This window comes from Vidua macroura, chromosome 11 (assembly GCF_024509145.1).
Source record: "Vidua macroura isolate BioBank_ID:100142 chromosome 11, ASM2450914v1, whole genome shotgun sequence".
In the NCBI taxonomy this organism is placed as follows: domain Eukaryota; kingdom Metazoa; phylum Chordata; class Aves; order Passeriformes; family Viduidae; genus Vidua; species Vidua macroura.
In genome coordinates this window covers 2,397,819-2,466,742 of record NC_071581.1, presented here as the reverse complement: position 1 = coordinate 2,466,742, position 68,924 = coordinate 2,397,819, and the positions used below count along the sequence as shown (strand labels likewise).

General features: G+C 43.6%; 4 protein-coding genes across 8 annotated transcripts in view; 2 read left to right on the top strand and 2 right to left on the bottom strand.

Annotated features, from left to right (window-relative positions):
- The window catches only part of CMTM4 (CKLF like MARVEL transmembrane domain containing 4), a 28,646-nt gene extending 4,538 nt beyond the window's left edge, over nt 1–24,108 (top strand). The window contains exons 2-5 of one of the 2 annotated variants that reach the window (XM_053987734.1): nt 13,541–13,717; nt 22,715–22,813; nt 23,667–23,836; nt 23,917–24,108. In XM_053987734.1, coding sequence (XP_053843709.1) covers nt 13,541–13,717; nt 22,715–22,813; nt 23,667–23,836; nt 23,917–24,016 — 546 coding nt within the window. In that variant the 3' untranslated portion in view covers nt 24,017–24,108. Of the gene's footprint in view, nt 1–13,540; nt 13,718–22,714; nt 22,814–23,666 lie in introns of both variants that reach the window. The other variant, XM_053987733.1, reaches the window with a different exon arrangement.
- An 11,837-nt stretch (nt 24,109–35,945) lies between these two features.
- Nucleotides 35,946–50,920, bottom strand: CMTM3 (CKLF like MARVEL transmembrane domain containing 3). Of its 2 annotated transcripts, none has more exons than XM_053987737.1 (5): nt 50,657–50,920; nt 42,305–42,460; nt 40,535–40,630; nt 39,217–39,343; nt 35,946–37,734 (listed from the first exon to the last, which is right to left on the bottom strand). In XM_053987737.1, exons 1-5 carry the CDS (start codon nt 50,765–50,767, stop codon nt 37,706–37,708), a joined length of 519 nt encoding a protein of 172 aa, XP_053843712.1. In that variant the 5' UTR covers nt 50,768–50,920; the 3' UTR covers nt 35,946–37,705. The 2 variants fall into 2 exon arrangements, with proteins under 2 accessions (XP_053843712.1, XP_053843713.1); XM_053987738.1 differs by lacking the exon at nt 35,946–37,734 and adding an exon at nt 38,908–39,088 and having other exon boundaries at nt 50,657–50,908.
- A 403-nt stretch (nt 50,921–51,323) lies between these two features.
- CKLF (chemokine like factor) lies at nt 51,324–54,777 on the bottom strand. Its single transcript, XM_053987739.1, has 4 exons — nt 54,462–54,777; nt 54,227–54,385; nt 53,308–53,403; nt 51,324–51,713 (listed from the first exon to the last, which is right to left on the bottom strand). Exons 1-4 carry the CDS (start codon nt 54,528–54,530, stop codon nt 51,588–51,590), a joined length of 450 nt encoding a protein of 149 aa, XP_053843714.1. The 5' UTR covers nt 54,531–54,777; the 3' UTR covers nt 51,324–51,587.
- TK2 (thymidine kinase 2) lies at nt 54,692–67,991 on the top strand. Of its 3 annotated transcripts, XM_053987731.1 has the most exons (11): nt 54,692–54,831; nt 55,545–55,582; nt 56,337–56,411; nt 57,781–57,834; nt 59,799–59,888; nt 61,237–61,310; nt 63,845–63,933; nt 64,231–64,310; nt 66,459–66,539; nt 66,933–67,074; nt 67,874–67,991. In XM_053987731.1, the coding sequence occupies exons 1-10, from the start codon at nt 54,735–54,737 to the stop codon at nt 67,029–67,031; spliced, it is 777 nt and encodes a 258-aa protein (XP_053843706.1). In that variant the 5' UTR covers nt 54,692–54,734; the 3' UTR covers nt 67,032–67,074; nt 67,874–67,991. The 3 variants fall into 3 exon arrangements, with proteins under 3 accessions (XP_053843706.1, XP_053843705.1, XP_053843707.1); XM_053987730.1 differs by lacking the exon at nt 67,874–67,991 and having other exon boundaries at nt 66,933–67,382; XM_053987732.1 differs by lacking the exons at nt 54,692–54,831; nt 67,874–67,991 and adding an exon at nt 54,845–54,987 and having other exon boundaries at nt 66,933–67,382.
- Nucleotides 67,992–68,924: the final 933 nt, after the last annotated feature.

The following is a 68,924-nucleotide window of genomic DNA, read 5'->3' as shown; positions in this document are numbered from 1 at the left end:
CTACAAAAATCCATCAGAGATTCCTTTTAAAGAAGGTAATACTTCTGCTTGGTAATGCTTCTCTGAGCTGTGAGATGCTGATGAGTGCACTGGGAAGTATCGCTCCATGCTTGCTCTTGTCTTCTTGTCTATAGCATTTGATATTGCCAGGAGAGGAAGCAGTTTGAGCTACATGAAATCTGGTGGGAACAGCAGTTCAGATTTCAGAATTCACAGTTCACAGTTTTCAGAATAAAAAGTTCCATCTTCATTGGTGGAGAGTATCTGAGCATAGAAAAAAAAGTTGTGGCTTACTGTCATTATACATTTCCAGATTCAGGAATGGGTTGCCGAGGCCAGGACTACAGTGAAACTCTTGGCTGTCAGGTTCTGTTGTGATGAAGAAAACAAAAGTCAAAAGCCAGGAATGCATGCCTACATGGGTAATAAGACTATTGAGAATTCTCATTGTTAATTGTATTAGAAAATAAAAGTAATAACATTTATGTTCCAAGGAATAAGCTAATTGCTGACTATTAGAATCTGGTTGAAATCTATTCGGAGGTATTCATTAATCTCACACTTAGTTATTGCAGCCTTATTGTGTCTTGGGCTCAGCATCTCAGCTGGAGGGGGGATTAGATGGAGCCCCCAACCTCCCACCTGTGTGTGATGTGTCACATCTGAGGGCCTGTCTGACTTGCCTGCTCCTTTGCCCCTGCAGTGCTCTGGGTGTGATTCCCGACTGGGAATGGGTGGCTGGAGCAGGAGGCTGGGTGCTTTGCAGGCAGCTGCCATCTGTAAGTCAGGGAAGTTACCAGGGGACCACTGGATCATTGTGAATAAAGGCGGATTGCTTTTGCATTGGTTGTGGTGAAGTTTGGGTTTCTGTCAGTGGGGTGTTAATTCAGTCCCAGGAAGTTAATAGAGGACAGGGGGAGATGTTCTGAGGATGTCACAGCAGCCAGGCCGTAAGTCCTGCTGGGAAGCACTCGGTGCTCCTCGTGGAAAGCAGAGCACTGCAGGAGACACTCAGAGGGAACTTTGGGTCCCCCCAACCCTGTACCTGCCTTTTTTATTCACAGGTGGTGGTTTCACCTTAAGGTTCTCTTTGTTTATTCTGCATTTTGGAGGAATAGAATCATTCCTCCTTTTTGTTGTGGATTTAGTTGGAGTAATTTATAGCTCTTTGTTCCTGTGCTAATGCTGCCCCTTGCTGTAACTCCCCCTGAGCTTCCTGCCCTCAGCCAGCCCTGTTCCTGCTGCACAAGGCAGGACAGAAGGGTTTGGACAGTGCTGGACAAGGGGCTGTCAGCAGCCACAGCCTGAGCAGTGCTGGCCTTTGGGCTGGGTCCCACCACTCTGTGCAATGTCACTTCTCCAGACACTTCTCCTCTTTCATCTCAGGATCACACTGGCAATTAATAGTCACTGTGATGAACTGCATTGTCCATCTTTTTATTCTCTTATACTCTCCAAACAATGAATGTGTGCTACTGTAAGAAATCATTGTGATTTTTTTCTGTCATGTGCTGAGCTTTGATTTTTGGTGGCATTTGTAGCTGCTTGTTCAGAAGATGTTGAGTATCACAGCAGATACTGGTGATCTTTGGTATTTGATCTTAGGAAAAAACTGTTGTCATATCATATTGACAGGATCAAATTTGTAATGCACAAATAAACTTAGAAATAGTCTTCAGGTGTCTCTTCAGTGCCTCTGAAACTCTTGACTTTTCTTCAAAAAGATCTCTTTTTAAAGGTTGTGGATCTGTGTTGCTGTGTGGTGATATTTTTATACTAACATTTACTGTGGAAGAGTAATAAGATAATTCTGTTTAGCTTTGCTTTTTTAATTGTTTCTGTGAACAACTAAAGAAATGACTGTGGCTGTCTTCCCACAGAAAGGTGAATGGATTTTGTTTTCTTTCATGATGTCTCTTAACTACCATCTGGCCATGGTCATATCTTCCTGCCAGTAAACTCCAAATTCCCTCTTAAGACGGTAGATAGTTTTTAAATTCCGATTTCAGAAGAAAATTTCAGAAGAAATTCCTATAATGTCTGTACCAAGTATTTTTTTTCCCTTCTATTATGAACCAGTGCAATAGTAATAGATGCACTACACTAATGTAGTTCACGTGGTATTCATAATTGGAAAGCTACCTTTACTTCTTGTAATGTTTCTGGTAATATCTTTTGTTGATGAGGCTCCCTAGTGATTTAATTATCATCTTGAGATAAGAAGACAAGGACTAGAAATTTAAGAGGTTTTGTTTTTCTTGTAACATAATCAGTGTTGGAGGAATCTGTTACTTCTGGTGAGAGTGCGTTGTTTTGTCAAATCAACCTGCACACTTCCCAGTAGCCATCATCATCCTGTGCTTGAAGTTGCATTTCATCAAAATCTCTCTTGTTTCAGGACCTCAGCAAATAATTTTGTACTGAAATTTTGCATACAAAGAAAACTAAATGCACAGTGAAGAGACTTCTTGATGCCTTAGGATTTTAGCTTTTATATTTTTCAAATCCTGTACTGCATTAGTGTATCAACTCCATATAGAGTGTTAGTTAACTCTCTTCACATTTTGGTCATGAAGGTCCCTTTAGTCCTGAAATTCAAGGACACCCTACAGCCTCAGGCCCCGAAAAGTATAAACACAAGTGAGTTGGAGGGGAGCAAACAGGGGGAATATGACTTCATTACCTGAAGCTGTAATTGGAGGATTAACCCCTGATATGTAAATGGACCAAACATAATTGTCTGAAAAACCCCATCGTCCATCTTGGGAGTAGCCCCTCCTGGAGTCTTTTGAGTGCCCAAAGTGTACCCTTTGAAGGTCTTTAATAAATACCTCCTTTTATTCTCTTAACCTTGTCTAGCCTCTGTTCTAGGTAGCCACTCTAAGGCATCATCTTACCAATGGGTCAACTTATTTTGTTCTATAGTGCTAAAGTCACCACTTATTAGAGCTGCAATTAAAAATACATTCTTATTTAAAAAGAAGAAAAGTCACCTAATTGTCAGATGGTTTGCGTAGTTGCTTCCAAAACATGGAAGTAATGTTTAGGTTTCCCTGGATCTTGTACCATCAACTCCAGAATACGGGAGGGGCGAAGCAGCACCACACGTGCTGCAGAATAGGTCTAAGAACATCTGACCACGAGTAGAGAAAAGATGGGTCAGAAATATTGCTGGCAATGGGCAGAGAGGTCCTGGAGCTGGTGTAGCTCTCACTCAGAGTGAGAGGCCACCCACAGTCCACAGTGGGGATTCAGGTGAGCAGAGATCCTCTGGTGTTTTAATCTCACTGTGTGCAAATTAAACTGGGAACTATAACTCAGAGTATCAGATTCCTGATGTCACTCCTGTGGTGTCTAATGAACTGTAATTAAGGCTCTGGTGTGTAGTGCCTTAGCTTGTGGAAGAGTATGATGCATTTTTACCCAGACAAGTGTTCCAGCATCCAAGTAAACTTCTGTTAATGTGTAACTTGATATTCAGGTGGTGATGCTTGCATGTCTTTAGATTTCCTTTAGCTCATATGTACATGCCCAAAGTGTTCAGTTTCCAAGTGAGCTGACCTGGTTGGGGCTGTTTGCTTCATTCAGGAGAGCCCGAAAGCCCAGCAGTGCCAGTGAGCAGGAACACGTCGTGTGCAGTGCCTGAGTTGCACGAGGTGCTGCTTCTGCTGTGACTTTCTCTGAACCTAACCCAGGGCGTTTTCAAATGCTGCAAGTCTGCCAGTGATACAGCATTGCTCAAAACAGGTCTGGCAGATTTTTTCCAAATTATTTGATGAATTGACTACAACTATTTCCATATTAGGACTTTTCTGTACTTTTGTATATTTTTAAACTGAAATACTTGTGGTGAGAAAGCAATGAACATGGTTGTGAATATTATTAAATGCTTAAGTTCTCCAGGTCTTTAACAATCTGTAGTAACTTCTGTCTCAGGAAATTATTTTCATGCTAGAAATTATTTTCATGGTAGAAACTGATACTGCCACTTGAATGTCGTGAATAGATTAATTAGCTGTTTGATGACAGGCTCTTCTGAAAGAAACTAGTGTTGCATTTAATACTTAGAAACTTTTTGTCTAATGTAGATGAAACCTTTTGTTAAACACAGTGATATGTAAAGCAGAGATGCTGTTGCAATTAGCAACGTTTTGAGTTGCTGTGGTGCAGCTGTGCAGTCGCAGGCTGCTGTGCAGCCCCTGGTGTGCAGGGTGGTGCTGGAGGCGAGGGCAGCGCTGCAGAGCCTCTGTGCTGCTCACAGCATTTTCCAGGGGCACGGCTGCTCTGCACTGGAAAATCCCGGGATGTGCAGCTGGGCAGTGGCATCGTGGGGCTCTGGGGGTGCTGCTCTGGGGGAATTACTCCTGCATCCCCTGTGTCAGCCGGTCCCACCAGCACGGAGGCTCCGCGCGTTCCCCAGTGCAGCTGGCAGGGCTCTGCACGTCCTGGCCACATCTCTTGTTTTAATGTTCTCTTTCACCAGGATGTCTGGACTCTTTTTGCCTTTTAAGGCATGGCATCTAAGGGGGCCTTGGGGTTATGGTCTAGGGAACGTTGGGATTGCAGGGACATTTTGCACCATTTCTTTTAAACAAAAACAAACCCAAAAAACTTCAATGGACTCTGTAGGGCTACTTTAAGTTCTTGTCTGTTTTCTCATTAAAATTTCTTTCTTGTCTTAGTATTTGTGGGATGTTTGATGTTTACTCATGATTGGGATTAAATGGGGTTTTAAAGGATACAGACAGATTCTGATAATGATGAAATAGAACTTTCACTTTTTAAAATAGCCAAACAGGCTATTTAAAGTAGAGACAGTGTAGACCAAATACTTGGCAAATTTTATGATTATACCTTTACTTCTTAAAACGAATAAATTGCTTAATTTATGTTTGTTACCAGATTTACAGTACTGTGTTTTAATATTGTTTTGACTAGCCAGGTTTCCAGCGCAGGCTGGCCTGTGAGCATGGATGGGAACATGAAGCCAGTTCAGAAGTATTGATTTTTTTTCTTTTTTAACAGCTGAACAGAGAATTCTCATAAGTGAAGCAATAGGAGTTTTTTGTACTTCATTTAAAAATCATGCAAGTAGGATGTGCTGTATTCCAGCAAAGTGTGTGTGTGCAGCCCCAAGACAAAAACAGGGCAGTTATATCTGCCCATTTTGTTTAAATAGCAAAGATAAGAAAAGCTCTGTGTCCTTACAGCTTGACGTAAAGTGCCAGGGAGTGGAATGGAGAGGACCCTGCACCCTTGCTGGGAAGTTGGGGAGGGAAAGGTGGGGCTGTACTGGGAGGTACCTCCTGAGTGTCCCACACAGGTGTTACTAACAGCTCATAAATGCTGATACAAAACTGCTGACTGCTGACTTCAGTGATACTATTAAATTAGTCTGTAGGACCGACAGGATTTGGCAGTGACTTTTAAGGAAGGTTTTATTTCCTTGCTTTGGTGCCTGAAAGTGAGGCTTGCTAACAGAGCAGTTAAGCTGGATTTAGTCTCCATTTTGTTACCTGTAGCCAGTTTTTACTCTGTGTTACTACTGTGGTAAAGCCTGCATGAATAAGACTATAGCAGCAAATGGGACTAATGGGAAAATACTTTATTATCCCTTCTACCCCCACTACTTGCAGCTGGCAGTGGCTGAGGAAGATGCAGATGACTCAGTGCATACAAAATTACATTCAGTGTGGCACCAAAGAAATGTACGATGGTTTCTTTGACCTATTTTTGCCTGTCTTGTTGAAGAACATGATATGCAAATGCTGGTCAGATCGTGATAAAATTGAAGAACCTAGCTGGGTAGTCCTGCTGTTTAAGAATTTCCACTCACTGTTGTATGAGTGCTTTAATTATGGTTTTTATCAGCACCCTGGAGCCCTGTTCTGAGGTCTGGCTGCACTGCAGTGGTTTGTGTGCAGAGCTCCCTGGGCTGGTGGTCTGTCCCTCTCTGCTCCCCTGGGCCAGGCAGGGGCACACTGAGGCTTCCTGACAGAATTTTACTGCCTGACCTTGATGAGCTGCAGCTGCCTCTAAGGAACCTGCTCTGGCTGGCACCAGGGAGCATTGTTAACAGACCAGCATGTGAGGCTTGGGAATTAGAGAGGGCTGTAAAATCTCTATTTGCAGACACTGCCAGAACGAGCACGAGACAATGAATGCAAAAATTGAGCCTCAGACATCTGGATATAGTGAAGAGCCGTCTACCTCCCTTAGTTTTTCTGTTTGATGACACTCACTGTAACCATTGGCACAATTCATGTACTGTAGATACAAAATAAACCTTTCCATTTATGAGTTGTTCACTTCACTGGGTTGTTCAGGAATGAAGTGATTAATGCAGAATATGAATGGGAAAGTTAGAAATGTGAGACTCTGGGATTTTGTTCATTATTGTCTTGAAGGACTTGTTGCTTATGAAAATATTTTGATTTGTGCTACACAAGAATTATAGTTTCTGGGGACTGGAGGCACAGGTTCCTGTAGAGAGGAATTGGTGGGAGAAACCAGTTATATTTTGCATATTTTGTTTAGCTTTGTTTAAAAGATGGATTTCTGTATGGTCTTCAAATGAACCTTCCTTTAGGGTGGAGTAGCTAAAAAACTGTTTATGGGCTTTTGTTTATGGGACAGGTGGCACACTACATTCATTTTTGTCTAATCTGGAAGGTTTGTTTGAATCTCATTCAGATTTCAATGGGGAAATGTCATGTGCCTAAAACAAAAACCTCCTTGCAGTGTGCCTTGGCTTCAGATGCAGTTCAGTGGTTCGTTGGGTCAACTGCTTGTTGACCCAAATACATCTAAAAACCCAAAATACATCTAAATCATACTTTTTTTTTTTGGGGGGGGGTGTTTAATTGTTTTTATTTTCCTAGGAAGAACTATATTTGTTTTGCCTGTCAAAACCTACTGTGGTACTTGAAATGGAATTGGTTTTGCATTTATCTAGCAGATAAGAATGTTGGTTGCATAAGTGTGTCCAAGCAATAACAAAACTGTACTAATGCAGTTTGCAGGAAATAAGTCACCACAGCATGTCTGTAGCTTTTTTTTGTTCTAGATTCTATGATTAAGTTCACTTTAAAAATTGATGCATTTCTGGTTTACCCAGTTGAGAATTTCTTCTGTTCACTGTAGTTCAGTTCACTTTTTTGTAGAATAAGCCTTAGTTTTGATGTCATAAATGTTCTGAAAAAAATATCATTCTGTTGTTGATTTTGAGTGTTGATTACCCTCACTCTTAAATATGACCCTTTCTCCTAATACACCATCAAAATGTTTCAGGCCTCAGCAATATGTTTCGTATTTAGAATTGGTCTTTTGCCTAAATTGGGAAGGGGAAGTCAGCAGTAGCTGAATCTTAGGGTTATAGAAAACTGCTGGAGGTGGCAAAAGATCAGCTGATTTAGTAAAGATTCCACAGTATTTGATGCACTGGAGTTTTGCCACATTACAGCCAAAAGTGTACTAAGAAATAATGAAAACTTTGCAGCTCCATGTAAAGCACTAGAGGTGCAACGATGATCTGAAACTCATATTTTCTGCTTTTTTTCCTACCATCACCAGCAAAACCAGATGAGAGGTGAATTGGGAGGCCTGGTGAACTTCTCTGGTTTGGTTTAATTGTATTTGTGCCATTAGAGCACAATTCAGTTTATCCAGGGTGCTGAATCACTGGTGGTGCTTAACCTTCCCTTTCTGGTAAGTGTTGTTTTCCTAAACTTTCTGTCTTGCAGGGAAATTTTAATGCTGCTTTGTGATTTAAGGCCCCTTTTAGCCTCTCACCAGAGTTAATAACTCTTTTCATGGAGTCTTGAGGATGCGGAGCAGGCAGGAAATCAGTCATTTTTTGCATAGGGTAAAAGATGGTTTCCTGCTGGAGGAGCAGGACTGTGTTTGAGCCATATGATCCCAAATATTCATATCTGTGCCAGCTGTTTCAGATGTGGGCAGTGCATGTGCTTTGCAAGGAATGAGACCCACTTCGTTTCATGCATAAAGTTGGGACTGCTGGGCCAAGGAAATGAGAACAATAAATCTAGATTTTAATTCCAGAAAGTTAAAAGTCTTCAGATACTTTAAGCAGTGTAAAAGCAATATATTCCTCCCTATTTTGTGCATGTGTATTCTGCTGTACCATTAATTTAAACAGTCTGGATGTAAAAATGTCTTGCTAGTGTGACATTCTTACTAAAATTCTGTGGGTATTTTTCAGGCAGAAAAAATGCTGACCATTTTGTGGTTTTTTTTGGAAATCATGCGTAATTATGTCATTTAACCACACAATAAGGCTTTCTGTGGTAATGTTTTAGATAAACAGGAAAACTCTTTTTTTACTTTGTTTTCGTTGCAGAACTGTCTATTTTTTTATTTTTAGTGCAAAGATCTTTGATTATTTTCCTCAAAAATATAACACAACATATTCTGACAGGAAAAATATCATTAGCAACCTCCTAAAAGTTCTTTTTCAGCGTTGGTACCTGTCACAGCAGGTTTTCCCCATTTTGGAGAAATAGAGTGTTTTATGTCTGATGTGCCTTTGTTGCCAAGAAAGTGCTGTAAATATGAGCCATTTACATAGCCCCGAGGCAGATGATTTCTTCATTAAGGGCCCTTCTCCAGGGGAGTTTGCAGGAAAGTTGAGATGAATTGCAGTAATGGTGGGAGGCTGATGTGGCTGACTCCAAGGACATTGGATCCGGGAGCAGAGGCTTTCTCTCAGGAATTCCGTGGCCCTAAATTGTGGTGGCTCCATGGAGCTGCTCTGGGTGCGGTGCAGGAATTGCCTCGGCAGTGCTGCACACCCTGGGCAGTAACACTTGCCAGTTTATTCAGGGCTCAAAGCACAAAATGGCATAATTGGGAAGCACGTCTCCTATTTAACCCTCTGCTTGGGGCTTTTTCCTCCTGCCTGTGAGATGTGGTGGTGGCAGCTGGGGGACGAAGGGCAGAGATGCTCTCTGTCACAGCACTGCAGCTGCACTGCGCACGCTGGCAGAGCCAGACCTTTCCTCCTTTACCTGAGCATAGCTCATTCCTTCTGAGCCTGCTTTGTAGACCAGATCCTTACAAGAGAAAGGTGTTACTGCAGCTGGCCTGGGATACCTCTGCATGGACCTGAGCATCCAGAATTAGCAGATGTTTCCATCATGGCAAAATTGCACTTTAATGCAACATTCACTGTACTTACTCTAAGAAGAGTGGAAGTAGAAGAGAAACCAAAAGCAACTGCTAAAAAAAGACAAAGATTAGTAGGAAAAGAGGGCTATACAAATTCTAGGGTGTTGGAGGAATTAGAGTGCAATAGAAAACTCTCCAAAGTACTTGGTGCAGAGAAAAACAGATGAAAAGGTTTGTTTTGTCCATCAGAGAAAACTTTCTCTCTTGCCTCAGCCCAAGAAAGCTGTCGCTCTGTTATTTGTGGGAGAGAGCAATAATTCATGTAAAAGGAGATTTCCACCACATTCAGCTTCTCATTTTTCCTTGGTAAACCAGCCTTGAAACTTCTGCTTGTGGAAAAACTTGTCAAATCTCATCACCCTAAACTATGAAAAGATGTGTGATTTGAAAGTGGGGGTTGCCTCTTGTGTTGGACAAATGTCATGGTGTATTTTGTTGGCCAAGACCTGTGCTCTGATATGATGCCATTCCCCTGGCTTTCTGGGTTTTTTAAGCTAGTCTTGGAACTGCAGTTGTGGGAGGCAGAAGCAGGATCCTGATTTATGAGTGTTAAGAAGCAAGGACTGAGCTGTAGCTGTTGGGGTTTTTCTCCGCAGCTTTATGTCTCAGTCACCTGGAGCAGTGCAAACTTGGATGGAGCATGGAGGCTTCCCAGGAGGGCTGGAGGCTGTTGATCCTTGCTTCCTCTTTCCAGGAGAGAGTGTGCAGTCAGCATGGAAAGGCAAGGCAGCAGTTTTATCTGGGATGTGAGCTGTGGCAGCAGGCAGAGCCAAGGAAGCTCTGGAGAAGGGACTTCCCTGCAGGGAGGGAGCTCACTCTGCCTCACAGCCGTGCCAGCCAGGGGGTGTTTCATGTTAATTCAACTCCTCATTTACATTGTACACTGCCTCATAAGTTATTTATTTCATCAATTAAAACCCACAATGATAATGAATGTTAACACATGGTTGGGGTTTTTTTAATGAACCCTATCACTGGATGAGCCATGGCCTTTGAGAAGCAGCTTTGGTTCATGTGGCAGCATTTGCACAACACTTAAACTCTCTAAGTCATGGGGCTGTGCAACCAACCTTGCGTATTTCACTTTCATCTCATGTATTCTGAGTAGTTTACTTTTTTATTGAAAACAAAGTTAGATTCCTCTCGGAGTGAATGGCCAGTGAAAGCGATAGTAGGTATGTTTTATAGAAGTTTCATATAACTTGTAACTACAAGTTGTAAGGATGCTTCTGGCAAGTTTATAAATGTGTAGAAGGACAAGATTATCCTGATGTTTTAAAGAGAATATATTTTGTATTAAGAATTGAGATTTCTATTGTGATTAGGAAAAAAGGAGTGTCTGTAGGAGGGCAGAAAGACAGACTTTTTTTCTGATTAGTGTGGATTTCATGTTTTGCCATGGCTTTGCTGTGAGACAGGAGTGGCAGGTGGCAGGAGGGTATTATCTGTAGCTCTGGCATCATGGGCAATTTTTGAGAAGGGGAACATATATTTTTATTACAAGAAAAAATGCTAACAGATTAAGTTGTAATCTTACTTGAAGTGCCAAAGAGTTAGAAATAAATTGTGTGTATGGGAGTATTGTCCTTTTCCTCTCTCCCTCCATCAGACAGGGAAGCAGCTGAGGTTTTCTCCCAGCCTCTCTGATCAATTTATCAGTGGACTTGGGCTGCCACACCCCAGGCCACTGAACCCTGCTGCTGCTGCACGTCCTAAACTGATGGCACATCTGTACTTGCATTTGAAATGCTTTGGGTTAAGTCAGGCCTAAGTGTACACAGCTAAGGCTTTTTTCTTATAAGAGTCTGTCACAGGTAAATGTATTTTATAGTTTCTTAAGGGATAAAATGAAATCTAAATGTAGAGTTGCTCTGGAGTTTATTAATTCTGGGATTGGGAATATGTAAATAGCACAGGATTATTTGAGTTCATTGCTCCAAGTGCCTCTCCAGTACATAATTAATTTCCAGTGCTGTTTGCAGGAAACTTGTGTGTCTCTTTTGAGCTTTGCCAGCCAGGATGGGTGTGTTGGCCTTGAAGAAGCAGTGTTGCCTGATGTGGAGAAGAGTCAGTGCTGAAGTTTATCAGCAAAACACCAGAGTTGTTGCCCTCTGCAGCAACTGATGTGCCAGAGATTTTGGCTCCTTCAGCCTCATGTTGGTGGCACAATTCAGAGTTGTTAGTGTTTTGAGAAAATGAACCTAATATTTGGGGCTTGTACTACAGTATTTCTAGAGAATATTGCAGAACTATATCTTTTGGAAGGAAAAAAAATACAAGTGTCATAATATATTAAAAATAGTGTCAAGAAAAATAGAAACTTTATTATATTGGAGAATCCAGAAGTAGAAATTTTGCTGGCTAACATTTAGCATTAATATGTGATGTTGATCCTTCTTGAAAGAACAAAGATTGGTTTTTAAAGCTTCTTTTGTTTTTTTAAATTGCATTCAGTGTCATCTTCAGTTTTGAGGCTTGTGTTTACAGAGAAGATGAACTTCATTACATAAAGTTTAATACTTCAAAAATGAGGCTGTGTCTGGACAGTAATTTTTTTTGTATGTGTGCCATTGCTGAAATCATAGATTGACTTGGATTCTGCTTTGATTCTAAATACTCCATTTCACTCATGGTCTTTCTTTCTGAAGCTATTCAATGTCAAAGATAAAATCTGAAGTTTTAATCACTGGGTATCCATTGAGAATTTGTTTGATGTGAATTGGCCTGCTCTGTTAGCTGACAAAAATTAGTGTGGCATCTGCTGTCCTTAATGAACATGTGCTAAGAGAACTGTGAGAGGCTTTCCAAGCAAGTGTGAGGTTTTTTTATTAAAGTAGTTTTGCTGAGTTTTAATCTGGTTTTAAATTTACATTTTCTGCTGTATTCTGAAGTACGTGACAAATGAGCATGAGGGGTATTGTCCTTTTCTTAGAATTACTGCTCATGTAAGTGGCAAAAATGCTTTCTTGGTTGCTTCTTTCAAAATCCTTTTTCTTCATTTTGCAAGTTTTGTTGTGGGAGGCAAAGACAAACCAATGGATGAAGCATAAAAAGTGCCTGAAGGAAGTGTATCTGCAAAACATTGAAATTGGCAAAGAAGGATTTAGCAGAAATTGGTTTTTATCCTGGCTTCTGTCAATCTTCTAAACTTAAGTTTGTGCAAAACATTCAGATTGTTGAATATTTGGCTCTGAGGAAAGAATCTCCCTTAGTTCCTCATCTTCAGATTGAAGTGCTTATTGCAGCCTCGATAGAATTTTGTGGCACAGCAAGAAGAGAATTCTTTCTAAAAAATGTCAGTGGGTGGATGGGGGTGGTTATCCTGAAAACCGAAGCAAAACATTCTTAAGGCCTTCCTTGCTTGTCCGGGAAAATGCAGAAACCCCAACAAAACAACAAAAAACCCCAAACCATCCATGCAACTGTTCCAGGCGTGGTGTGGGAGCTGTGTGCCCGTGGTGTGCCAGTGGTGCCTCACAGCAATGGCAGCTGTCCCTGCTGGCTGATACTGGGCTCTGAGGGGGATATATTTTAGTTTTGTCCCCTGGACAGACTTTATTTTCAAGTACAGCGAGTGTCAGTGTTTTATCCTAAATGGTGAATTCAACTCTTGTTGAATTCAGAGTGCACACGTGTCAACTCTTCCAATACATCCTCTGAATTTAGTGTGACCTATCATTATCCCAGTTCCATGTTTATGATTGCAGCACCAGGGGATTTTCCTTCATCTCTTAGCTGCTTGTTTTATTGTGCTATAAGGGAATGATAAAATATGCTTTTATATGAAATATAGTGTACTGATGATGATAAATGTGAAAAAGACAGGCATATTTGGAGACTGGTGGAAATCCTGAATCTGTTCTATTTTGAATTGATTTAGATCTCAATTGGTAGTGAATTTTAAGTAATAATCTTTATTGACATGTCTTTCACAATCACACAACATTAATACTCTGTAATTGTGCTTAGGGTTGACAAATGCATTCCATCTTCTAGTTTTGGAATAGTGTATCATGAGTAAAAAATGAAGTAAAATGTTTGAGGTGCTGTTTGCATGTTAAGCCAGTGGCCTGCCAGCCAGGGGTTTCATGCCTTTTGGGGTGTCTTGGTCATTTTGATGTTAGGGTCCTTATAATTTTGCTCCAGTGCTCTTTGTTGAATGGGACAAATCCAGAAAATCTTACATTGCTTTGCTTTTGTTTTTGCTCCCTACAGAGTGCCCTGTTGTAAACTAAAATCACACATTCCTGAGTGTAAACTGATCATGTTCCCAATGGAAATTTTAGGAATATTTGTGGCTACTTTCAAAATGTGGAAATCTATTTATTTTTTCCCCACTTGTTTTTCTTCCCAGCTTTTGGCGCTGACCGCGTTCATCTGCATAGAGACCATCATGGAATGCTCCCCTTGCGAGGGCCTTTATTTCTTTGAGTTCGTGAGCTGCAGTGCACTGGTGGTCACCGGAGCTCTCCTGCTTTTGTTCAGTCTCAACCTTCACACAAGAATACCCCAGATCAACTGGAATCTTACTGTAAGTTCATTTGAATCCTCACTGTGTTAAAAATGTTTGCTTTGCTTTCTCCTGTTGTTTAATATTGTGTATGAGTGTTCTTTATGCTGGGTAAAGTATACATTTTACTTACATTTATTTTGAATGCTAACAGCAGAATGAGCTGTGAAATGCAGCAAGATTAAACTACACTAAATAGAACTAAAATCATGTTCTGGTAGATTGTCTTTGGGAGGACAAACTTCCTGCTAATGCCAGTAGGAATTGTGGGTGAAGGGGATAATAATGCAGCCTGTAGTTACTTAACTTTGACAGATGCTGTTTTTACAGCAGCATGTTGTTCTCTCTTAACCTGGAGGTTTTTTATGTTAGGACAAATTTGTACATATATTTTCTTACATAGACTAATACAATCATTGGGCAGTAGTGTAGAAAATTAAGTGCTTTCTGTGAAAATCAGGTGTTTTGTATTGCCTGTGCACCTAATTATTAAACATTGACCGGCACTGCTTAATGTGTTCTCAGATACGAGGAGTTTTAGGAAGAGAACTGCTGGCGATGCACATTCCTTTTGCACAAGTCTCTATTTTCATGCTGTATTCTGAGTTAAACTTTCAGACTGGGTTGCATAAACACAGGTCACAAAATCAACATGTTAAGTCACTCTAGCAAAAGATCTGTCAGCTTCAAGGGCAATATTTATACCAACTTCTTTGGACAGTACAGATACAATTGTGCCAGTGTTCAGTGTTATAACAGTAATTTTGCAAGTACTGTCAGAGTCCCAGAGGTTTTTAGGCTTCTGTGTGATTAAAAAAAAAATTAAAATGTAATTTATTAATGTAACAGTTTGCTTAGTTTCTCAGCCTAAATGACTTGGTTCAGTTGAGACTGGAATGTGGAATTAGATGATCCTCTCTACCCTGGGGCTGCATAGTTAATTGATGAACTCTTTCTAGGAGTGCTTGGTAGATAGATAAGGTGTTCTGTGGCTGAACTGTCCAGAAATTATCCCTTTGTGGTGGCATCAATTGTGCCTGCATAGCACCTGTTAGGAGATATTTTGGGGAAGGGGGCGGGGTTAAAAATCCAATCTTTATTGTGCTTTGGGCTTTGTTTTGTTTTATGAAGGTATTTCAGTTTTTGAGCAGTGGTCATGCTCTGCACCCCCTACCTAAACAGCATTGGAGCAATGTGAGCAGGTTGGAGGTCAAGCAAAGGGCACCTGGAATACACTGCAGCGCTTTGCTGCAGTTCAGATTGCCAGATCCAGAGGCAGAAGGAATCTGCCATGACCTCCCAAGGCTCAATCTGTTAGCTGTGTACTGAAGATGAAATGCTTCTCCCATCCTTATGCCAGAGTTCTCCAGAAGTGAGAAGGGAACTGGCAGCTTACGTCTTTCTGAACTGATGAGACCATCCTTCTTTCTGGTGTTTCTTACAGATTTCAGCAATCTGATTATATTTGATTCTTATTTATGATTATTTGATTTTAACAAACAGTTGGGACTGTTCTTCTGACAGGAGTGAGAGATTACCTTCAGTATTCAGAGTGTTTGAAACCATTCTGTGATTCTACAGCTGTTTCTGCTCCTGCAAGTACAAAGTGTGAGATCAAAGCTTGCTGATAAAACACCTGTGGGACATTACTTTGGCCAAGTTAGTAGGAATTTTTAGAATGTAGGGTTCTGGCTGACTTTTTTTTCCTTTTGCTTTTTTTGGCATTTTATTTTTTACAATTTAAATGCATGTTCATACATTATTTGCCTCTTTCAAAATTTATTACTTCCCTGTGTTTTGATGGTTATTTTTATACTTTGCAGTATGTGACACAGTTACTACAGGAGTGGCTTTCTGAACAACAATCGTTCACATCCCTCAGTGCTTTAGGAGGAAGTCACTCCTGCTTATGTATAAATTCATCAAGATACATGCTTTCAAAAATATATATGACTTTATAATGCATATTTCCCTTATGGAAAGTCTCAAGCATTGCTTTTAGAAGCTGTGTGAGAAGAAGAGGCTGTTGCAGTGCTTGAAGGAATTTAATCAACTTAAATTTAGAAAGAAATCTTTCTTTAAAAATAGCACTTCTTCCTAGGAACCATTGAGAACATTTGCTTTCAAATGATCCTATGTATTAGAAAGTACCTGGCCAACTGCTATTGTCCAACACAGGATTGTTTCCTTTAAAAGTTTATTAAAATTAGAATTCTTTCCAGTGTGTTGTGGATATTGGCAGATGTCCCCTGTCCCTGGCTGGAATGAAAATGTGGGTGAGTATAGACTAGGGTCTAACAGATATGCAAAGTTGCTAAAATTTAAAAAAATGTATCTTTTTAGCTATCTGGGGAAAAGCCATTTGTTTTGATCCTAATTAGAGACTTGCCAATCATCTTCATATTTTCCTGAGGTAAACCTGCAAGAGACATGGAGCTGGTGAGGGCAGAAAAGAGCCCTGTCTGGGTGTGTTGGAGAGAGGCTGGTTTGTTCCAGCAAGATGAAAGAACAGTCCCTTGTCTGTGTTGTGCAGCACTATCAATATTATGCAAAAATGCAAAAGCTGGGGAACCTGTCAGTGGAAATTTCCATTTCCTTTATGCCTCATAGCTCAAAGGGAGCCCATTCTGCAGGGAGACAGGAGTGGCCCAGGGGAGTGGGGAGCACAGCAGCTCCTGCTCCACCAGCAGCTTGGGCACGTTTGCTTTCAGAGAGAGCTAATGAATTCTGCTACAGTTTAGTCTTTGCCTAAATGATCCTTTTTTCTTTTTTCTAAAATTAATTATTTGCATCTCATGTGATGTACAGGGAGATCTGAAGGTCTGGTATCCAAGGGCTGAGCATGAGCTGGCCCTGCAGGAGCAGGAAAGGTGCTGGAGTCCCAGGGATGTAACTGGGATCCTGCACTGGGACCTGCTGTGCTGTGACTGGGATCCTGCACTGGGACCTGCTGTGCTGTGACTGGGATCCTGCACTGGGACCTGCTGTGCTGTGAATGGCATCCTTTCTCCTGCTCAGGGAGACACCTCAGTGGAGCCCAGGAGCTGGGAACACTGACATTTGGCAGCATCCCTTGGATGGAAGTTTGTGTGACAAGGCAAACCTGATTATCTGAGTACCAATGTAAATCATTAAGTGATCAGCCAGTAGAATGAGTTCTTTGGCTGTGTGTAGGGAAAAAAAATCTTCCAAGACATTTTGATCAATGATTTTTTGTTTTAAATTATTTTCTTGAAGCACTCACTGGAGTTATGGTAGTGTATTTTTGGGAGTCCAGTTCTGACTGCAGTTTTTCAGCTTAGAGCAGCTTAGAAGTAAGGCACAGAACTGAGCACAGCACAAAATCAGAGTTCCACTGGGCTGGACTCAGTCCCAGAGAAGCACCAGGGAGCAAACAGGTACCCAGGCGTGTGTGTTAGGACACACAGACCAGCTGGGGAGTTCTGTGCTGCCTGAACATTGATTTAGTCATCTCTGCAGGGCTGGTTTTTTGTTTGTTTGTTTTTGTTTTGTTTTGTTTTGTTTTGTTTTTTTGGTGGTTTTTTTTTTTTTTTCAGCAGTGAAACCTTGTGTGGCAAAGCAACTGACACTTGAAGGAGTTGGCAGAATATTTCATGTAGTGCCTGAATGACAAAGCTGTCCTGTACCAGCCTTGACTCTGCACAGTATAATTACAAAGCTGTAGCTCAAAGGCCTTCACAGGGCAATCTTGCTCTTTATTTCTAATTTATTTTTTCCCCTTCTGTTTTGAAAAGACATCTTGCTTTCTTTAGCTGTTGAATGAAAAATTAAGTCAGTCATCCTTCACCCTTATACTTACTGCTCTCAAAATAGCAGTACCTATTAAGGATAAAAATGAACATTTAATAAGTTTAAAAACAACTGTAAGAATTAACTTCCTCTGGGCTCTTCATGGACTGTTCTCATTTGGTGCATGGTGTGAATGTTACTCTATAATAAATGCAGTCTCAAGTTTTAAATACAAAAAACATCTTGTATTTTGGTAGTTATTGCAGGTGTGGTCTATTGCTTTGTGACAGTAACTTTCTGAAATTTATGTTCATGGGTTCTTCTGTTGGGTAAGCAGTGCTTAAGTGTATCTTGTGTTTACCTAGGTAACTCTTAAGTATATTAGGGGAAAAAAAGAGATGGCAATTAATGCTCATAGGGTTAATTTGGTTCTTTCTACCTAGCACTTATTTTTGCTTGATGTGTCCATTTTTAATTGTAGTGCAAAATACTCAAACATAGTATTTTAATAACAGAACAATAATTTTGTTCTGTTTAATAACAGAACAAAATTCTGGGAGATTGACCAGAGGTGTTTGGTTTAGAGGACTGACTGGTATGTTTATAACCTGCAACTTGATAGCTTCATATACAAGCAAGGGAAGATGTTCCCAAACCTTGCAAATAAAGTACTGGTTGGAGGAAAAAATAAGGTCATTGTACAAAAAAATTTAAAATAATAATGAAAAAATATTAGTAACCACACTCTCCCTTTCTTCCCCTGACAAACAGCACACCAAAACAAAACTAAAAGGAAATGTTACTTTGAGCTCTGTCTTCTGTGGAAAATAAATCAGACACCAGCAGGCCACTGACTTTTCTCACCTTTTGTGGCAAAGTCAGGCTGTTGAAATGTGCAGGCTTTGCTTCCAGAATACATTAGTTTAGCCACTTTAATCTCCATCAAGATGTAAACTTTTGGATTTCAGAAAGCAAATTACAAGAGCAGGCACCAGTTTAAATGTCATATCTCTGTTTACATGAGTTTCAACTGCAATATGGCACTGCCTGCCTTTTAAAGAATACCTGGTCACTTGTGCAGAATGACGTACAGGATAAAGAGGCAGGGCACGAATTTTGATTGAATGATTCCTGAAAGCTTGTGTGAAGTTGTGGCGAGCTGTGGATAAAGACATGTAGATGCTGCTGGAGCCTCTGAGCATCAGAGGCAGCTCCTGGTGGTGTCCCAGCCTGAAAGGCTGAGCAGCAGCGTGGAAGTTAGTGCAAGTTACCAGGTCTGTTAACAGAGCTCTCATTTGTAGTACCGGTTCAGCTTTTCCATCCTCATTAATCCAGGAGCTACACCTGCCTGGACCCTTAAAAACAAGTGTGGGATGGTTACAGAATCATGGAATGGGGCTTCCCACCTTCACGGCAGAATCCCCAGAACAGAAGCGTTGCTCTCTTCTAGCATAAAATATTTATCTTGGCATAAGCCCATGTTCATCCATGAGTTACAACATCTCCTCTGCCTTGTCCTCCCCCTGAGTGGGACAGAGAGTAAATCCATGGCCTTGGATGCTCTCTGTTGGACTGACAGGACCACTGGGGACTGAACAGAATCACTTGTAAATAAACTTGCAAGTGACCAGAAGTCATTTGTTCATTTGAAATCATTTTGGAAAGGAGAAAGGGAGCAGCAGCAGCCTGGAGTGGGTTTGATTCAGCTCAAAGATTTGATTCTCTTATGGATGGTATCTCTGTACAGTGTTTTATGGCACAGCATACTTTGTCTCATGAGGTTGCTGTAATTTCAGAAGAAATTCTTCTACCTCTGTGATGTGGTTTTACTTTATCTATAAATATAATAGCGAGAACTTCAGCTCCATCATGGAGAGATTTGAAGCAGCTCATATTTTTTCAGTTAGTTTATTCTTCTTATTGTCACGATTATTCATTTTCTCTTATGTGGAAAAAACTTGCAGTATTTTAGGGAGTGTCCTCTGCTTCTTGCTGTAGTTTGTTTTCTTTTATTTTTTCCTTTTACTTTGCCCAAAACTATTGTGTATTTTTTGCTTTTCTTTCTGCTCTAAGTAGTAGCTCCCACATTTTGGATTAAGGACCTCCACTGCTATTTGCATCTGTGATGTTACCATTACCTGTGTATATGACAGTTACTGCTGTCGTTGCTCCTTAAGCTCCAAAGTCTGCTCTGGGGGTAAAAAATCATTTTCATTTTAGCTTTTTCAAAAAACAGTCTTACTATATGAATGTGAATCAGTTTTTAATTGCATTAGAAAGGTTTGACCTAAATGGGGAAAATGGAGTTGCAGAGATGAATAAATTGGAGCCTCAAGATAGAATCACTTCTTTAGATTTAAATTGTTGAATTATCTGTGTGGAATTTGATATTATTTGTAAAAGTAAACTAGAATAAAATGCCAGTGATGATGATAAGTTGCTGATGTACTTATATCAAAGCCCATTAGAAAAGGCATCAGTAGTTTAATTTCAGCAGGATTTTATATTTTGCAGCTTGGAAGAAGCCTTCAGGTCCATTTGTAGCATGGAGCTGGGTGATAAATGTGTCATGTTGTAGGCAGGCCTGGCCCTCTTGCTTACACTGTGCTCCTTTGGAAAGGTCCCCAGGGTGACAGATTCTAAATGTCAGAGGTCAGCAGGATTAATTAATGAGCATATCTGACCCCATAAACCATAGACCATCATGTGCCATCCATGCAGTCTTAAAGTGTGGTACTAAGGAAGTACAAAATGTGTGTGTCTGAAAAAGCATAACCTGGAATAATCCAGGTGATGTGAAAGGGTGAAATATTAAATGCATCTTTGGCTGTTTATTCTGATGGTTAGGTCTCCTACAATTAAAATTCGCTTCATTTTGAATATGACTTCTGCCTTGACTTGGCAGCTGTTGATTTTGTTTTGCTGTCAGTTTTGTTGGCTTTCTGATGTTAAGCTTTTAAAACAACCAGTGTTTTTAACTATTTGAACATTGGAGTCTTTGCGTACACAGCTCAATCTTTTTAATATTTAAAGCAGTTTAGGTTCTTTTGAACCTAAATTTTACTGTGAGAAATTTTCTTCTCCTTTCAATAACTTCTGTGGCTCTTCTCTGTACCCTGTCCAATTTTTGGACACTTGATGAAAGTGTTGAATCTGGGTCTGTTGCAGGTATAGTGAGACTTCCCCTCTAGTGGGAAAAAGGTTTGTGCAGGTGAGAACCACAGCTCGTGTTGGCAGCTGCAGGAGCACAGTTAGAGCTGTGAACTCAGAGCTGCAGAGGGGCACACCTGGGGAAACTGTGTAGTGCCATTTACTTTCTAATGCTGCTGTTTATATAAAGTTTCAGTTTTATCTCTTCAAAGCAAAGGTTACATAATTAAAACTGCAATAGCTAGTTAATAGAATTTGGATTTGTTTGATGTCCTACGTCTCGGGTAGCATCTATCTCAGGGAGCTTGAGCAGGGAAAAAAAAATATCTCTGTACACAGGCAGGTGAAAAATTGCTAGGAATTTGTGAGACCCACAGTTTGCTTTTGCTTCTTTACTATTTGATTAGAGTTTGGGTCTTACTGGGCTCGTGACATCTGGATATGAGTGTGGAAGTGGCCATGAGCCATGGGAACCTCTCCAATTCCTTGGGAAAGTCCCTGTTTGAAATGAGGCTCAGCCACAGAGATGCCTTGTGCAGTCTGGACACTCAGTTTTGATAACCAGCTGTTGCTGAGTCAGTACCCTCAAAATAGATTGTTTTATGTGAGTAACACAGTGCCAGAACCTTCCATTTCTGCAGTTATTTTCTGCAGCTACTTTCTGCAGCATTCTGTAATCGTGGCTGGGAAAAGAGATGTTTTGGGGCTGGCTGGACAGCACTGTTCCCTCCAAAGCCCTTGCGTAACTGGAGCACAGCTGTGGCATTCATACCCAGTGGAGTAAGTTCAGAGTTATGTCTTAAGTCTTCTAAGCCTGACTTCTCATTGCACTTCATGAGATGCGCTTTGGGGAAAAAGTAAAATAATTATTAAAAAAAATGGAAAAAGTGAAGGAGCTGTAACAGGAAGTGAGCCTGCCTTACATGTGGCAGAAGAGAGTCAAGTAGAATAAATCGTCCTTGAATTCTAATTATTGTGATTGCTTTTATATGGTGGGAGTTATCATGTTCACTGTGGTTTTGTGTGGGTTTTTTGGGTTTTGCGTGGTTTTTTTGTTTTTTTTTTTTTCCTTTACCTCAAGCCTGTAAGTAACACAGCAATCTTGAATTGAAGGTTTTCTTTCAATCCCTTTTGTCTGTGGTAGTATTCACTTCTCACTGATTTGATGTTTGTGCTGAATTGTCCTTTCTTGATCTCTCCACCCTGACCTCACCTGTTCATTCATGGTATTTTTGTGGTTTGGGAATGGTGTTCCCCAGTTTAGTGGGAGCATGCAGACAGTGCAGAGTCCATACAGGTCAGATGTGAAAGGTGTCATGATAACACACTGAATACCTTGTCCTGAACGAATCTAGACTTTGTTTCTTCTGTTACTTACCCTTGAATATTTTTCCCTTGAGTCTGATCAGTTAGCCTTGTATTGATGTAATCATTTTTGTGCAGATACCTGCCATTCAGAATTCTTCCTTTGGTTCCAGTGACATGTTAATGACCCTGTTTGAGGTGAGGCATGGCAACATCACCATCTGAACACCAGTGACAGGAACTGTGTGTAGCAAGTCGTTTTCCTTTGCTTGGGGCAAAGCAGTTTTCCCTGAGCATGTATGTTCTAAAATGTCTGCTTGAAATATCAGTTTTATGCAATAAATAGGCAAAAAGCTCTGTTCTTACCCTGCTGGCAGCTGTTACTCCCAGAAGTGGCACAGGACATGCAGTTTTGTTCAATGCAGGCCTCAAGGAATGGGTGGGAAAGCTCCTGTCTGGTGTGTGGACAGGGCAGGAGCTCTGTTGGGATGTGAGGAGCAGGGGTTCTGCAGTTCAGCTGGCCAGGCTGGGTCAGCACCCACTGAACAAGGTGGAGCAGGGTGAGCCCTGTGCTGACAGCTCTGCCTGAGCTGAGGTGATGTTCCAGGGCTTCTGGGTGCTCTGGGTGCCCTGGGACTGCAGCTCACACTCCTGGTGCTCCTGTGGGACAGCCTCTGCCTTCGTGGGACACTTGGGCGACTGCAGAGGAACTGGCAAAGGGTTGCTGCACTTCTTGTTCCAACCTTCTGTGTCATCACTTCTGATAAAGCAAACAATCACCATTTAGTAATGCTGCTGAATTTATTTTTTTAGGATCTGGTCAACACTGGACTCAGCACTTTCTTCTTTTTCATTGCCTCTGTAGTACTGGCTGCTTTAAACCATAAAACTGGAGCAGAAATTGCTGCTGTGGTAAGAATTTAAACTTGTTTCTATCTGACTCTTACTTTGTATTAAAATTAACTTTTACTCATTGATTGAATACACCTGTTGCCTTTGCCATCACAATTTACTTCTACTTTCACAGTTTGCTGTGAGATAGTTCTTATTTTAAGAATGCTAACGTCCTTGGAGCTTTGTCTGAAGGCGTGGCAAGAACAGCAGAAAAATGACTTGCAGAGAGCACTTTACAGTTGAACTTGCCTTTCTCTTTGGTGCTCTATGTTGTAAGCCTATGGAAATGATAGAGCCAAAAAGTAAGAAATTGAAGCTGCTTACACATAATTTGTTTAGTTCTTGCTCAGTACAGATGATCTTTTGTTCTTTGGAGTGAGTGTAGTAGCACTTCAGGGTTTTAAATCTACAACATTCAGTTCAAACAAATTACTTTTGTGTGTGAGTTGGTGACCTCTTATTATTTTCTTGTTTAATTTCTTTTTAACCTGGTTTTTAAAATCACATGAGTTCTGCAGAAGCATAGAGGCTGATGCTCTGGACTTGTCACTTTTTGTGTGCACCCCAAGGAATGAATGAGCTTTTGGATGAAGAGCTGGTTTCTGTACAAGGGAGTTCTTTACACTGGGCTGCACTGCAGGATTTAATTGTCATGTTGGTAGTCAGAGAACTCTGTTTCCTGGGATCATTGATCTTAGCCACTTTTGCAGATTCTCTAGTTCACTGAGAAAAAAAAAAACAACATAATTTCCCAGACCATGATGATTTGTCAGTGCAAATAATGTAGGAAACGGAACTTCTGGGGACTTTGCTGTGAAACTACTTTTCTTCTTGTTTTCACAACTTGTGACATCTCTTTGTGCTCCTCTAGGTGTTTGGTTTCCTGGCGATGGCAGTGTATGCTGTGAACACGTTTTTGGCAGTTCAAAAGTGGCAGCTGAGCAGCAGGCAGCAGAGCAGCCGGCAGAGCAGCGACTACATCCGCGCTCGGACAGAGTCCAGGGAGGTGGTGCACCGCCCCGAGATCCAGCGCCTGGACGCGTGAGGGCCGCCCTCAGTGGCACTGAAAGGGAAAACAGCACTCAGCTCCCTCATGGAATAAGGGTTTTGCTTTATTTAAGGAGGAAAAGGTGGATCCGAGGGTGGCGAGGATGCCCAGCCCTGCACGTGTGCAGAGATGCGTGGAGCCAGAAGCTGCTGTCATGGAGGCAGAAATGGTGATGGTTCAAAAGGAAGATCCCCTCAAGGCCTCCACATAGACATGTGCATATATTATATAGCTCACAGAATATATAATATGTGTCTGTTCTGAAGTATGTCTTTGCTTTGGATTAACTGCACAGCAGTTTCCTTCTATCTCTGAGGATCCACTGTTCCTTCAGCTGCCCCAGAGACAGAGCAGCCCTGCCTGGCTGGGTGAGGGAGGAGGGGCACCCACGGGAGCAGATGGAGCACCCAGACGTGCCAAGGAGCCAGAGGCACTCAGCAATAACTCAGCCAGCGGGGCCTGTCCATCCCAAACTGTGTCTGTCTGTCCTCCCTGAGCCTCTGCACACCTGCCTGCCTGCTGGAGACCCGTGCCACGTGTTCTCATGGGTGCTGGGAAAGGGCCCCTGGCCACTCTGGACTGGGCTGAGCCTGGGGTGGTCACTGCTGGCCAGGGGATGCACTGAGTGGGAGTAGGTGGTTGTCTGCTCGTGTTGGGACACATTCCAGTTTTCATTCCAAAGTGGGAAAAGAAATATGTTGAGGAGATGGGGTGGAGAAAAGGGGCTTAAGGGGCACAGTAGAGAATGATGGGGTTGTCATCCTATAGACTTACATTCCAGCCATGGCTTTCTTTTTCTTTTCTTTTTTTTTCCTTTTTTCTTTTTTTTTTTTTTTTTTTTTAAGGTTCAACATTTCTAGAAGTTTTTGCCTAGAACTTGCTTTCCCTCTAAGCCCAGGGTAAGCAAGAACTAGCAAAAATTTATGTGCTTTTAAAGTGTTCCTAAGGTTGCAATGTTTTGATTCATGTAAGGTAAATATTTCTTTTTGGAAGGACAGTTTTTCTAAAATTAAACCTTAATTGGTGGTAGGTAAACCTGATTTTTATTTTAACTGGGTGTTTCTGCAGATTTATTCCCCTTAGGTTTCTTTGGAAAATGAATTTAGCTAATTGGAAAATAATATGATTGTACTGATTTGTTTAGAAATAGTTTTACTTAGCTGAAGTTTTTTTTTTTTTTTATTTTCCTTGTACTTCCAGTGAATGAATTACATTTTCTCTACTCAGAACTCAAATTCAGCAGTAATTGGCTAGATAATGTCACAATATTATTAGGAAGATGTCTCTTGATATTTTTCTGTGTCTTTGGTGTTTTTATCTCTGTAGTGCATTATTTGGTATTTGTCTGCCTGTGTGAAGGCACTGTGGGAGAAGATCTCTAGAACTGAACTCCTTAGTGTTGTGTGGAAAATGAAAATGTGTGCAATTAGTGGAACTGTTTGCCATGAATGCCTGAGTTTGTGTGTCCTGCTGGAGCTGCACTGCCCAGGGTGAGTGCAGCACTGCAGCCTTAAGAACAACGGGCTATATATTGTGGAGAAGGTATTAAACATGAAAAACAAGTTACAGCAAACAGGACATCAGGAGAAGTGCCTGGGCTTTTATAATACTGGAGGGAGCTGGGATAGTGAAAGTGTGAACCTAATGCTGCAATATTCAAGTTGAGCAGCAGAGAATTATTTTGATGAGTGAAAAAAAGGTGACAAAGGTCATGCCTTTTCATTTTCAATGTATTGACATCTACAGTGCATTTCACCTCAGTGGCTAAGATAGAGATTAAAATTCAGAGTTACTGATGAGGTTAAGGAAAATTTACATTTTCTTAGTGATTGATGGTTTACCAGTTCCTACAGTAACATTTTATTGTGCTTTATTGGATATTATGCCAAAGGGAACACCAGTTTAAAAGATTGAACCAGCTCTTGGTGCTGGGTTAGAGCAGACATTCCACAGAGGGTTGTCTCACCTGGGTGCATTCCCTGAGCAGTACATGGCAGTTCTGTGGCCAGTGTGTAAAAAATTACAGTTTGTTGTTGCAAGAACTGCTGTGACAGCCCTGCTGTTTGCCAGCACTGCCCAGGACTGGCAGAGTTTGCAATGTCAATTATTAAAAGACTTTTAATTTAAAAGCAGCACAAGCATACCCAGTCGGGAATTGTAAACTGCCATCAAAGCAGTTTGGATAAAGATTCTAAAAAAACCCCAAGCAAACCCAAACCAGACAAAACAAAAAAATAAAAAAAACCCCAAACATCCCACACCAAAATCAAGCCAAACCCACCTATTGTAGTACAAAATACAGTTCTCCAGAGGATCCACGCTTTTAGAGTGGAGCTGCCATCTGAAATCGGGGAACAGGATGGTGTCACAAGGGGATTTTGTCAGGAGTGTGTCCTGTCACTGGCTAGGGCTGAAGGAGCATTCCCAGATCCTCTCCTGTGCTCCCTGAGCTCACTGTGGTCAGGGCAGAGCTCTGGGAGCTCCTGTGCCTCTCTAGGTTTATGAATTTGGTACCTCTCAAACCCCTGTAACTTTCCTGGCCTATAAAAAGGGTAACTTGGGGTTTTTCTGCGGAGTGAGGCCCCAGCCCCCTCGAGCTGCAGTGACAGGAGCAGAGTGGGGCAGTCACACCTCCAGTGGGGCCCTGGGGCTGCTGCAGGAGGGGTGAGCTTCCTGCAGCTGGGAATGCCGCTATTCATTACTCACATCGTGCCCTGAGCCTAGCAGAGCTCTCAGGGTGGAATCCAAAAGAAGACACTAATTTTAAAAACACTATCTGATTCACTTTGTGAAACAAAAGCAAATGTAAATGTGTAATTTCCTTATTTTTGGGACCAAAGATGATTTTAGTATTGTATAGTATATAGTTTCTAAAAAATCTTAAGCACTTACTGCTCTGCAGAGTCATTATTTACTATTTGGATTATATAGAAGGGAAATAAAGTAGCTGTGAGAGACAGCTACATTTGAAATATTAAGATCATTTGATGTATCCATGGCTCATTCTCCCTGAGTTAATTTTACACAGTGTATTGGAGAGGTATTTTTTTAAGACTGTTATCTAAACTGCAGTCAGGCAAAAAAAAACTCTTAAGGAAGAAAAGAGGGTAGAAAGTTTAATTTTTTTAAAAAATTGCTTAGAAAAGTGACATTAAATTGCTTCTGTCAGCCAGTTAGTCTTGCTTGTAATTGCTAGCACATAGGGATAATTTCTTTTAGTCCTTAAGGGTGCTGTTTAGCTCCATAAAGGGACTCAAACCCCACTGTAAATAGAACTAAATGAAAGCAAACAGTTGAACTTGGTAGGAACAGGATGCTTGAAACAGTAACACTTTGGAGGAGTCGCCTTTGGTCAAAGAGAGCCCTTAGACCTGAAGTCTGTGTGTATTTCTGGGCATAGACATGACTGAATCCTGCAGCCTATGCACAAACATCACAGTGTTACACAGTAAGCTCTGCCTGGAGCAGCAGCATGGGAGCTGTTGCTCAGTGCTGGAGGAGCCTGTTTGCCTCTCCTGCTCAGTTTGTCAGCCTCAGCTGAGGTTGGTGCCAGGTCCTTGAGCTGTGCAAACGGCCCCAGCAGGAGCTCCTAAAGCCACAGAGGAACTCACTCATGTGTGTGAGTAAAGCCAGTTCCTTCTTCCTTTCCACCTTTTCCTTTCATTTGGAATATTCATGCCTAATGGATCAAATGCTTTAAAATTTAATTCTTGCTAAGCCTTGTTTGTTGGTCTGTGCAGTGCCAGGAGGATCAAAATGTGTCCATCATCCCTTGATTTCAGCTGTGGTGCTCTTCCCTTTCCTGATGGCTTAGGAGGTTGGCTGGGTGTTCTTTCCCGTGGGACTGTGGAAAGCTGGTGCTGCTGTGAGATTCCTGGTAGGAGCCTGGGAGGGGCAGAGAGTGATCTCCCTGTGCCTTCTGGGACAGGCACTGGCTCCAGAGATCTGAGATTGCGGTCTGTGCTGCTCACTGGATTCAGGAGCACAGCATCAGCCAAGATCTGTGCCTTGGCAGCAGCTCCTCACCTTTCAGTTATGAGGTGTCTTTTACATGGGATTTCACTAAAGGAGCAGCATGTGCTGCTCTTTCATTGGCCTTGTCACCTGCTGTGACAAACACTTCCCAGTGTTTCTTTGTCACTTTGGTCTCATGGCATGCTCTGGGATTGTTCCAGCTCTCTGTATATTATTGCTGCGTCCAGATAGAGGAGGGAGAGGTTCCCACTCCTCCCTGAGGCAGCAGTTTATGTTCCCCCTGTGAGTTGTTCTGCCCCTGTGCTGATTGTCCCCTCCCACCAGGGCAGAGCCAGAGGTCCATGGAGTGCTGTGCACACTCCGTGATCAGAGCGCATCTGCTGCAGGCTGCACTGGGCTGTTCTGGCCCCGTTAACCACCAGCTTTTCATGAGCTTTAAGGTCCTTTAAGGTGGTATTTGTCACCTCTCTGCTGTCTTGGGGGTGTGCAGGCACAGCAAACGCTTACCTAATCTGTGGCTTTATTAATGCAATCCTTTCTTCCTCCCTCTTCCTTAGGCCTCTTTCTGTATCTGTTATTTTCTTGTCTCATGTCATGTTGTAATAATTTCTCCTTGTTTTCTTTTGTGAAGGAAAAAAAATCACTAAAAATTTAAAATAAGCAAGAATAATGGTTTTAGGGCATAATTAAAAAATGAAAACAAACTTAATAGCAGTTCAGCAGTGTAGGAAATAACATCCTCTCTCCTACTCAGCTGGGATACTGAACAGCTTTGTCCATGGAGGGGCATGAAGAACAGTTCTTATCCTGGAAGCTTGGGAACCAAAAATCTTCAGTAGGCATTCAGGATAATAAAAAGGCACTGTCTGATAAGGAATTGGAGATGTGAGAAGGACACTTGACAATCCAGAGCTTTCAAAGTGAGACATGAACAGTAAGAAGTCACAGCAGTCATGGGGATCTCGGGAGAAGGGCTGGGATTGTCCAGGCTCAGCTTCCAGAGGGTCCAGAGGGGGATCCAGGCTGGTCCCTGCTCAGTCCCACGGGAAGGAGGAATGCCAAGGTCTGGCATTTCTGAAAATCAGGCACTTGGCTTGTTTGTAGCATGAAATAATGGATTGTTCATTGTCTGGTGGGCCAGCAAAGCTCAGAATTACTGTGCAGATAGAGGTGTCCTGTGTGTGAGTTTTAATGGCAACAAAAGCATTTTAAAATGATCCTGAAATTAGTACAAAAATGCATGGAATGTGTGAAAATACTTTGTAGAAATGATGCCCTGTTCCTCTCTTTATTTTGACAGAGGGAGTTGGTTAAAATTAATTTATACAAATAGTCAGGAAATCTCTGAGTGACATTTTAGAGGGTTTTTCTGGTATATTATTTTCCCTGTCAGCCACTTGGCCACAAGTCAGAGTGGTGCTGTCCAACCTGAAAGGGTTCCCTTGGTTGTTTTGTTTTTGTTTTTTTTTTTTTTCGTTTGTGGTTTTTTTTTTTTTTTGTTTTTTTTTTTTTTTTTTTTTTTTGGTTTTTTTTTTTTGTTTTGTTTTGGTGGGGTGTTTTTTTTGGGTTTTTTTGTGTGTTGTATTTTAAAGATCTGTCTATAATTTAACCATTTGTATGCTAAAAATAGTATTTTAAAAAAATCTGCTTACACTGTGATTTCTGGTAGCCTAATTTAGAGTATACAACACAATCTAATTTTCTTTTGGGATATGCAGCTTTCAGAAGTGTTCTTATATATGCCCAGAAATGAAAGTTGTCTATTTATCATAGGAATGTGATTAGGTAAAGTAACCTATCCAGAATCCCAGTGCAGCTCTTTCATATGGGCTGGATGGACTAGTTAGTGAAATTGCTTTTTAATCTCTGTGAGTTAATAAATATTTTTTTATAACTAGCCACAGATATTACTTTTTAAATTATACTTGGCAAACAGAAGATATTTAATTTTATATACAATATACATAGTTACCTTGATTGACATATTTATAACATAGAGCTTTGTGTTTACTATGAAGGTTTTATCTGTATCCCGTGGACTTCATGGGGTGAAACTTTAAAAAGTCAGTTAGCATTTATGGAAGAATATGGGAATTTCTTCATGGCTTCAGAATGAGGACATAGGAGCATTTAAAAGGCAATAGCCAGATTGTTTTACAGAGTATCTGGGGACGTTCTTATTTTTTGATTGGGGCTGGTCCCTGCAGCTATTTTAATAACATCTGGATGTGAGTAACAAAATGGAACATGAGCATCTGCCTCTTCTGACTGTCACCGACTATTGTCTAGAGCACAGGAAATTTCAGGGTATTGTATTGTTTTGCTTCGGACAAATGTCTCAATTGACCTATTTAGTTAAAACCTTCGTGTCTGAAAGAAAACATCCTCTCCTAACTAGGCTGATTTATCACTTTTGGTACCCTTTTAATCCCCAAAGTAGTGTTGTCTAAATATTTTTAGTGATGTTCCAGCTATCCTGATGTCTGCAGGTTAAAGTGGTCCTGGCTAGCATCCTTTTATTACAACAATTGCTACCTTCATTTTTCTACTGTTTCTACTTTAATCTTAAATGTTTACCAGTTTCTAGTGTTTGATCTTGTGGAGGGAGAGTGTCTTAGCACTACAGCTCATCCAGCTTTAACTCATACATCACAGTCCTGGAGTAAGAAAATATTTTGAAGTATATATTGTGGCCAATTTATTGCTTTTTAAAATTACTTCTATACTTAAAACACAACATTTATGACATAATAGGACAAATGACTTAGCTAATCATTGTATCTGTCTAGACTTACTCTCTTTCGTGTTAGTGTCATTTTGAAACTATTTGTATATGTTGAAGTTTGTAAGGGTTCAGGAACCCACAATAAAATAGTAAAGTATGTATTTATTTCTCATTACAATGCTCAAATTTGATTTGGAAGTTGACACTTTGTATGTCTTTTCACAGAATTGTAAACAAATACCGAAAAACTGCTTCACCTAGGGTGCCTTCCATGTGTGGTACTAACACTTGTCATTCACAGGAATAGAGATGTAAATTTATGAATCCAGTAAACACTATTTTTGTAATGTGAGTCACTAACACAGCTCTGGCCTCGTGCTTTGTCCCACCAACACCAGGTTTATGGCTGCTGTGGTCACTGCCTTCTTTCCCTGTGTGCACTGGATCTGACCCCTGGGGAATCACAGGTTGTGTCTCCTTTGCTCTGCTCTCAGCTGCCTCCTGAGCACATTCCTGGTCCTCCAGGTTCCCTTCCTTGGGCCTTGTGGAGGGATGCTCAGTGTGGGTTGTCTGTGTCCTCAGGGCTGACCCTGGCTCCTCTAGACAGACTCTGCAGCCTAATCCAAACGTTCCAATTCTAGCTCATAAATTATGATTTGCAGCTTCTGAGGAGGGAGCATCCGGCCTGACCAAAAGACTTCATCTCTCTGGGTTACAGGTGCTGTATTGACAGGTTTGTAATTGCAAGCAGCTCAGAGGTATTATGGAAACACCAGGTTAGAATTCTATTTAGGCTGAGCAAAGGGGGATGCAGTTTTCCTTTTATCATGAGCACAAGTCTGCTGTGCAATACCCTTGGTACTTTGCTTTTAGAGTAAATCCTGCAGTGTTCTGTCCTGGAGAACCTTTGGTGCATCTCTTTGTGGTGCAAGGGCAGCACCCGGCTCTTGTCCTTCCCTGGGCCATGCCCCCTCCCCCAGGGGCTGCAGGCCAGGGCTCCCCTGAGCACCAGATCCTACTGCAGGGTTTCAGCAGGCAGCACATTTCCCTGGAGCCAGCTCACAGCCCTGGAGGATTTCCCATTGTTCTGCAGAGCCTGGAGCTGCAGCAGCTGCTCCGAAGTGGTGCTTCCAGCTGGGAGCACCTTCCTGTCGTGCCCACAGCTGGAACTCAGTGCTGGCAGAGCAGCAGCTGCCAGCTCTGGGTGGGAAAGGTGTCCTGGGAATGCCTGACCAAGCTCAAAGGCAAGGTACTCTACAAGAAAACACAACCTCCTTGTGCAGCTTGTTTCTACACCAGTAACCATCTTTCAGTTGTTGAGTTCTTTCTTTGGTGTCTGTGCAAATCAAAAAACACAAGCTGAAGAATTGTAAAGTCTTGCAATACACAAAGCAGTCTTGGTTTTAAAATCCATGCTGTTGCAGTGTAATTTATATGGTGTATTTATCAGTTTTAAATGTCATTTTGCTTTTCCAGTCTTTTGTATATGGGCACAATACTTTTTGTAAATTTTTTTTTATTTAGTTGTCTTTCTGTCTTTTCTTTCTGGTATTGGAAGATTTGAGCTCTCTGGGTTTTCACGGTACTCTTCTGATCATTCTTCATAGTGGTAAAAGTCTGTATTTTTGTATGTAGGAGAAATGGTAGTTTTCTAACACTTATCCCAATCAATATAGTACGGAATCATTTGTGAAGGACTTCCTGTTTAATAAATGGACACATTAAAGTACTAAAACAGTGTCTTCATCTGTAAACATGGCCTGGGCTGGGGTAATTTTCTTCCCAGTGGCTGGTGTGGGGCTGTTTTGGATGTGTATTGATAATTCAGATGTTTTTGTCACTGCTGAGCTCACCCAGAGCCAAGGCCTTTCCTGCCCCTTGTGCTGCCATGCTGGGGGGGGGGGGGGGGGGGGGCAGGGGATGCCTGGGAGGCTGAGGGGGACACATCCAGGACAGATGACCCCAACTGACCACAGGGGCATCCCACGCTTGATGGCATCAGAATATGAAGAGGGGAAGACGCAGGAAGGGGGCATGTTTGGAGTGATGGAGTTTGTGTTCCCAAGTCACCGTTCCAGGGGATGTGACCCTGTGGCTCTCCTGGAGGTGCTGAACACCTACCTGCCCTTTTTGCTTTGCTTGTGTGCACAGCATTTACTTTCCCTATTAAATTGTCTTTATCTCACCACAGGAGTTTTCTCACTTTTCCCTTCCCCATTCTCTGCCTGTTCCCACTGGTGGGAGGAGAGCAAGCCCTGCTTGGGGCTGCTGGGGTGAAACCACTCCAAGAGGCAGCAGAAGGCCTCAGTGCAGCACTGGGGGTGCTGGGCTCATAACAAAGCCAGGCAGCTGCAAAGGGCACTCTGTGTGTGGGACAGCCTGGGGTTAAACACCCGCCACGGCAGCCCTGGCTGGGGCTGTCCCTGGGACACTCTCGGGTGCAGGAGTTAAAGGGAAACCACAGGAGCCGTGGGGAGAGGGTGGTGGAACAGAGGGAAGGTGGAACTGCTCTGCTGCTCTTGTGCTGGTGGTGAAATTGCTCTGCCGTGGGCTGCAGTGCTCCATCCTGGGGCCTGCAGCTGCCCATTTGGGACTGGAAAGGGATTTTGGGGCTGAAATGCCCCAGAGAGTGGGGGAATCCTCCGCTGCCTCATGGGCTGGGACTGCAAGTGATGCTGGGGGGATTTTTGGTTTCCAGGTGCTTTAGGCACGAGGTGGAAGCACCGAGTCAGTACAGGTGAGAACTGTGGGAAGGCACAAGGGATGGGTGAGTCTGTGAAGGGATTTGGGAATGTGGATGTGGCACTCAGAACGCTGGGGAGGGAGCAGGGGCGGGTGGGGAGGGGGCACGGGTGGTGACACAAGGGCAGGATTCCCTGAGGGAGCCAGATGCTCTTACAAGGGGCCAATTCATTTTGCCTGTGTGGGCTGTCAGCAGCACTGTGGCATTACCCAGGGTGGTATCCGTGGTGCTCCTGGGTCAGGAGAAGCTTAATCAGCTGTCAAATTAAAAAAAAAAAAAAATTGTCTAACTTTTAGACAAACTTTTTTTTTGTCTAACTTTTAGACTTCCTTCAGTCTCCTGGGAAGACTGTAATTAATTTATTCATGGATCAGGCTAACAAAATGTGATGGGCTGTGTCCAAAATCCATAAAAGAAAAGGACAAGTATTTCCTGGCGAAAATTAATGTTAGAATCAGTATTCTCCTCCTCACGAAAGTGGATTTTAAAACTGACTAATTTTTAAAAAGTAGCCAAAACCAAACAATCAACAAAACCCCACAAAAGCAATAGCAATAAAAAACCAAACCAAAAATAAATCCAACCAACTAAAAAAAAAAAAATCCGTAACAATCCCAAACCAAAATCCTCCACCCAAACTCCTCCTCCTCAAAGTCCCAAACAAAGCCACACTTAAATTTTCTGGGTAGCACTGTAGCACTGTTTTACTTTCTGGCCTGGAAGCTTTACAAAACACTGAACACAGAATTCTTCCAGCAAAGTCCTAGGGTTACTATCGGTGTCGCAGTGTGGATTCTTTGATGCACTCCTGTTTATTTATTCCTGACTTTTTAAAGATCCTGACTTTTAAGCTAATACTCCATGCAAAAAGGTGTCTCAAGCATCTTGTAACAAGATTCACATTCTCAGTGCTTACCTAAATTTCTTCTGCTTCCTTGATGCATCCTCTCTGAGGATTAAAGGATGGCCAGGTGGGGCTGCTGTGCACGTGCTGCACATATGGCATTTGCCCTTGGAGGGCAGTTTGTATCGGGGTGCAAATCTGGAGTGAAGCCACTCAGTGATATTATTTCTGATCAGAACTGTGCCCAGTGAACATCCTTAGCAGAAGGACAATGAGTGGAACCAGGTGCTTGCTGAGCAGAGCATCCAGGTATGTTCTGCCTTCCAGCACACCAGGCTGTTCTCCACCACCACAGCACTGAGATGCTCTGCTCTTCCTTGGTATCCTGGAAGTGACTCTGTCAGATGGAAATTAACGACTTGAGGAACTTCAAACAGTATCAAGTGAAAAGCACAGTCAGGTGGAGTAATGGACAGTGTTCAAAGGATAACAGCCTCTTGCTTCAGTCAGAATCTAAAAAAGCTACTTGGAAAGATATCTGAATTCCTTGGAAAGGTCTTTTGAACTTCTTAGTGTTACCTCTCCAAAAATTACTACACAAGTCAGAACAAGTCCACAAATAAATGAAAAAGCTTGGTAGGAGGGAGAGAGCCCTTCAGGCAGGTGAGAGCTGTGTGAACTCATCTGAGGTGCCACTTTCCCTTCCTGTCAGTGGCTTTGAGGTAATGGAACTTCTAGCATTGTTCCTACATGGATTTGTCCATACTTCGGGTTGGAAACTCCTTCTCAGGCAGGCCCAGGAACTCCAGGTGGCTGCAATGAAGGCAGGGATTGGGCTCTGGGGCCTTTGGAAGCAGCTCCTCCATGGGACACGAGTGACTGTGATTGGACAGAGGTGTCTGACGAGGCCACTGAAATCAGCACTCAGTTAAGGGCTCCACACTGTAGGTGGGATGTTGTGCTTGTCTCGTGCATTGCAGAGTGCTCCCAGCATCCTTTTGATTATGTCAGTTGAGGAAAAACAAGCAAACAAACAAAAAAAACCAAAAAGCCAAGCTGACTTTTCCTCCACATGCCCCAGACCCTGAACTTGGTGCAGTATTTGTGGCAGAATATGGGCAGAACACTGAGTCACCCCTTCCACCCCAATCCAAACTGGCTTTGAAGTAATTATTTTAACTCTAATTTTAATGATATCCCTAAAATACAGAACCATGTTTTCTTTCAGTAATTATTTTAACTCTAATTTTAATGATATCCCTAAAATACAGAACCATGTTTTCTTTCAGTCACGGGAACAGATCTTTTTTTAATAAAAGGCTGGGATCTTACAGAAGTGCTTGACCCTGGGAGCAAGCAAAGCAAACTGCTTTGAAATAATCAGTCATCAGGACTGAAAAGCCAGTAAAGAAATTCACTGCAAGCTGCTAAAGCAGTCCTGAAGCAACTAATGAACATTTTGTTTGCTGCCTCTTTACTTTAATCCAACATGGAAAAAATGACCAGAAAACCTCAGTATATTTTGGGTGTGTGACGGATGAACCTGAAGGGGACTTTGTTGTTTACAGGGTTATTGGTTGCCAAGAGAGAGCACTGAATCCACAATGTCTACTCAATAGTTAAAACAAATTCTTGGTTAAATTTTTTCATCTCATGCCCTAAGGAAGGTTTGTCCTGTGGCAGGTCCCCAGGGCTGGCTCTGAGCTGTGCCCCTTGCCCAGTACAGACCGAGGATTCCTGAAGTCACTGTCCCTTGTGCTGGGCAGAGGCAAAGCAGCAAAATCAGGTCTTCAAGTAAGTAAAGACACCCAACACTTCTATTAAAAGAAGTTTAATCCAGCATGGTTTCTAAATATTAACCATGTCTCCAGCTGTGACATGCAGTACATTTTTTACTTAAAAAAAAAAAAAAAAGAGAAATGCAAAACAAGTATAAAAATGAACCCAGGTCCCCTGAACATCACAGTGTGTGGCAGTAAAATGACAAGAGAAGGAAAAGAAACACAGGATTTTGTACAAGAAAAGGTCCAAAGAAATCTTTCTCATAAATCAGATATTGTCTGTCCCATTTAGAAGCAAGCACTTGTTTTTGTATTTACTCTGTCAGTGGTCAGGAAGCAGGAGATGTAGGAGCTGCCTGCTGGACAACTCTGAGCCTGACCAGCACCCCCTGGTCCCTGCCAGCTCCCATGTCCTGCTGGCAGTTCCAGGAACTGGAACCCAGGTGCTGATTTTATTCCAAAGGAAATCTGCCTTATTGTTTCATCCCTGTTTTTCACTTACTTTGTTAGTACCATCTGCTCTCATTTTAATCATACCTGTTCTGGTACTGTATTCATTTTTAAAACATCCATACAGGTTTCTTTGCCACAGACCTGTCTGATGCCACCTGTGAGGAGCATGCCATGCTCTTCCCAAACATTCCCAAGTGTTTATAAATGGATACAGATATTCCAAGGTAGGTTGTGCTACCTGTGAAAACAGCTTGTAAATTCAGAGGGCTTTTTCCCTGGAATACAACACCACAAGATGAATCACATCCTTCCAGGGGCAAAAAACCTACTCAACCCACCCCACCCACCCTGAAAAAAAGGGGGCTGGGGAGATGAAGTCATTGTGGGCATTTTGTAGTTTGGGGTTGGTTTCTTGGCCTTTTCACAGTGGGGAGGAGGCACTGCCCTCCTGGGGCCTGGGTGCATTCAGTGTGGCAGCACCAGTGGCCTGTGGCACAGAGCGGGACATCAGCACTGGTGCCTGGGGCACAAACACCTGCAGGTTTCACCAGGCAGGTCCTGCTGGGAGGTATTTGCCAAGCCTGCCTTCCCTGGCTGTGCAAACACTCCCAGGGCTTCCACAAAAACAGGACAGGGCTGCCCAGAGCTGCCTCACCTGTTCCACCCCATCCTGTGGTCAAATTTCAGCAGAGGGGATGTGACTCCATCCAAGCAGCTTAAAACAAGGGATACAGAATGTTTGATGAGCCAGCTGCCCTGCAGCACCGTTATACTTTGAGGTTTGCTCTTGCTGCAGATTTCCAGTTGTCACTTTTCCTTGTCACAGATAGATACGAGATACAAAGGTATTGAAACCAACGTGTTAACAGTAATCCATGCCTTCAGTGCTTGGGAGTATTCAGACTTTGGATAAAGAAATACTGTTAGTTAATCAAGAAAAATACAAACAGAGGCATCCAAACCTCTCCTCTTTGGCACATCAAGAAGTATAAAAGCTCTAAGTGTTACAGGTTTGGAATTATGAAAGCACATTAAAAGCTTGTTAAAAATGCTGCTCCAATTTACTCAGGACATGGATGTGCTGAGTGGGGAGGGGCAACAGAGAATTGAGCTGTGTTGTTTGGACAGATCTGCTGTAGGATCTGTAGTTGCCAAGGAGTGTTCAATGGCACTGGGAGTAGTCTCCTTTTCCACATCACTGCCCTGTCTGTGCTCTGGTGATTCCATAAACAGTGAGGTGGAAAGGGGCTGAAATGAGGGGGTATTTTAGTTGGCAGTGCATTCAGCAAAGAGGAAAGTGCTTGATCATCTTCCCTTCACGCTTGGTTGGTGTTTGGTTCTTCAGTCTGAGTCAGAGTCGGAGTCCTCATCTGAGGGGTGAAACAAGGAACAAAAGTGAAAATGCAAACTGGAAATCCCCCCCCAGCTGTGGCTCTGGCTGGGACAGAGAGGCTGCGCTGGCAGGGTGTGTCTCGAAGGACACAGCGGTGCTGGGAATGAACACTTCGGTGAAATGACAGCCCTTGCTGAAGTGATGGCATCTGAAATGATGTCTGAAGGACTTGGGAGATGCTGCTGAGAGGCCCTGCTGGCACAGCTCGGGCACTGCTGTGTGCCCTGCAGCTCTACACCTCTGAGAGCCAGAAGCTCTGAGATGCTGAGAAATCCCAGCAGGTCCACAGAGCTCCATCCTTCTGGCCTCAGCACTTAAGAGCCCCTGTGTGAACACAGGCTGAGGCTGCAGGGCTGAGCCCTCCTTGCATGGCCACAAACACCAACGAAGCTGTGTGACTGCACTTCTGTGAGTTTATGTATTTGTGTCTCCATCTCCAGGGGAATTAGATCTAATCTGTATCCTAATTCTGCACCCTTGCCAACTGATCATCTTCTGAGGGCAGTTCAGTTTTTAGCTTTTACACTCTGTTTCCTGTTCCCTTTATTCTTTTTTTCCTTTGTCTCTCTTTTCAGCCTAAAGCGTGAAAAACACTTAACGATCTACTAAAATCCCCAGAAGAGACTGTCAGTGCTGCTATTCACCTCCTAGGATTCTATACACACCTTGGGTGTTTGGTTTTGGTTTTGCAGGGGTTTTAGAGGGGGTGCTCTGGGGGGGGCGGGATTTGGGATATTTTTTGTTTGTTTTTAAGTGTGCAGCAGTCTTTTTAATCCATGTGGGTGCAATAAGGAGTCACAGGGACGTGATGCCTTATTTGGGCTCCTGGAAACTACAAAACAACTACCCCTGTCCTGACTTGAACTGGCTTTGAACACCCAACACCTCCTTTTTATATTTTTCTAAGTGGATCTGTCTGATCTGAAGTAGACTGGAATAGAAAAAAACCTGATAACAACCTTCTTAATTTTTTGCTGTTTTACCCTTGGATTTCAAGGTCATTTGCCCACAGATGGTCAAAGATCATAAGAGGCAATCATGATAAGGAAATGATAAAGAGAAAAAAAATACTATTTGGACATAAAAGGATGTGGATTAATGGATGTTAATTATAAATTACAAAAAAAAAAAAAAAGAGTAGAAGTTTGCTTGTTTTTACAGCAAGACATTTTAATAGGGAAAGAAAATCTGTGCTGCATGGTGATTTCTAGAACTGGATCTGGGGCTTTTCAAAGTTAGATGTGAAACTCTGAGAAACTTGACATTCCTGGCTTGCAGATTGTCTTCATAAATCACTGGATTTCCATTTGCAGCTTCCTAACTGAGCAGAACTGAGGCAGACAAACCCAAGAATAGAAACTGCTTTTACTGAGCAAGAGCTCTTGCTTCCTGCAAAGGGTGAAATGGAGAGGGAAATCTCACACTGCAGCTCATGTGACAAGCAGGGAATTTTACCCACCTTCTGTTTTGCGCCCCTCGGGGGAATCAGGGGAATCGGAGCTGCCTTGCTTGAGGAAAGTGACCAGGTCATTGAAGGTGATGTAGAAATCAATGGCAAACACGATGGTGGCTGCAAACCCAAACACCTGAAAGGGCAAAACAATGCTCTCCTTAACAGCTCCCGTCTGTCAGGGACAAACCAAACCCAACCAAACCCTCACAGGAAAAACTCTAATGGTTTTTTTTGGGCCATGCCTTTCCAAAAAGGCAGGGAAGGGAAATGGTTTGTGACACATTGGTATCACCTGAATTACAGCTGCTTTGGGAGCCTGAGAAGTGAACAGGGGTGTCTTTATCCCTCCCCCAGGCTGCAGCCCTCTCGGGCTCTGGGCACGTTCTGGGCATCAGCACCTCCTGCACCTCCATTGTCCCAGGGCACCTCTGCCACCAAGGAATCACGTCCATTTCTTGGGAAATAATTTTCCACTTGTTTGCAAGGAGATGTGTCTATTGCTGAGTGAACTAGACAGACTAAAATGATTCTGGGATTCCCTCTCCAGTGTCAAAGCAGCAGAGTTGTGCCAAGCTAGGTGCTGGTCTGGGAGGCTGGGATGAACACACTCCATTGCTCCATGGCTCACAGCAGACACAAAGATTAAACAAGATTTGGGCTTGTATTGTGGAATGGTTTGGGAAGGGCTGCTGGCTGACACCACTGGGCACTGTTCTTCCCAAGCTGAAAAAATTGTTATGCAAATTTTATTTATGCTGCATACATTATTGATGCTTAGAGTCAAGTTGCAGATGCAGGGGCTGTATTGTATTTCTGACCACAAAATGCTGATGGGTGAAGATTCTCTCCTGGGCAGTCCTTGTACTGGAGGGTAAAATGACACTGCTCTTGTTTCAACTCATCCAAGGAAAACTAAGCAGGAGAGGCAGGAGGTTGAAATTACTAATTTAGGCTGGCCTTAGCAGTTTCAGGTTTGAGTTCTTTTTTTCTTATCATCATTATTACTATTTGCCTCATTCAAGGATCTTGACACTCCTTGCAGGAGCAGCTAGTAAAATCAAAAAGCAGAATAGCTGTCTTCCCTAAGGGTACAGTTAACACTGAGCAGCTCTGTTAGGGTGAAAAAACTATTCATTGGTTCAAGACATGTTTTTCTGAAAGTGACCATTTCTTCTTTGCTTTAGGCAAATTAATTCTCAGTTAACTGAAGAAACTTCTATGACTTGCAGTGGGGTCATATTTGAACTGTTTCTTAAGTACATCCATGTACTTAAGTGTACTCAGTTCACCACAGCACTTAGGTGGAAAGCTCATGCCTACTCACCCCTGCTGCTTTAGATGCTCCATCGTTGTATTTTGAGACAGCAGCAATTGAAATGGCAAAGTAAATAATGGCAGCAGTGACACAGCGCAAGAAATCCTGTAGAAGAAGCAAGGGTGCATTCTCAGACTGGTCAAGGATTTCCTCTAAAAACCATTCTGGAAATGAACATCAGTCCCTCTGTTGTTGCATCAGTGGCTTTGCTGGCATGTGACCACAGCCTGGTTTGCTGTAGAGGAGGAACTGCTCATCTATGAAATATTTCTAAATAAGAGAAGAACTGAACCTTGGCATAAACTTCTGCTCTTAAAGATGCTGGGATAAATCCTGCTGCTAACCTGCCTGTGTCAGGCAGACCTTCCTTCAGCCTGGAAAGGGCTGTGTGGGGCATTTGTCTTGGAGCACAGCAAGGGCTTTAATGGAAAAATCGTTTGAAATGCCCTAAAAACCTCATGTTTGTGCAGAACTCCTGTGGCACCAGAGGCTCAGGAGGTCCCAGCTCCCATGGGAAGGGGTACCTGTCTCTCTGTGGATGCAGGGCTGTGTGGAGATCTCCAGGGAGACCTGTCTGTGCAACTCCTCATTCAGGAACCAAACACTGGTTTAGTGTTGGAATGATGTGTACTTCCCACGTCCACTGCCAGCTCCACCAGCCTGCCCCAGGAGCATGTGCCCGATGTGATCCCTGGGATATTTCCTGCTGAGCTGTGCCCTGTCACACCTGCAGGGATGTCTCTGCAGTGAGCTTTAAACACAGAGCTATGTCCTAGGGCATGTGCAAATAACGAGATCTGCAATAATGGTACCCTCAGCTCTGTTCACAATTAGTTCTTCTGCCTTTCCAGCACAGATGGAGGAGTAAGATCCTGTGTCAAAGCACAAATCCTGCAAGAAATCTGATTCCTCTGAAGTCAGGACAAGGTCAGTTATCTACATTCTGTGCCTGCAGTATGTTATGGTAATGGCCATAATAAACACACAAATGCGTTTTTCCCCCTAGTTCTGGAACCAGATGCATGTAGAAAATGGGAAAATGATGGAACTGACATTACCAGCTGAGAGCTGTGCACAGTCGTAGCCAGAGTCACTGATACTGTTTTATCTGCCAGTGGCCTTGCTATTTTTATACACTGAGAGCTCAATTCAAACCTCAGTACAATGAACTACTGATGAAACCAAAAGAGAATACAGACCGCTAAGATCAGTGGGTTTTTTTGAAGTATTTGTACTGCAAGGCAGCTGCTCCCTTTGCAGTGATATTTGAGACTGCAGGGACATCCAGTGGCAAGGGCTCTCCTGCAGCCCCAGCACGGCCCCAGCAGCCACTGGGCTCCTGTGTGGACATGAACTAGTCGGAGTTGCCCCTTCCCAGAGCAGCTCAGTTTGTCTGTGGGTGTAACTCTACCCAACAATTTATTCACAGCCTGATAAAGTCTGCCCATTATCATCTGTTTCCCCCTCTGCAAGAGTGGCAATAAGGAGCCCCCAGCAGTCAGACTTGGGCTGATGCTTGTCCTAAGCCATCGGCCCGGAATTTGGCATACATTCTGTGCTTTGACAAAGCCATGCTTTGTGTCAGCATCTAAAAAGCTGCAGTGCAGAGCAGAGCATAGTTTAGAGTGCTTCGGGACCCTCTGAAGCAGAGGCAGTACTGACAAGTTTCTAACAGGGCAGTAAAGTTGTTACAGTCACCCTGAACTCCTGCCCAGCCCCTTTCACTCCCCTCACACTGCACAATTAAATCTGAAGGTTTCTGTTGCACATCTCACTTACCGTCAAAGGCCAGTGGACTCCTTTAAACTTCTCATTAAGCTTGGAGGCGTAGGCAAAAAAAAGAAACAATGCCAGCAGAAACTCTAGGAGTGGTGCCATCATGAAAGAAGCTGCTAGAGATGCAATATAGCAGATAAAGATGATAAATGACAGCACCTAAAGTAAAGGGAAAACTCGTAGTTATTTGCGTGGAATAGCAGAGCCGTAGACAGCTGAGCAGCTTTGAAGTGTTATTTTCCCTGTGTATTTCTGTCAGTGCTGTTGCTGCTGGCATAGCTTCAGCATCCTGCTTTTTTTATTTTTCATTGGGCCAAATGGTTTTTCTTGTTCAGCACAGAATAAAACTGAAGTAATGGTGTTTATTTCCATGTGTGTGAAATCACTTCTCCGGAGTGCTGGGTGGATTTGCACCTCTCGAAGCCAGTAATTTGCTCTGGATTGTAAACAGCTCTGACAACATAATTCTGAAAATAGAGTGGGGTGTTGCCAAGCAAGCAGAGCTCTAAGCCTTCAGCCATGACAGCTCTCATTTGAAACCCAAATCAGTGCTCAGACAGCCTGAATAACTCAGCATTTATAATCTTGGAGTTGAAAGAATAAAGTCTGCTGATGATGGATAGAAAAGGGCCAAGAATTAATTGTTCTGTGACTTCTGGAAGTGTCTGGTTCCAGTTTTCCAGTATGGCAGCTATTTTAGAGAGTAATAGGACAGATAACTCCCATAGATTTCTTTTATCTCCATAATGTTTCCTAACTCTAGTAAAATAGAATATGGCTCAAAATACAAAGTTTCACAATGGCAAAACAACAGAAGAAAATGTACTTTCACCTAAACTAGGCAGTACCAGAGTGCTGTCCTACACTCCTAGAATGTGTTTGTGTAAGTGGAAGGTGAGGGAGCCATGGAGAAGCTCAACACCACTTTCAGCTGCTGTGTTGTGGGTTGGTCACCTCCAAAAAAAGATGCCAGTCCTCCTGTTCTACTGCGTTGCATGGGAACTGGTTGCTGTGTCAATCACATGAGCCTGAAGTAACAAAAGTAGGCAGGATGCTGAATTACACATTATTATGTACCAGTTTACACCTGGGCTGCTCTGTCCAGCCTTTTTTTCCTGGAGACAAATGTCTGCCTTCCCAAAGCTCAGGGAGCTTTTGGTCAGCACAGACTGAGCATTAGATTACGAAGACTTTTTTAACGTCTAATTCCAAATCAGGACACTGACATTCCCACTCACACAGCACTGAAAAGCAATTAATTTTTTCCCCCAGATGGCACATCTAAAGGCAGATGTAGCTTCCTGCAAAGGTAATCAATGCATTTGCCTTGTTACATTTCATCTCTGTGGATTTCTTTGTTTGCTGCTACCATGGGTTCCCAGGGACCACCTGTACCTCAGAAAAAAATCATCATTACACTTGAGTGATAAGGCTCTTATAAATATTAATTGGTAATTACTCCTATGAGAGGTCAGTCAACCCTCAAATACATGTATCAAAAAAACCTTTTATGTTTAGGGGACAACTAAGCAGTTCAATCCCACTGAAATATTTCCTTGGTGTAATTAATTACCAAGCCTTTTTTGTCAGCCTGTGTTTTGGGGAAAGCAGTCAGTGCCTGAGCAGGATGCTAACAGCTGGAATAAACTGTTTTCATCTATTAGGACTGGCTGGTGAGGTTAGAGAGGATGTGACATTTTCAGTAAGAGACTATATTTATCTTAAAGGTCTGTGCATTGTTCTTGTTTCACTGGGTTCTAGGAAACTGAGCTGAGGTAGTTTACAGAGCTCACTTCTGCATGTGCCTGCTAGCTGGTAATATCTGCCCCATTTGTTCGTGTTTACCCCATTCTGATTTGTTTATTGCTCACAGAGCCTCTCTGCAGGCTTTTCTTATTTTCATAAAGTGAGGGAGTTCATTCCCTGTATCTCATCCTTAGTGTGGTATTTTCTTCCTATGAGCTAAAAGTGACAAGAACTCTTTGAAGGGAAGTGGATTTACCAGAGCTTGACAACTCCTAAGAGGAGAGAGGACTTCCTTCTTCCCATCACAGCACCTATTCCCTTCCCATCCCAAAGAACAAAGACTGCACTTGCTTTGTGAATCCGCTTCACTTGCATTTCTGAACATAATTTAGATACAGTTCTATGTTTTCTTGGAATAAAAAGAAATCAGCATTTATACAGGACATTTTCTTTTTGTTCTGGTGTTGAAAAAATATCTTCCTTTTTGTGGCTAAAGGCAGACGTGTGATGGCTGAGCTGCAGGAGTGACCAGCAGCAGAGAGATGGGTTCAGGGCAGGTCCCACTGACCACAACCCTTCCAATGGCACATCCTTAGACTTGAACTAAACCTACAGATCTCTTAGGAAAGGATTAAATGCAGTGTTAAATAACACATCCTACTGGAGCAGCGAGGGGAGGCAGAGAGGCAAATTTCAGGTGATGCTGCACAGCAGAGATCCCTTTGATCTCGATTCTCTTTGCGTCAGTAACTCCTGTGCTCTGACTGCTTTTGCACTGAGAAAAAAGCTTTCCTGTGAAGTGTAAAGTGAAAGGAAGAGACTTTGTGGTCTGTTCTTAACCACTTTATGGCAATTTGTGCCAGGGAAAGCTCCTGCTGTCTCCTCTCAGCCCTGGGCAGGTGCGAGGTTCAGGCACGAGCTGGACTCGGTGAAACAGGAGCTGTTCTATAGCAGGAACACACCAAGGAGCCCCTAATCCCAGGAGCTGGGGTGCCAGGGGATCCCTGCTTCTGTGCCAGGGAAGCTGCTGAAGAGACAGATCAGTCTGAGCATTTCAACTTTCTAATTGGGTCTGACCCAGAGAAGCTGGTGAAATTTAGTTGTTTATTTTAAAATCTGGTTACCAGGCCAGTCACTTGTTTAAACCAAGCCCTGCATGACTGGTAGATGACAGCAGTGTCCTGCTGCCTGCTCCTCAGCCCTGAAGGTCAGTCACTGTATTTCCACTTTCCCCATCCTCAGTGGTGGGATTGAGTCCAGCCTGTCCTGCTCTCCACTTGTCAGTATCCCCTTGTGAGGAGAACTGCACCTCTGGGCACACTGAAAAAAAGGCACCTTTTGATTCACAAGAAGCCATTTGATTTCAGTAGATTACTGATGGTATTAGTAAATGGGAAAGACTCTGAGGACTGGTAATTGGTCTGCAGTTAAACATCATTCCTCATTCTGGAGGCACTCTGAGACTGAAAGGGCCAAGGAAGATTTTATGTGAAATAAATGTCTATAAAATAATAGACCAGATTTTGAGAATGAAGATTTGAAAGATGGTATTTTTGGATACCTTCATTGGGGGAAGGCTGGAAGGCACAGGAAGGGGAGGGAGGCAGACCTTGGAGAGAGCCAGAGGAACAAGAGGAAGGAGGTGCCTGAGGGCTCTGTCAGGTGCTGACCATGGCACTGCACCTTGCTCTTTGGTTTTCTTCTTATCTGTCTCCAATCACAGCCCTGACATGGATTTTAATGCCAAACTCCCTAGGTAGCTTGGGAACAATCCTGTGTAATACAAGAGCCCACAAATTGTAGGGTTTTGATGATGTTTCTCATTTCTCCTTGCGTAGAGCTCATTTCCTCTTCTGACAGCTGGAATGCACAGACTCCTTGAGCAATATTGGATAATACCTATAACTGTCTTTTTAGCATTACAGAAGTGAGCAGGTGCCTTTTCTGACCATTCAAGTGCACTGCCACTAACTCAAGCATTTGATGTTATCTTAAAATTTTAAAAATACACCTCTCCTCCCACAATACAAACACTGCAGTGCCAGTCTGTACCCAGAAATAATGACACCTACCTACGTACTTTTCCAGACCTCAAGTCTTTGTGAGAAACATCTTGCAAACTGAAAGGTGCTCTCAAAACTCAAAAGCACCTTTCAGAATATACCCTGACCCCTCCAAGGACTGTCAAAAGTTCCATTGCACATCACACTTGTTCTGCATCTCTTTTCCTGGAGCTGTGTGTTTCAGGGTGACTTCAGAGAAAGGTCAAGCAATGGGACCTTGTTTTTTCTAACATCTCTGTATCTATGCTTAAAAAAAAAAAATAGGCAGCTAGAGAGGAGTCTGTGAGGCTCCATGCAGTTGCAAGTTTATTTCTAGCACTTTCAGAAAGTACTGCAGCTTCTGGGAGGGAAAGAAAAAAAAAAGCAGCAGTGTTTTATCAGATTTGTGAATTGGTATTTAGACAGTGTTTTTCTCTTCCCCTCACTTGGGATTGCACCCTGAGCACTGAGAGCAGCAGAGTCTGAGCTCTTCCTGAGCTACTGATGACAGGCTGGTGTGACTGCTGCCAGCTTCACTGTGAAGGAATGTCTGCATGCAGGAAGCTCTAATGCAGCAAAGAGCAGGACAGGAACTTTTCATAGCTTGGCAGTCATAAGAGTATAAAAAATCCTGGCCAAAAAGAAGCCTGACTATTCACTGAGTACACTCCCATTCACACAAAACCCTTCTTGGGTATTGTTTTTCAGAAAGTAACTTTCCCATTTAAACCCATGTAATTATTACTTAATGTTGTGTTGCTGGGCTTCTTAAAGTAGCCAGGCATTACAAAGTTATACTTTATTGTACAACCAGCTTGCAGTTCAAGTTCTAAAAAATAATCCTGACAGTGGTTAGAGAGCACAGTGTCCCTGAAGGGAGGGAGGCCTGAGCAATACTGAGGTCATGGCAGCTCCAGAGGCCTTTGTCTCCCCTGAGGACCTGAGGAGAGAGAACAGACCCACTGGAACCCACTGGGAATACGGGGATGCTGGGTAGCCACTGCCATCACTGCACCATCTCCTCATGTCCTGCTCCCACCTCCCTCCCCAGGAAAGAACAGCTTTGCCTAAGGCTTTACAAGTGGGTAGCAGTGTCATCTTCTGGACAAGAGTGCGTTTTTTTCTTGTTTCTTGTCAGACAGACAAAGTGCATCACTCAGTGGTCTCTGCTGTTCAGTTACTACTTCTCTGCTGCACTTGTTGAGGAGGTGAAATTCCTGCTTCCTCCACAACTGGCTGCAGGAGAGGCTTCTGGTTACAGGCCCTGAGAAAGACACAGGGGCCTCTTCAAAGGAGAGTTTACACCGAGCAGCTGGAGTTTCAGTTACGAAGGTCAGGTCAGAGGAGACTGAAAAGACAGGAGAAAGACAGGAAAAGAAGAGAGAAACAGGCACAATGATTTCTACATCCTTTCATGTCACCACAAAGGTGGCACAACTTTACCTACTCACACTGCATTTTTATAAAAACAAAATAAAATGTAGTGCCACTGCATGCTGGCTTCAGGAGACTGAGGAGATGCCAATCAAAGCAGCCACAAGGGCTTGAGTGGAACAGCCAGGTGAGCAGCAGAATCCACAGCTGGGGATCCTGCCTGGACAAGCTCTGGTGCCAGTGTGAGAGTGGCTGTTACATGGTTCCAACACAGGACACAGGGAACTGAAAACTCATCCCTTGAAGGGTAGAAAAGAGCAAGAATGAGATGCTGACCTTCAACACAGCAACTTGAATGGTTAGGAAAAATTAGTAGCTTAAGAAGAGTCTTAAAATATGTGGAAGAAACATGGCATGGTGGGGGAGAATAGAGAGGAAAAAAGAGTAACCTGTAAGATTAAAAATGGTGGTTAGAAAATGGAGGGAGCAAGGCAGTGAGAACAAACAGGATTAGGAGAGATAGTGAAGCTTATAAATGTATTTGATGCTACTGCTTCTTTCTGGCTTTGCGGCTGCCCCAGGTGGAATAAAAAATTAATCAGGCAGGTCAGTGGGGAGGTGGACTGGATGTTCCCCAGAGGTCCCATACAACCCCAACCATTCTGTGATTCTGTGGAGATCAAAAGAAAAAGGAACAGGGGATGGGGGGAGGGTAACTTCCTTATCTGAATAAAATTTGAGATTATAATTAAGCCTCTACCTGTAATCAGCTCCATCCCCAGCCTGGCCTGTTCTAGGGGAAGCACTGGGATGCCCAGTTTACATGGGTACTGCACCAGAGCAAATCACACCTGAACATCCTAAAGATTTTCCGTGTGGAGATGTTATTTTCAAAAATGGCTCGAGAGCTGCAGAAATAAAGTGCATTTCTGGGGAACTGCCAAGATGCTGAATAATGTGACATTTGTAACAGTAATGAGGACCCCACTTTGCTTCTGAACAAAAGGCACTGTTCAAAAAGTGTAGCCATGAATATTATTTCCATACATTTATGCAGAACACAACCCCACCCCACATTAGCACTGTGTCAGAGGAAAAATTAAATATTCAAGACGAAAAATACAAAGCTAAAGATGAAACACAGATTTAAACCATGATAGATTTAACTTGGACTCATCTTCAATTATTTGGCACTGCATTTCTCTAATTGTATACAGGCTGCATTTACTCTGGGGCCTCTGTTGTCTTCAAGGGTTTCTTCTGGCAAAGTTGAGACAACTGGAGAGAAACTACTGCTGCCTCTTGTCTGCCAGAAAACCACGTCCTGAGCACGTGGGCTTGGCCTGCAAGGAGCACAAGGAAAGCTCTCTGCAGATGGGATCTTAGAGCTGCTTTCAGCCAGCCAAGCCCTTGGGAAGCCCCATGTGGCCTTACAAAGGATAAATCCCTGTTTTGTCAAGATAGAGCAGTTTTTATTACTCCAAGGAGGCATCGTCAGTACTTCTCTATGACAACAAAAGGGTGAGTCTGATCCCATGACCAGAACAGTATTCCTCCAATATGTCATCATTCTGAGATGTTAAAAAGCCAGGCTGTCTGAAAGCCGTCATTTAGTGGCTGTAAGCTTGTAAAGGAAATTCCAGTGTGTGTTATAGTATGTAACAAAAATATGTGCCAAAGGAGCCAGGTTAGCTGGGCTCTGGTATCTTCTAAATGTGTGGTTTTGTAAACTACAGATGTTGTGTGAGTGATGGGGTACCTGGAGGAGGGATGGGGTAGCTGGCATTTTTTTGGTGGAGCTGATAAAACCTATGGCCTGCTGCTACCCAGCTCAAGGCTTTCCCCATCACAGAAGTCAACTTGACCTCCAGAGTGAATGCTTTTCCTCTCAAAGCCAGCCTCACATCTGGCTGTTCCCTGTCTCTCTGCCAAAGGGCAGTGCCTGCAGCCTCACAAGCCCTCAGGACTGGTCCCCACCAGCTGTTCACAGAAAATCCTGCCTGTCTGTTCCTTATCTTTCTTTTTGCTGGAATATCCTGGTTTCCTTTCCTGAGCTAGCACAGTGGACGGACAAAGACACCTTGCACATCTGAACAGTGCTCCATGGACCTGACTGCTAGTTTGGGCTGTCTTGGTATCTGACTATCTGCTGCCAAAACTCCAGCAAATTTAGTGTTTGAATTTATCATTATTTCTAGAAAAAATTATGTTGAACATCTAATTTCGCTCAACAAGCTTCCTATTCAGAACCTAAATTTTGGTGTGAAATACCAACTCCCTATGGGGCGAGCGATCTCCTTCCCTTATCACATGGGTACTGTTTCAGCTGTCAGGTTTTAAGCCTGTACATGTAAAATTCCATAAAGTCTCACACCACAATCACTGCCCTGGTCCACACTACTGCTGATCCAGGCCAGGTGTCCTGGCCCTGTGCCCAGCGGCTGTCTCAGCACCCAGGGCCTTTCCCTCTGGGCAGCTCTCCAGACCAAGGGCTCCACAGCAGCGAGCAAGCGCATCCCTCTGAGGGTCAGGGACAAACACGGCTCCAGAGGGCTCTGGACAGCAGCTGAGTGACCGTGATACACAGCCCGATGCCACATACCATAAATTCATGAGTAAAGTCCTTCCTGACACACTCAGGACAGGTTGTCCCCTAACCTGGCACCAGCTGATAATGCAAACCGCAACCCTAGTGGTTACTGGATTCACACCGCAAATAGCTTAAAACGAAATCAAAAGCGCTTTTTAAACGAAAAGGGGTCCCCGACAGTGAAACACAATTAAGGCACTGGAAGTCTAACGTGACAAGTCCAGGTCTCTAACGTGCTCTGCCTGAATTACGCTAAATCCATTACACTCTCAGCTCTGCAGTTCCCCCATTCCGGTACGGCTGTTTCCCCGTCTCCCCTCGGTTGTTGTCTCCCTCTCCCCTCGGTTGTTCTTCCCTCAGTAATTGCCCCCGTCTCCTCTCCGTTGTTTCCCCCCGGTATTTCCTCGGTTGTTGCTCCCCAGTTTTCCCCTCAGTTGTCGCCCCCCGTCTCCCCTCGGCTGTTTTCCCCTCAGCTGCCGACCCCTCTCCCCTCAGCCGCACAGGGAGCGGCCCGGGGCAGATCGGTCCGGCGGAGCCCGCTCGGGTCCCGGCTGCCCCGGCGGTGGCTCCCGCAGCCCCCTGACCCCGATGTCCCGTCCTTACCGACTCTGCGAGCAGCAGCTGCCCCTTGCGGGAGCGCAGGAACTCCCGGGAAGGGAGCAGCGAGCTCAGCCCGGGCGTTGGTGCGGCCCCCGCGGACTCGGGGTCCTCCATGGCGGCGGCGGCGGGCGGGGTGGGCGCGGGATGGAGCTGGGCTGGGCTGGGCTGGAGCCGGGCTCGGAATCAGGCTCGGGGTAGGGGGTTGGCCGTGGATTTTTTTTTTTTTCCCCTCTTTGAAGGAGGGAAGCGGAAATCGTGACACTGCGGAAACGTGAAAAAAAAAGTTTCAGCATCCCCAGTTGTGGGGGGCGGCCCCAGGGCCCGCTCCCAGCCCTGGGACAATGGAACTGGGCTGCCACCTTCGCCTTCTCCTGTGCTGTGCTGCTGGACCGACACCAGGCAGCCAGGGAGCCACTCTGAACATAGAGAACCACCGGGCGCTGGGGATGGAAGGGGCCGCTGGAGGTCACCCAAGCCAAACCCTGCTCAAGGCTGAAATTTCAGGATCCGAGTGCCTCGGTGAACACTTTAACATGAAATTCGCATGGCACAAGAAAATCTTTCCGAAGGATGGCTACTGGGTCATTACATTTTTACTTTAACATGTCCATTTACTCTAATGTACTTTTTTACACTTAGTAAATAAATAAGATTAAATAATGCACTTAAGCCTGTTTGTATTTTCTTTTTATTAGAGAAAGAAGACAACCATGAAAATAATTTTCATACCAGTAAAAACATAAGTAAGTTTAGAAAAACACGACAATTTTCTCTGAAACTTTAACTGGTGAAATTGCAATGCTGAAAGTGCATTTGGAAAACTACAAAACCTTATGAATGATACTTGCAGAAATATCAGTGCACAGGAAATTCAAAAGTGTGCATGTGAAAATACAAATGCTTTAACAGAGAGTGGGAAAACAGAATGGAGAACTCATTCTTCCACTGACATGTAATTATTGGCAGGAGCACTCCTTCCTCTTGCTTTATCAAGGCTAATCTTCTTCCAAAGAAGAACCACGTCGGCAATGCAGAGAACAAGCAATATGAGACCCAACACCTATAAAAATTACCATAAAATTAGTTCCCCCAATCAGTCTCAAACTTTTACTGTAGTGACTCATCAGTAAACACATCTTCCTAACTTGGTTCTGGCCATGAAAATGTATGTGATTTGAAACAGCTGATAAATTAAGTAACACCTACATTTACATCCCATCGGCCTTTCAGAGAGCTGTCTACAGCCTGCTCTGTTTGATGTTTGGGTCAGGCCTTGGAGGTAGTGTGGTGCTCTCCTTGAAAGCCAAGCTAATGCTGCATTATGCCAGACAATGCTTTTATCTTAAATGAAAGCCCTTCTGTCCCTTTAAGGGTTGCTTAATTAATGGGACCGGCCCTGAGAAAAGTCAAGGGGAAAAGTCAGTATTCCTAGAAACAAGCCCAGCAGGAAAATGCTCTTTTCCTCTGAAGCTCTGAATGGGAAACATATTCCAAATTGAAGAAAATGTACTAAATTATTTAAAAATAAGACAACCTCAGGCAGCTAACTGGAAAAATGTGTTTGCAGAGAAGCCACTGAGTTAACTCACTCAGCTCCTGCCCTTCAGCCCCATCTCACATGCACACTTGGGTTTTTTATGCAAGCACTGAATTATCTGATCAGGGGAGTTATTTTCAGGAGAGCTCTTGGGAGAGCACAGCTCAGGCAGTCTGTGCCTCAGGAGAACAGGCTGGGAGTGATTCTGTCTCTCCCAACACTCAAGATGTCACATGTTCCACCCAAACTTGTGTTCCCAGCTACCTGCTCAGTCTCCTGCTCCCACCTTTAATTTCTGTGAACTTCACACCTGAGAATATAAATTCTATTCCAGCAGAGTCACTCTATCAGAAAGTCTCCTTTTTGCTTAGAATGTCATTGCCAGTGAAGCCATCAGCTTTCCCCCTCATCATGTCCTGAGTTTGAAAGAGCTCTGTGGCAGGTTTTAGGTTTCTTTTGGTTGCTTGTCACATTTCAGCTTATCTTGTATTTCTAGAGACTTTCAAAACGGAGGGGTTTTCTTCCCCTCCTTATTGTTTATTAAGGTTAATTACATTAATTGCCATTTGAATTAAAAATACCAGTTACTTAAACTATTAAACTGATTTCATCTTAAGAACACAAAATTCTTATAATCATAGTATGAACAAAACCCCTTTTTAACTGACATAATTCCTCAGGTTGCGTAAGAAAAAACAGTGTACATGCCAGGAGGGAGGTACCAGCATGTCTGTTAAAAAGTTTCAGCTCTTTTTAGGACAGTTGGCATTTTTTCTCAAGTAGTAACCAAACTGGGTAGTCTTAAAAGAGCTAGGGATTCTCCCACCTAGGATTTCAAGCTATGGTAGCAAATGTAGGTTACTTAAAAACTCTAGAAATTTTCTGTGTTTCAGTACTTCTCTGCAGTAATTCCTAAGTCTTGTAACATCTTTAGATTACTAGAAATGGGAGGATTATTTTGTTTTAGTGAGATGCTCTGAATGTATCTTGTTTGCTACTGCTGAGAGTGCTCTTCCAAGACAGTTGTTTGCATGGCCCTACCACAATGTGAGCGTACTAAGAGGTTCAAATCGCCGCACTCTAAGAACTGAAATTCATTAACAATGTTCCTACTTACTCCTCCAGCCAATGTCCCCTCGTTGGTCTTGACTATTATTGCAAACAAGCTCACAACGAGGAGGAACAACGCTGCAATCACCGAGTTGAAAATATCCTGAAACAGCCAGTGGAAGCAAAATATTTATTCTGAAATATAGGCCTGAAGGAGTGTGGAGAGCTTCCAGCAGAGAAGGGAGTTAAAAACAGCTCGACTGCCATGAAAACAGAGCTACAGCAATATCTCTGTGAGAGGACACTGACACCCAGTGGTTTGATTGCAAAAAGAGCGTTTATAGTAAAAGTTCCTTGTTTTACCATTCTTCTGTTGTTTTTGCATCAAATTTTTGCGGCTTGGCTACATCTGATACACTGAAGCAGCAAATACATGTACAAAAGGGAGGTAAGAGGAGAACTGGTTAGTATTTGAGTGAAAATGTGTGACTAATTTGTGATGTGAAGATGTTACACAGCGAGACAAACAGTGCCTGTGCTGGGAGGGGCTGTTATCGGACCCAGCAGCCATCCAGGAACTGATGGAACAGAATGCTCCCTTAGGAAAAACTGCCTCAACCTCCACAGAACTGGGGCTTGCCTTACCTGTACAGAAACAATCACTGAGCCTCTGACAATGTCCCCTGGGACAGGTGATCCCTCCTGGTCACAGGCCTGCTGGTGCTCACAGCCAGCGGCCACAACAGCCAAGGGACAGCATGACTCACAGCCAGGGGACAGGAGAACCTACAGCTACGGGACACTGGGGACAGTGGTACCCACAGCCAGGAGACAGGAGAACCCACAGTTAGGGGACATTGATACTCACGGCCGGGGGATATGGGTACCCAGAGTCCATCAATACTCACGGCCGGGGACACGGGTACTCACAGCCATCAGTACTCACAGCCAGAGCACCCCGGCACTCGGAGCCCACGGGTACTCACAGCCAGCGGCCAGAAGAGGCACCGCATCCGCACGTCGAGCCTCAGCAGGTAGAGCAGCAGGGACAGGACGGTGATCACCGTCTCCATGCCGGCCAGCGCCATGCAGGCCTCGTGCGCGCCCGAGGCCACGAAGCAGATGAGGACGGTGAGCGCCACCACCTGCGGGACAGGAGAGGACGGGGGTCAGCGCCGGCCCGGGCCTTGCCCGCGGGTCCCGGGCCGCCCCCGGCCGTACCGTGCGGGCGATTTTCAGCACGCCCCGCGCCGAGCGGGGAAAGGCCCGGTCCACTTCCAGCAGCACCATGGCGGCCGAACGGCCCGGGCGGTGCGCGGCGGGACCGGGACCCCGGGACGATGCCGGGGCTGATCCCACAGGTGATCCCGGGGCCGGCGCCGAACCAGCCCCACCTCAGAGCGCCGGGGCGGAGGAAGTGATGGCTCGGCGGCGGAAGGGCCGGGGCGGGGCGGAGCCGGTCCGGTGCGGTCCGGGAGGCAGCGGGGATGGGCTATGTGGCGGCGGGGCGCGGCCTGGGCGTGGGGCCGGCGGGGCGCGGGCAGTGCCGTGCTGGGCCCCTCAGCGGGCGGGCCCCGCGCCGTTGCCGACCGTAAGTACGGGGCGGAACCGCGGGCTGGGCTGGGCCGGGCGGCCGCCCCTGGGCCCGGCTTTGGCTTCCTGCGGGCCCTCGGGATGCGCTGGAGCGGCTTCGGGGGAGCCGGAGCGGGGTCAGACCCGGGCGCGGCTCCGGGGGAGCAGGAGAGAGGTCAGAGTCTGGAGCGGCTTTGGAGCAGCAGGAGCGGGGTCAGACTGGAGCTCTGACCGGGGGTGACTGCCGAGCCCGTCCCTGCCTTCCTGCCATGCTTGGTCTTGTAAGCTCAGCTTGGCTTGGATGGGGTTTTTACTGCTCTTTTGAAGTGTGAGGTGCTCGTTTAGGAGCTGCTCTGTAATCCTCACCCTTACCCCGCCGGGCCTCTGAGGCCAGTGGGTGCTGCTCCAACTGGTCTTTCTAAAATCCATTTTTCCCCTGTGCAAACCCACTGAGGAGCAGCAGATGTAGCAAAAACCTGGAGACAGTGTGAGCACTCACCCTCGGACTCTTGTCAGTGTCAGGGACAGTGGAGAACTGTAGCGAAATCTGTGTCAGTCGGTGCCACAGTGTGTTTGTCACATGACCCAATAATTAGAAAATCTTGACGGCTGATAATTTAGAAAATAGTCTAGGGAACCTAAAACTAGCCTGGAGGGTCTCACAGTAAAAGACTCAGTGTAACTAGGTTATGAGACCGCTTTGATTTTAACTGTTGTTTATTTCCATTCTAGATAAGCATCTGATAAAAAAAGATGCTAGAAAGAGAATTGTAAGTATTTGCATTTTGTTCAGTAAACAAAGTAAAAAAGTACAGTGTCTTTCATTGTAATTCCATTCTAAATTGAGTGTGTGTGTATTGGCAACCGTAGGCTGTAGATAGATGTGTCACTGTGTAGTGGTGGGTCTGTCACTGGGTGATACTCTGTGCAAGGCTACGCTGGTCTAGTTCTGAAAAATGTAGTAAAATTGGGGGACATCTGTGCAAAAATTGTGAGGCCTTGTGTCAGGACAGGTGGCAGTTTGGGTTCAGTGTTGCATGTGTAGCCTTGCCATTGCCTTATATAACCCCCCCGGGCTATAAATTATTTTAAGACAGTTGAAAAAAAATCTCTTAGTTTATTTTAGTTGTTTAGATTTCAGAAAATAAAAATGTGATCACTCTTAAGGTTTAAGCTATCTATATAATGGATGCTGAAGTTATTACTTCAGCTGGCACTTATTTGAAGTTGAGAGTCAGGTCTCTGAGGTGGGTTGTGGAGAGTGAGGAGCAGCAGGTGACCCTCTGGAACCCCTGGGGTCCTGGGAAGGGGAAGGAAGCTGGAAGCAGGACAGGGGCTGGCTGTGGGGGTTGCAGGGAGGGAAAAAGTGGTGGTCTGGGAGAGTCACAACATCCAAATGGATCCCCATGAAATAATCTCTTCCCAGTGTAGGGAGCTGGCATTGCAACGGGCAGGGGGCATTTGTAACACGCTGTCACTGCTCTGCCACAGTGTGGGTCTCAAAGTGACTCTGTTTTTCACCAGATCTGTATTGAGGGCAACATTGCCAGTGGAAAAACAACATGCCTGGATTATTTTGCACAAACTACCAGCATTGAGGTACTGGATGCACATTTCTTTGTCCTTATTTCCCTCACTGACCAGCTGCTTGTCTTTGATCCAACATGACCTTGTGTGCATGAGGAGGGAGCAGCAGGGGCTGAGCCAGGGGCTTGCTGGGGCTTGCTGGGGCACCACCCCAACTTTTTAAAGTCAAATTGCAGCAGAGAAATGTAGATCACATGTAGTATGTACTGGATGCCAAAATACCAGTAAAACCTGTGAATCAGTGTTTGTGCCTTTATAAAATAACAGCAACCTACAGAGCATGGGCATGTTTGGACTTGCCTGTTTGCCATTTCATGTCACTGAATCTCAGATGGGTCTGGTAAAAGCAAAGTAAAGAATTATTATGTAAAAATACCTATGCCATGTAACAGAGATCCCAGTGAATAGATGGCTTTTTTAAAAAAAGGAAAATCTGTTAGAACTGTTTCAGGAGATTTCTTAGACTCATCTGGTATTTGATTTTGTGTTGTTTAGAACCAGGTTAGGGGAAGGGCAGGCTTGTTGCATTTTAAACAAAATCAAGGTCAAACCTCAGTGAGCAATTGTTCTTGTACAACAGATATTAATGCTTTCCCCAATAGACCTGGCAACACATTTGGCAATAAGTTTTAGGAGTCCTCATAGAAATGCTGGGTTGCCAGGTGTTATTTGGTAATTTAACAGGAATTATCCTTATGAAGTAATTAACTGTTAATCCAAAGGATAACAGACTTTAATTTGCATACAGTGCAGCATTTTTAAGTAGCTACTTAAGTTCCCAGGCTGATGAGATTCTCTTTGGCCTGACTCTATAGTATTATTGCAGATTTGGACCCTATTTGAACCAGGCAGGTTTCTTGTGATTTTATTATTCAGGGTAGAAGCTTTTCTGATTAATTTTGTAAAAGATTTGAATAAATTTTTGTTTGTTAGAACATAAAAATAAAATGAAAACGAATGTGGTGGCAGTCTGATCCTCTTCCTTTGCTGACAAGTATTACTTCCAGAGAAGTTAATTTGTGAGGGGATGGGCTTGTCATTGAAATGCTAAGTATCTGCTAAGCTGTGCTTTCCCTTTCGTGGCACTGATTTTGACTCAAAAAAAAAATTCTCTCCAGGCTTATGAGTAATCTTACCAGTGTTTAAAAATGCTAAGACTTTGAATATTGTTATGTCTCTATTTTTAGCAGTGTTCATTATTACCTTCTGTGTTACAGAATTCAGTGCTGGTTTTTTGAGTGTGATGAGCTTTCCAATACAAGTCCTGAATACTCTGATTTACTGCACAAGTCGTCCTTAAAAATAGTTGTACACTTGTACAGTCACACTGAGTATCTTGAATCTAAGATGTGTTTAACATGGAGTAATTCTTTTTAACCAGGTTTTGAAGGAACCCTTGACCAAGTGGAGAAATGTTCGAGGTCATAATATCCTGGTAAGTGGCAGAAATTATTTCTGCAGTTACAGTGACTGTTCTTTTAGCAAGACATGTGTGATGGCTTTTTATCAGCCAGCAAAACTGCTACAAAAGGTGTGATCCAAATCTCACACAGCAAAAAGTAAAGCTCCACGAAGCAAAAGAGCTTCTGCTGTGATTAAGACATACATGTAATAGAAACATAGCACATAAAATGTGGTTTTGGCAAGGACTGGGTGTCTGGTGGGGTGAGTTAAAGCAATTCCCAGGAAGGTAAGCCCTGACTGTGGCAGTTGTTTCTAAATGTGCTTGTGCCTGTTACAAAGAAGGGAAGGATGTCACTCGAGGTGGGGTGAGTGAGAGCTGGATCTGGTCAGTTAATGTTGTTGGACTGGAGTTCTGTGAACAGTTCTGGTGCCCCCAACATAAGAAAGACATGGAACTGTTGGAGTGAGTCCAGAGGAGGCCATGGAGGTGCTGAGGGGACTGGAGCACCTCCCCTGTGGGGCCAGGCTGGCAGAGCTGGGGCTGCTCAACCTGGACAGGATAAGGTTGTGTGGAGAGCTCACAGTTCCTTCCAGGGTCTGAGGGGCTGCAGGGAACCCAGAGAGGGACAATTCCTCAGGAACTGCAGTGCCAGGACAGGGGGGGGAAAGGGGACAAATTTAAAGAAAGGTAGTTTAGGTTGGATGTATGGAAGAAAGTCTTCCCTGGGAGGGTGGGCAGGCCCTGGCACAGGGTGCCCAGAGCAGCTGGGGCTGCCCCTGGATCCCTGGCAGTGCCCAAGGCCAGGTTGGACATTGGGGCTTGGAGCAGCCTGGGACAGTGGGAGGTGTCCCTGCCATGGCAGGGGTGGCACTGGAGGGGCTTTAAGGTCCATTCCAACTCTTTAACACTGCATGAATCTGTGATCCTGTGGCTGCTGCAGGTAAGGAAAATTCAGCCCAGTGAGGAGTTGAGGGCTTCCATTGTCTTTTGGGTGGCCAAGGCTTCTTGAACTGTTCCCCCCAGGATGTCCTTGGTCCCAGCTACAGCTGCCCACTGGCCTTGCTGGGGTGCTGGAAGTGGTCCCTGCTGTCAGCCTTGTGCTTGGGGCTCAGCCACTGTGCAGAAACCCCAGTGTGGCTGAGACAGGGGTTTGTGCTAAGGCTCTGCAATCTGCATTGTGGACACACCCCAAGCCATATTTGCCCTGACATCTGTTAAATACCATCAGTGTTGGCACAGGCCCTCTGGAACAGTAAATTGTCCCTCCTAGGAGTTGCTAATGCCTTTCTGATTGTTAGTAAAGGGGTGGGGCATGTGTTGCAGGACCCCACAGCAGCTTTGGAGTGCTGAGAAAGTCTGATCTTGGCAGGGAGCAAAGCAGAAGGTCAGACCTGTGGGCTGAAGCTTTGCTGCTGGCTTAAAACTTGTTACCTCAGCCAACAGACACTGAATGATGTTTTATTTTGAGTGAGATCCTTTTTCTGCTGTGCAGGATAGGTTGTTGTATGTAAATTCTATGTGTGTGGAATTGCAGCAATCAGAAAGTGGAACAGCTACCTGAGAGCTGCTGTGAGGATGCTTTGGGAAGAACAGCTGCCTGCATTAAAGGACACCTTTTCTGAGGCCCAGACCGAACTTAGAACCCTGTATGATTTCTGGATGCACTGGGTGTACTGAGGGTCTGTCAGGGCACAAAAATAGAGGAGTAGATGGGGTTTTTTTCATTACTTTGTTATGACTGTTCCATGTGCAGAGTAACTAATTCCTGCTGACTTCAGCCAGCCTCCCACTCAGTGTCTGTAGGGACAGGGCTGTAATTCTGCATCTCCATTGTGGAGAGCAAATGATCACTTCATTTTGGTCGAACCTGATGTTTTAGTGCACTTCTTAGAGCCATGCTGTTGTAGGGAAAAAGCTTCCTAAATACCCAACTTCCTGTTGTGCTGTTTGTCCTAACAAATGTCCATCTGTCCTGCTTCCATCTCTGACCCCAGGGCTTAATGTACCAGGATGCATCCAGGTGGGGGATAACTCTGCAGACCTATGTCCAGCTGACCATGCTGGAGCAGCACACTAGGCCCATGGTAAGGAAACTTCTTTTAATTTTCAGAGTAATTAGATGTGGTTATGAGTGCTAAATCCTGTTAACCTTGTGTTCAAGAGTTAGGATGCTGTGTGCATTCATTCTTTGTTCCTGCAGTGAGTAGGAATTTCTGTGGTGCAGACATTGATATGCTCAGCGTGTGCTCTGGGGGTAAAACCTCTGCCTCCTGCCTGCTCACAACTTCCCCAAACTGATCCTGCTATTTGGGCACACCGTCCAGGGCTAGGCTTGTACAAATCTCTTCCTCATTTTATGTCAGTGACTTGTCTGTAATTTCATTATTTCAAATCTTTGGCAAACACCAAGTAATCTCGTGTTAGAATTCATAGTACTGCTTTGTGCTGTCTAGTACAAATTTAGCCATTGCTTCTTCTGTTTATGCAAAATACTTCCACTACCATTTTCTATTCATTTTTCAGGGGTTGACATCCTTTTTTTTTCCTCGTATTTTTTTTTCTTTTTTTTAATATTAAATTTCACATCCTACCTTTTTATCAAGATTTCTCTATTCTTTTCTCCTTCAAACACCTTTTGTTACATTCTATGCTGTCTTCCATTCCCTGATTACAAGACCTGGTCTTAGATGCCATGCTTATATTTTACTGATTGTTCTTATGTTCTGTTTTCTGAGTTTGTGTTGGGGCAGACTTTTGGCAGTGCCAAATATGAAAGTGACACACATAATCATTATGTTTTTGGAAGAAGTGTTTTTCCAAGACAATAGAAATCCTGTTCTGTTGGAGAAGAAGTTCATTCAAGAATTCCTGAGGATTTCCCTCTGTTTCAATCTTCGCTTTTTTGTCATTTGAGCCTTGCTGGAGCCATTTTTGCTTTGTTAATGTGCAGAAACCTGGATGAGAAGTTGCTCTGCCAGGCCCAGGAGTGTCAGAGGATCTCCCTGCTCCAGCATGAAGTGCTGGTGGAACACGTGCAGGACTGGCTGAGGCCAGGGCTCTGTCAGCTGCAGTTACTTCTTTTAAAAGTCCTGCTTCCTTTCTTGACCGTGTCTGATATCAGCCCTGTGCTGTGACCCAGCAATGCATGGGATGTGGCAGCACTTTGGGGAGCAATAATTCCCATTGTCCTGCAGATCCCAAATGGATTGCTGTCTTTTTGTACCCTGAGTTACCTTCTTCTGCTCAGCTGAATGCTGAGCACTTAGCTTTGAACTGGTGTCTGAATAACAAATCAGAGTGAGATCAGGAGTCCTTGTTTGCTTTGTGGTTCCCACCCTCCCAGTAAGTTTGTTTCTCACAAGATTTGAAAATGGTGTTTCATATGTGCCGTATGAGTGAGAAAAATGACAAGAGTCAGGTTTTGTGTTGCAGATTTCCCCCATAAGGATGATGGAGCGGTCGATTCACAGTGCAAAACACGTTTTTGTGGAAAACCTCTATCGCAGGTATGGGATATGGTTTTCTGCTTTACTTTCTTGGATTCATTATTTTAAATATATATCTAATCAAATGATAATTTCTTCGGTAATGTGCTGCATTTAAGGGGCCTGTGAAATCTGCCAGTTCTGTGTTGGAGTGGCACTGTGTTTGGTATGGGCTGTGCTTCCCATTTCCTGTAGGACTGGAAAATCTTCTTCAGCAGTGCTCCTGAGTATTTAGCACTCAGTATTATTTAGACACCATCTGTTGATGTTATCTGCTCTCCAGCTGAATACCCAAATCTTGCTTGAATCAACCACATGCTGGACAGGTAAAAAACCACAAAGATAGACTAAGACTGTAGGAGGGAGAGAACTGGGGCAGTGTTATCCAGCCTGGCATCCAGGATAGGCATTTCTTGCAAGCGGGATCTCAAGTCCTGTGCTCTTGCTCAGAATCAGGATTAATAAGATCAAAATAGATTGCGAGCCTTGGTAGGCTGTGAGTAAAGAAAGAGCAATTACAAGAGTTACACCTAACTGCCCTAGGTGTAACTTGCCCTTCCCAAAGTAACTGAAATAGTGCAGGAATCAGGGCTTTGTTTGTTTGGAATGCTGGCCTCCTGTCGAGGAATGTATGTGACAGATGGGTTTTGCTGGGTTTTTCAGTGGCCTTGAGGGACAAATCCAGTTTGTGCCACAAGGTGTCATCCATGCTGCATGAGCACCTCTCTGCCACGGGAAAGCCTTTGGAAGTTACTCATCCCAGTCCACACACAGTGCAAGCAGCCTGAAATGTCCTCTTTTTTTGTTACTGGCTTCTTTTGTCATTCTAGACAAACTGCCTTTTTCCCAAAGACTTAGTTGTCATGAGGCTAAATCTGTTTGTGGCAACACTGTGAGTTAATAATAACAACAATTTTAAGGGCATCTAAGATGTTTTGTGGCTTCAGTACTTTTTAAATGTTGAAAAAAAGGCATTTGCTCTGTTTTGTTACAGCAAGCTAGAAGGCAACTGATAGCACCAACAGCAAGCCAAAAGAAAAGGATGTGTAAAAGGATTATAGCTAAAACAAGGAATCATTGAGGAATGTATGAAAGTAGCTGTTTTGTGACACATTAAAAAATGAGTCAGTCTGGCTGTGTTAGGTGAGTCTTAAGTGTGTGCACATGAGTGTGCAGAGTGTGCTGTAGGTGAGCACTGCAGTTCACTGTCCCTCTGAGTCCATCACTGGTTAGGATAGAAACTCTGTTCATGTTGGACTTAGGCAGTAAAAACCTGACTTGGTAGCAGTCAAATTCCAGCAAACTTTGGAAGTGCAAACACCATTTGGTGCTTTTTATATACCCTGTATCTTTATGGATCTTGAGCCAGAGTCCTCTCAGGATTACCCAGGGAAAGCAAAGATGTGCTGTCCGTAGGGCAGGTCAGTGCAGAATTGACCTGGATGTATTTGTCTTTTAGGGTAAGAACAGTGGAGCTTTTTCTTATTTCTAGTTCCTTTCAGCCTTCCTGTTTCCTCCATCTATCCTGTAGAAAAGTAGCTCAATCAGTTTGGCTGATGTAGATCCCTGCTACCCAGAATTGATGTGACTATCAAGAGGAGCAGCAGTGACCAATGTTACCCCACTTATGGATGGCAGATCAAAAGGGGATGTGGTACAAACAGGGATTTTGCTTTTTTCCATACTTAGGGAAATATATTTATTACTTTTGCTCAATTTTGCAAGTGATCAAAGCAAGTTGCCAGGGGACTGGTTTAGAAATCCGTGGAATATTTTTTTTCAGTCCTATTTAAAATGGCCTAACTGGTCTTAATCATTCAGCTAGAGGGCACAGGAGCCTCCCACCTCCATCTTCTTAACATTTTTTTCTATTGCAGAAGTGTTTAGGAAAGAATATGGGGTATGTGTTACTGCCACCAGTTTTGAAGAGAGGATACTGTAAAATTAGTAATATTTGACAATCAGGAACATGGTAATAAGTGAAAATTGAGACACTAATAAAAACATAGTATGTGATTCTTAACATGTCCTCAGTAACTCCCTTTTACTTTAGTTCTCTGATACTTTATTGTTGCTGAGATTACTTTGGGACATTTGTCTCCAGCATTCTGTGCTCTTGAGTTCAGAGTTAAGCATATTGAATATTTCACTACTTTTTCCACAAATATTTCTTACAGTGGGAGTAAATTTATTGACACATTGACATTATATTTTTGCTGCCTTTTACTGTGGCTTCTGTAAAGAATTGTTGGTGCTGCTCAGTAAATCCAGCCCTTCTGGTGACATGCCCTGGGATAGATTTGAACTGATGCTGACACAGAGAACCTGAGCAATAAATACCATTGAGTAATTAAAGAAAAAAAAAAAAAGGAAAATATTTGGTCTTTCTATTTTATAAACAATGGTTTATGTGACCTTCAATTTGCATGGGCATGATGTTGGCCTTCTTTTTCAATGGGGAGGGATTCTGGTCAGGTGAGCAAAATGAGAGTTTGGAGTTGATCACTCTCTGCATGCTGCTCAGTGAGTGATGCCTCTTGTGTTTGTTTGTTCAGTGGAAAAATGCCAGAGGTGGATTATGCTGTCCTAAGTGAATGGTTTGACTGGATCCAGAACAACACTGATGTTTCAGTTGATTTGATAGGTAACATCTTGATGTGTCTGGAGGGCTGTGTTTGTGGTGGGTTTCCTTTCTGGGAGAAAAAAATTTCTAAACCAAAAATTCTTGTTTCTTGGCTCATAAATAATCACATTATTCAGTATAAAAGTGACCATCATTAGACAGCTTGGGTTTGTGGGTGGTTCATGGTAGTGCCAAAGGGGAGGTCCAGTGTTGGTACCCAAGCGAGGATCCTTCCCTTCTATAGTTTGTGAAGTGAGTTTCTTATTTGCTTTTAAAGCTGATCCTTGAACATAGCTATTAACATTTTTGTTCCTGCAGTTTATTTGCAGACATCTCCTAAAGTTTGTTATGAGAGGCTAAAGACACGATGCAGGGAAGAGGAAAAAGTCATTCCTTTGGTAAGGAGTTCCTCTGATATATGTGCTTACAAGGAGCTTTGAAAAGGAACAATTCCAATCTAAATACTAAAATTGTACCCTGAGTGTATTGCCAGAATGTGGTGCAGTCTCCCGGATGGGTCCGTGTCTCACAAACGGGACAGGACCCTGACTGGCTGCAGACTGAGGATTTGTTATCTGTCTGTATCATACAAGCAAAAAGCAAGAGACACAGGAAAATAACAACATCCGTGCAAACACAGATCAGAGGCAAGATGGCAGCCCATGCAAAGCCTTTTTTTACATATTCCTTGAACCAACAGCATAAAAGAAAAGGTGTAAAGTCATTAACCAATTAGAAAAGGACCCACGTGGGTTTAACATTAACAAAAGGACTTCTATGAACCTCAAACAATACACAATAATTCATTCCTTAAGATTGAAACTTTTTCTATCTTTGCAAAGCATATATCTAGGACTTTTCACATCTTGAGCTATCAATAAGTTCTTGTTCTTTCTTGTTCCTTGTGATAAATATAAATGTATTCACTTGGTTCTTAACTTCCTAGCTTACTCATGAAAAGGTTTAGAAATTTCCCAGCCTTTCTCAGCTTTATGTCTACTTTCTGGGGCCTTTCTGCACTTTCTAAAGTCTTTTACCTTTTTATATTCCTACAATTCCCCCTCTCTTTTTCTACCCTAAATAAACCATCTTTGACTCGTCACTTATTTACTACCTTGCGTTACATAGCTTCACTACTGTATATATTTCTTACCCTAGGAAAAAATGTTATAAACTTTCTATATAAAGGCACTTTTTTTTTTGTTTACTTTAAGCTCTATCACTTTAACTTAAAGCATTATCAATGCTGTGTAAAATCAGGTTTAGTATCTGCATCAGGTTTTGACAAATCTCGACCTTTCTGAGGTCTAAATTCAAAGGCTAAATTTGTGAGTGACTCTAATTCTATTGCCTCTGTGAGGTTTTGTCTACTTTCTAAGATGTTTCTACACTTTCTAAAGTCTTTTACCTTTTTATATTCCTACAGTGCAGCTGTTTCCACTGCAAACTAAACCCTGAATATTGAATTTTGACTTATTTTTAAAAAATGATCTGTCATGCACGCTGACTCTCCCAGGCGTTCTGCTGTAGTAATCAGTGCACTGTAGCTGACTTTAGGTGCAGCATTAATCAACTGGTAATCTTCTCTAGGATGTAAAAGTCAATTGCCTTTGTACCAGGAAATGGTGCAGAAGCACCCAGGTGAAGCACAGGTGCCTTGGCCTTGCAGGTGCTGAGGTTTCCGTGGGCACTTTGCTGTCTGCTCCCACCAGGATGTTTGTACATGAAAAGTGTCTCTGCTATGGCTGAAAGGGAGCAGCTCCCTGAAAACTGTGAGCTTGGGAATCTGCTTTAAAACAGATGGTGGTGATGGAACATTTCTGTGCCAATTCACAGCATGGCCCCTCATGCCACAAGGCTTCTAAAGAAGCCTGACCAGACATGAATGCAGTTCCCTCTGCAGCTCTGGGTGGGTGGCTCAGGAGAAGCAATTGTCAGTTGAAGATCTGTGCAAAGAGCTAAATTTTGGGCCATGTGAAATTTTGAGACTAAATCCTCCTGTAATGGATTTGAAGAGCCCTTGTGGTATTTTGCAGCTCTGCTGAAGAGGAGGGGAGCAGTTATGATAGAGCAACGTGAAGTGGTCTCCATGAAGAAAAAAGCCAGTTCATGACAGGCAGAAGAGCTTTTAGAGGAAATTGAGTTACAAGAAAGTGAACTGGGAATTCTAGGGAAACGTACTGACACAGAAAGTGCCTCCCATACTTATTCTTTGCAGCCTTGCCCTTTTTGTCCTTACTTTGTTGTAGTTTTCTCTGTAAAATCTTGAACCACATTTTACCTGTGGGAGAGAATTATGGTTGCTTGATCTTAAAAGGAGCTGAGAGCCCTGTTCTCCTGTAAGCTGTGTCTTTGAGGTCTTCCTGGAGTTAAACTTTGTACTGGGAATTAATTTTTCTCAAAAACCTTATGCTTTTTATTTTTTGTTAGTGGAAGATATGTGTTACAGGCTTTTATATGTGTCCCTTAACTATTTCCCAAATGGATAAATATTGCAATGTGTGTCATCCCTGGGCATTTGTATTATTCTAGTGCCTCTTTTCTAGGAATATTTAGAAGCTATTCATGAGCTCTACGAAGAGTGGCTTATTAAACGTGCACTGTTTGAAGTTTCCTGCCCAGTACTTGTGAGTATTATTTTGATTACAACCAATCAGGCATGTGGGGGATTGTGCTTTCCAAATAATAGGAGCATTGTTTAGTGGTAAAAGTAAATAAATCTGCTTTTCTGATAACCTTTGGGGAAGGACAACCTTAGACAAACATGGTAGCTCTTGGTGTATAGCACAAAAGTGGGGTCTGCCATCTCTGCAGTGGAATTTGAGGGGCTGCTCACTCGGATTGCTTGCATGATCAGCTGTGGAGCTTCTCAGGGAATGCCAAATTCCCAGCAGAAAGCAGCTTGGGCAGATCCCTAGGAGTGTCCCAGTTTGGCTGCACTGGTAGTCCTGTTCTGTTCTGTTCAAAAGAAACCAAGTTTTATAGTGTCAGTTATTGCTAGTGTTCATTTTCTCTCCAAGGTTATTGGAGCTGACCATGACATGCAGAAAATGGTAGAGAAGTATGAAGAAAACCGGGACCAAATACTGAACCCAGCTAACAGACAACGCTGTTTATAGAAGCCTGTGACTGTTGTATCAGAAATCATCTACTGAAGTCTGAGTTAGTATTTTAAATATTTAAATATAATGGGTATTGTTTTTGTACTATGCTTTGTAGAACACTGTGGAAATGATCAGATACCAATCAGGAACAGAATGTGAACCAATTCCCTTTGTGTTTTTAGGTTTTCCATCAGCTTTACTGTGTCAGTTGTGTTCAACTAAAATATGGCTGTTTACTAAAATATGGCTATTTACCTCATTTCCCACTTCATTGCTGCTTCCTAGAAGTGACTTTACTTTCTTCTTTTTTTTTTCCCCAAAGACAACCCTGTTTTTGTAATTTGAAATAAATGGTTTATTACAACATCCCTCTGAGGGAGGGTATCTCAGGTTTCTCTGAATGAGCCCCTTGGGGTGAAACACCACCAAATGGCCAGTGTGTGCTTGAGGGAGGTTTGTTTATGACAGAGCTGTGAGCCTGGCCCTGGGGCCCAGCAGATCACCCTGAGTGTGAGCACAGGGCATGGGTGGGATCACCACGGGATCAGCCCCCACCAGTCTGGGTTTAGGAGGGTGTCCAAGACTGAGCACCAAGATGTTTCCTATTACCATCCAGTAGCAGTTGCATCTGGACAGTTTTCCTTGTCTCCTGTTAATTGGCCCATCAATGTCTTGCCACATGACTCAGAGATAACACTCTCCAGGAGCCAGTTCTGTTTAACAGGTGATTAAGAACACACCTCGTGACTCAAAATAACATCAGCCCATTGTGAGATGCTCCGCCCAGGGGGAGAAGCTAGGCATTCCCACCTGGATAAATCCAGGAATTTCTAGACAGAGAGTCAGCCTTTCCACAGGTTTCCAAGAATACACAGCAACCACATCTGCCACTCCAAGAGGACTGCAGCCACTCCAATTTGGACTGCTACCAGCACGCTGGCCAAAGGGGTGTCAGGTTGTATTCTGACTTTGCCAGTGGTCTTTCTTTTGTATCATTGTGTGTATTTTTGTCTTCTTTTTTTTTCTTTTCCCAATAAATTGTATTTCTGACTTGGAGTCTCTCACTGGTTTTGCTTTCAAACCAGAACAGAGGGGCAGGTCCTGCCTGGCCCACCTCATCTTCCCCAGCCACGTGTCCCTCCTGGTGGGTGAGGGAAAGGCTGTGGATGTGTCTCCCTGGAATTCAGCAGAGCCTTTGAGGCCCTCTCCCATGGCATCTCCTGGAGAAGCTGCAGCCCCAGCTTGGCTGGGATGGGACCTGGCTGATGGCTGGGCCCAGAGCAGTGGGAATGGCATCCCCTGGGATCCATGCTGGGAACAGCCCTGTTTAACCTTTTCTGATGGTCTGGAGGAGGGAGGGCACTGAGCTGACCCTCAGCTAGCTGGGGTGATGGCCCTTGGGTAGGAATGGGAAGGCTCTGCTGAGGCTCAGCCTCTGGCCAGGCTGGGTGGCTGTGCCAAGGCCACTGCCATGAGGTCACGGGGCAGGGGCTGCGCTCTGCACTGCAGCCACGCTGACCCTGCAGCTCCAGGGCAGTCCGGGCGTGGCACGCAGTGCTGGGGCTGGGTCACAGCGCTGCCTTACAGGCTGCACCCAAAGCCCTCCAAGGTGTTTTCCAACCTCAGTAATTCTGTGACTTCCAAACAATTGAATTGCAGTAGAAAGGAGGGGTGCAGCTCTTTGGGTTCTTTTCTATTCAGACACAAAATAGCACAAAGTATGGAAGGCAAGGGTGAGAGTAGGTAGTGGAGAGATCTCACAGCAACAAGGCTGGATTGTTGGAATTTTGATGTCCGTGGGCAGATCAATGTTCAGTCTTGATCCCTTGGGGTGGTACCCACCAAACAAAAGGTTCAGAGGCTTGCAGATATTCCATTTAGCATGGGAACAGCTGTATCCCTCCCCAG

What these genes read in the sequence shown, in the direction of transcription:
- CMTM3 (XM_053987737.1), bottom strand. Translation starts at nt 50,767, where the DNA reads ATGGAGGACCCCGAGTCCGCGGGGGCCGCACCAACGCCCGGGCTGAGC. An exon ending in AGCTGCTGCTCGCAGAGTCG is followed by an intron (nt 42,461 to 50,656) that starts GTAAGGACGGGA and finishes CCTTTACTTTAG; the next exon opens with GTGCTGTCATTTATCATCTT. An exon ending in CGAGGGGCGCAAAACAGAAG is followed by an intron (nt 37,735 to 39,216) that starts GTGGGTAAAATT and finishes TTCACCCCTCAG; the next exon opens with ATGAGGACTCCGACTCTGAC.
- CKLF (XM_053987739.1), bottom strand. Translation starts at nt 54,530, where the DNA reads ATGGTGCTGCTGGAAGTGGACCGGGCCTTTCCCCGCTCGGCGCGGGGC. An exon ending in TGCTGAAAATCGCCCGCACG is followed by an intron (nt 54,386 to 54,461) that starts GTACGGCCGGGG and finishes CCTGTCCCGCAG; the next exon opens with GTGGTGGCGCTCACCGTCCT. An exon ending in GCCTCTTCTGGCCGCTGGCT is followed by an intron (nt 53,404 to 54,226) that starts GTGAGTACCCGT and finishes TGGCTGTTTCAG; the next exon opens with GATATTTTCAACTCGGTGAT.
- TK2 (XM_053987731.1), top strand. Translation starts at nt 54,735, where the DNA reads ATGTGGCGGCGGGGCGCGGCCTGGGCGTGGGGCCGGCGGGGCGCGGGC. An exon ending in TTCGAGGTCATAATATCCTG is followed by an intron (nt 57,835 to 59,798) that starts GTAAGTGGCAGA and finishes CTCTGACCCCAG; the next exon opens with GGCTTAATGTACCAGGATGC. An exon ending in GTGGAAAACCTCTATCGCAG is followed by an intron (nt 61,311 to 63,844) that starts GTATGGGATATG and finishes TTGTTTGTTCAG; the next exon opens with TGGAAAAATGCCAGAGGTGG.